Here is a 72,089-nt window from a genome sequence, read left to right as displayed (position 1 = left end):
GTCTTTTCCGGTGTCCACCTGTCGTTTCACCGAGGTTTATTTTGGTCACGTTGTCATAACCGAACGCTCTTTTTAACACCACCCAGTAATGTCATTATTGATATTTGAATAAACTACAGCTGACACTATTTCAACACCCAATCAACATGATCACACCCAAATTAGTTTGGCGCAAGATCATGCTCATGCACTTAAACATATTGCATACGTTTGTACCAGCCAACAGACGTTACTCATTCCAAATACAAAGCCCAGACAATGTTTGTGATGGGAAATTCAAGGGCAGACAACTCAGGAAGATATGGTATACACAGACCATTTCAACCCGGCATAACAAATACTGTCGCGAGTGTTCTTGAACTTGAAATCGCGTCTGTTTGTATTTGATCATTTAATCGATGAAGCTATATTCACCCACTTCAAGGTTGCGCGTAAAAAGTTAAAAAGCTGACATAAACATTGGTTTTTCCGCAGTCTGAACCCACATCTTGGTTCAAATCCCGAGCGGTATTTGTATTTGACCAAACCCAGCAGCGTCGTGGAAACAGAAACTCAAACAATAGAATGTACTCGTTTGATTCTCTTCATCTGCATCCTCTCCCACTTCTGCTAGCACAAAAAATGGCCAGTTCTTCCTCATTCGACGTCTAGCCAAGTTCAAGTTTGTGTTTATTCCACAAACATCGGTAGCAAATTGTCTTTGTCTAAACTAGGAATAGGGATGTTTATGGTTTAAATCAACTCAACAACAGGCGAACACGGATTGTGGGTAAACCTTTAACCTGACATGTCGCTTGTCTTGTTGAACACCTGTAAGCGAGCAAATTAGGACCAAGGTTTGTTGTCAGAATGACGTAATTGTAACGAACTCAGGGCACGTCAACATTATGTGTGCGAGTTTCGTATGACCATTCTCATCAAATCTCGATGTGGCTTGGCCGAATCAGCTGTATTTATTAATCATACAAACACTAATGTGATTATTTTGGGAGATGAACTTGCTACTGTGTTAACTTTGTTAACCCAGGAAGTCTTGATGCGGGTTTTTGATTTTCTTGTGACGAACTCACGTATCATCCAAAACTTGCACGGTCAAAAAATATGGATGGGTTGATGAAAACGGAAAGGTTTTTATTGCGTTTCCGATTCGTCACAGGCAAACGCGTGCAACCAAATCTCGTGTTTCCACGCGTTCGACGGGAAGCGGATGGTATCATTGAAAAGCCTACATGCGCACGTGAAAGTTTTAATTTGCATTCAGACCACGTGACTACAACGTATGTGGAAGAGAAAAGAGATGGTGTGTGTGTGGTGTGTATCTCTGTCTGTGTGTGTGTGTGTGTGTGTATCTCTCTGTGTGTGGTGTGTGTGTATATGTATGTCTGTGTGTGGTGTGTGTATCTCTTTGTCCGTGTGTGTATCTCTGTGTCTGTGTGGTGTGTGTGAGTGTGTATCTGTGTCTGTAGGTGGTGTGGTGTGGTGTGTGCATCTCTGTGCCTGTGTGAGTGGTGTGTGTGTGTATCTCTGTGCCTGTGTGTGTGTGTATCTCTGTGTCTGTATGTGTGGTGTGTGTGTGTGTATCTCTGTGTCTGTGTGTGGTGTGTGTGTGTATCTATGTGCCTGTGTGTGTGTGTATCTCTGTCTGTATGTGTGTGTGTGTGTGTGTGTGTGTGTGTGTGTGTGTGTGTGTGTGTGTGTGTGTGTGTGTGTGTGTGTGTGTGTGTGTTAATATTGAGAAAACCTTCACTGACACCTGGCAGTGCCTCACGTTGCCTTTAATAGAAACCACGTTTTGGATATGAAATATGACTTTCATGTCCCACAATATGGTGTATATATAAGTGACACATTGTTCCCAGTCGGGAATCAAACCCGGGTCTTGGGCGTGACGAGCGAACGCTTTAACCACAAGGCTACCCGACAGCCCCTTCACCCGATGAAGGAGTGAGCATATACTCCAAAACGTTGTGTTCCTCATAATAAAGAAGCTCAAATCCATTAACTTTTCTTCCTTAAACATGGATTCGTGCAAAAAACTTTGATCGCAATCATGTGGACTCAAATATTGTTAAAGAGGTACAGATAATGTATGTTTGATTGTTGGTGAATAAATCTATCTTGAAACGAGTAACAAATGCCACAATAAACTGATACATATGTTATATAGATCAAAGTGAAACAAATGCACAGTTACAACGTAAACACACACATTCACACACTATTTCTTTCCTATTTTGATGTTTGCAGCAATATAATTATTTAAATGATGTCCCTGAAGACGTGCACCAGTCTATTCTTGTCTTGCGGTAGTAAAACACCCCGACCTACTGGCCTACCGTACTTAAAAAGGATCAATAAAAAAAGGTGTTTTCCAAACAGTCGAGCTCAACATTCAAAAAATAAATTTTTAGCCCTTGCCCGAACTCACGTAGCACTTCCTGTGAACACAAGTGCAATACTGACACTTTGCTCATCTCGGATCCCAGAATTCTAATGTCAAGGTTAAATAAATTTAAACTAGCAATTAAATTTACAACGTCAAATTTGACATTAACAGTCGAAACATACTTTGCGACAAAACTGTTGATTTAAACTCGGCGAGTACGCAACACCATGTAAATCTCAGCTGAAGAAACTAGCCATTAATGGGTGATGGCCGCCCAGTGCGGCTACAAAATACGTCCCTGGCTTAAGGCATGTGCATACTTAGCATCTGGGTATATGACCTCGGGCCCACTTTGCTAGTAATGACTTGATGTTTGGCTTTCCAATACAGCAATTGGGTCCAAATTGTCATGTACTCGCGTGAGGACATGACAAGGGAGGTCACTCTAACAGGTTAAATTGTTCGTCGGTAGAGCGATATAATCGCTAACGGTTCTACGTGTGATTTCTGAAAGGGATGAAATCTGTTCGGTTGTGTAGACCTTTATTAATTATTACACGAATTACATAATGGTAGGTAAGGTGTACTCTGTGTATTTATATGATTCCAAATGGTTTATTAATTAATAATGGAGAAAATTGGAGCAATATTTGTGATTTGGGTTTGGCAACAAATCAGCGTAAAACATTTACACACTGTGAAACATTTAATATTTAGCAGTTGTATTGATTCAAATTTTGACAATTATCATTTATATTCATATAAAACGCCGATTTTGAGCGAACTTGCCTTCAAGGGTTAACGATACTAGACCAGTGTGTACAAATGTATGCATCGTGTTTTAAACTTGATTAAGGCATATTTATAGTGAGATATTATCAGGTGAAAATGACATCCATGTTATTCTTGAACCACCAGACACCAGCGATGTTCTCACTCTGTGGGGGTTAATGTATCGTGTCATCATCTTGGGTCCATTTAGCGATTTCTAAATTGTCCTAAATATGAAAATCATCAGGTAACGAGAGTGTTAAATAACCATACACTCAGTGTGCGAGTGCAGATTTGTTCTGGTAACAAGACATTGTCCTGGTTTTGTTGTGTTCCCTTCCATATCCTGATAACGAAGTACATTTTCATCCGTATGTCAGGGTCGAGTCCGTTGGCCGTGAGTTCGAATCCAAGAGTAACCATGTTTATGATTCTTGGTTTGTCAGCACCATACCCATGCTCGTGGGTTTCACCACAGTGGTAAACGTCTGAGACCTGCATCACTTCGGGCTTTCCTCCCACATTAAGCTGACACGCCGTTATATAACTGGAATACTGTTCAGGGAGGCGCTAAACCTAACTCACTGACTCTCTGACTAAAGGGAGTGGGCGGATCCACCAGTGTTATATGTGTACATCCTTGGTTTAAATCTACAAGATGTTCAGAAGACATTCAGAAAGTTCTGTGAGTTGCTGGATTGCGTCAAGATAACGTTTTATCGTCTTAGCTAGAAGCTTAATGCTTTCCTCCCACATCAAGCTGACAAGTCCGGATATACCTGACACACTGTTCAAAGCGGCGTTGAATTCTTCTTCTTCTTCTTTATCATTATTAAAAAAACATAAATGCAACAAACAGGTTAAGGTGGTCCCGGCACAGTCTCAGGCTGGTTAGGCTCATCATCAGCTCAGGGCCCTTGCCCCCTCTACACGCAGCCCAGACAGCGAATGGGACTTCTCCCAGTAAGCTCTGCCTTGCCAAAACCCACCTAGAGAATGTGAAGACTCCCCAACACTGTAGCCTTCTGCATTACCCAGATTGTCAGAAGGGTTGTATTCCTGGTAGCAAACCTGGGTACTCTCCCAGTGTCAGTCAACAGATTGGGAGGTACCAAACCTAAGGCACCGAGAACAATGGGGAGTCGGACAACTTGGTACTTGGGATGCAAGCGTGACATTTCGAAAGTGAGTTCCACATATATGCCATGTTTTTCCTGAATCTTGTCAGTCACATGTGTGTCAAAAGGGACAGAAAATTCTATGATGAAAATGATTTCATTGGATTTATCAAAAAGAACAAGATAATGGTTTGTTGGCCTGGAGACTTTGTTGTCTGAGGCTGTGTACGGACCTATTCCAAATAATTTTGTATTTATCATTTTCCATGACGCCCTCTGCATATTCCGGGTCGTACCATGGGTGGGAATCTGTGTCAAAACCACAAGCATGGCGAGGACGGTAATAAAATGATCGAGCTACACCATCATGTCGTCTAACATACTCTGTGCCAAAGCTTGGCATCCACTGACAATGTGTAGGACAGTCTCATTAAATTCATTACATAATCTCATATTCAAATGTTGATGCAAAATCACACATTGACGGTTTCGAGTGGGTAGTGACTGGTCCTGAGCAGCAAACAGAAAGTCTTCTGTTTCACTTTTCAGGCCTGACGACTTCATCCAAGCAAAGAACTCTGCAGGATTGCTGATCGTCTCAACACACTGCACATAAACTCGATGCAGTGGTCGTTCAGATAGCTTCTCCTTTAAAACCTGAGTCTGGACCAACTTGATATGGCACTTCGCTTGGTTGACATTCATTTCTGTACCGTCGGGCAGTACAAAACCATCAACAAAATCAACACCGACATTGAGATTATGTCCCACATCCTTGGCTCGTTTTAGAAAACTGTGGAATGCCTTGTTTTCATCATGAGTCTTGACATGCTTCACAAGATGATCATCAGACAATTAAATGTGTGCAAAAGTACAAAAAACAATCATATCATGAAAAGCCCAAACGTTAATCAAACCACGTCCTCCCATAATGATTGGTAATTATTATTATTATTATTGTTGTTGTTGTTGTTGTTGTTGTTATTATTATTATTATTATTATTATTATTATTATTATTATTATTATTATCATTATTATTATAACAAAGGAGTCCGTAGATGCAGCTTTAAGTTGTTGCTTGTATCCATTATTAACTACAATCTGACAGGGCCGTTGAAACAAAGCGATCGTTCGCATCCCCCACACATGTAATAAAAAGTTGACAATCAGATGGCAAGAGATGGCTCCATGATGGCTCAGATGTGTCTTGGTCATAGATACATGACCGCTAGACTCCGTTAGTCCGAACGCAGGGCCTCCAGGCATCACGTTAAAGATTCCTGTCGGAGTGACTGTCACGAGGCAAGTCTTTATCACGAGCCGACAGCTAGGAGTGTGTTCTCGAACTTATAACACATCATCCCTACGCTCTCAAACTTAATATACAGCCCTACATTTAGACTCTTGTTAACATTCTTTCGTGAAAAGTTTTTGAGAAATAAACCAGAACTTTGTAGTTGGTATTTATGCTGTGTGAGTCGTCCTTGAGTTACGCACATGGAATGTGTTTTCTGCTGCTAGAGGACGTGAGCCAAGCTCCGTCGCGAGTTGATATTTCCAAAGCATGGTTCAAGACTGTTTCGTGTTCTTAACGAGTATTTTATCAATCGCATGTACGTTTTGAGAACAACTGATAGAGATTATAAAAAATGTAGAAACCTGCCAAAGGATATATATCAATTTTATCTCCTTTATTTTTACGGGTTATGTAAGAACTTGACCATGCATCATAATACATATTATTTTCTTAGCTTTACATGACAATACAAATGTTTGAATATATTTGACAGTAATGTGCTTTCCGACTAAATTTGAAGTAATTCACTTGACTGTCAAACTAAAAAAAATCTGTCATTTGAAATGTGGGTTCACGATAATTTGGAAATCAGGAACTGTCAATCATCTGTCAATTCGTGAAATATGATATATCGTATCAACAACTGCCTGACATCACAGATGTTTTAATATATTTCTTAATATCTATAGTACAAAGTGAGTTTTTTCCCATAATACTTGTTCGTTAATCCGGACTATTACCGACCGTATTAACGGGGTTTCGTTACCATGAATTCAAACGTCAACACCAGAGTATAATGTTTCTATTTTGTGCCAAAACATTCCATAGGGCGTAAAGGTAAAATAGTGATAAAAATTATATGAATGAATCACTGAAAATCAGTGATGACACCAGTTGTTGTCGAAAAGGCTAAGCGTGTCTTGCTCTACCAGTAATACCCGTCCCTCACTGGGTTTTTATTTTGTTTGTTTGTTTGTTGTTTATCGTCGCACACAGCAATATTCCAGCTATATGACGGCGGTCTGTAAATAATCGAGTCTGGACCAGATAATCCAATGTTTGACCACCTTATCCTATCAGTCGCCTCGTACCACAAGCATTGTCGCCAGTCACGGCAAGCGTGGGTTGCTGAAGACCTCTTGTAACCCGGATGTTCACGGGTCCTACTCACTGCTGAGTAAATCGCAAACAAACAATACACTTTAAACACGTTTGCCCCGCCGTCCTAATGTTGATGTTATGACATGTAAACAAACAGTTATTGACAATAAACAAAGCACCAGATGACTTTCAGTTGTGTTCTGTTGTGACATATACTTCTCATAACACCCGTCTGATTGACAGGTAACAGGAAGTCAAATGAGCATCTCATTATAGTTCACGACGGTGGACGTCAATAGTATGATGCAATACTTGCATGGCCAAAAATGTTTCGGACCCAGTAGTGTACATTTCATATATGTTTAAAAACGCCCTTTGAACAGTACTGCGTGGGAGGCGGGGGGAAAGTGATATGCTTTTTTGGTTTGTTTGTTTTAACGCTGCAATATTCTGACTCTGTGACGGCGGTCTATAGATAATCGAGCCTGTATCAGACAATTCTGTGATTGACATCTTTGGAATCGATAAGCGGGTCCAGAGATGGGGTGTGGGGTGTGCGGGTGTTTGGGAGCCCGGACTGTATCCTTTTGAAAACAAAATGTAATATGTTGTAATACAACACTGACTGAACATTGCCACACAGAGAACAATAACACACGGAGAACAGCGACATACAGGGAACAATGCCAGACAGTGACCAATGACACATGGGGAACAGTGACACACAGGGAACAATGATACACAGGGAACAATGACACACAGGTAACAGTGACACACAGGGAACAATGACACACAGGTAACAGTGACACACAGGTAACAGTGACACACAGGTAATAGTGACACACACAGGTAACAGTGATACACAGGGAACAATGACACACAGGTAACAGCGACACACAGGGGACAATGATACACAGGGAACAATGACACACACAGGTAACAATGACACACAGGTAACAGTGACACACAGGGACCGATGACACACAGGTAACAGTGACACACAGGTGACAGTGACACACAGGGACCAATGACACACAGGTAACAATGACACACAGGGAACAATGACACACACGTAACAGTGACACACAGGGAACAATGATACACGGGCAACAGTGACACACAGGAAACAATGCCTGACAGGGACCAATGACAAACAGGTAACAGCGACACACAGGGAACAATGCCAGACAGGGACCAATGACACACGGGGAACAGTGACACACAGGGAGCAATGATACACAGAAACCAATGACAAATAGGTAACAGTGACACAAAGGGAACAATGCCTGACAGGGACCAATGACACATGCTGAACAGTGACACACAGGTAACAGTGAAACACAGGGAACAATGATACACGGGCAACAATGCAAGACAGGGACCAATGACACACAGGTAACAGCAACACACAGGGAACAATGCAAGACAGGGACCAATGACACACAGGTAACAGCGACATACAGGGAACAATACCTGACAGGGACCAATGACACATTCAATTCCAAACGAGTTAGTCCAACAGTGTCACACCAGTTCACTGTCCTTGTAAGTATATATCATAATTGCCTGACGAAGGCAATAAAGTAACGTCGCTCGTTCTAATAAATAGCGAGTGAGTGTGAGTGTTGTTTTATGCCGCATTCCAGCCACACCATGTGGATGGGCTTCACACATTGTACCATATGGGAACTGAACCTCTTTTCTTTAACCTTTAACCACTGGGCCTCTACACCAACCCTAGTGGTGAAATGATATTTTAATTTCAAAGGAACCATTTATTTATCAAATAAACCTGGTTTAATTCTGCCTTTGGGGGATGTACCGGTGCTCTATGTGGACAGGTTAGTGGAGTAGCCTCGTGGTTCAAGTGTTCGCTCGCCGCTTGGGTGAGGTGAGGTGAGGTGAGGTGAAAATGGGTTTAACGTCGCGTCAAGATTATTGCACTTGTATAGCGACTTGCATGCACGTGTGTGTGTGTGTGTGTGGCTTCTTGTACTAGACCGGACTGTTGCCGATTTATAGTGCTAGCCCACAGAGATACCATACCGCAGTTTTTAACATGAATACCCCACTCAGACACAGTATACTGACTCCGAGCGGACTAGTCCTTGCTTTAACCCCTGAATGCCGAGCGCCAGACAGGGTAACAACCTTCCGCTCTCCGGGCGGACGCTCTACCACTAGACCACGGAGGCGGTCTCGCCGCTTGGGTTCGATTTTGAGAACAAAACATGGGAGCCATTGTTTACATCCCCTCCGCAATACTGTTATATCAAAGACGTATATAAATCTATATCTATATACGTCTTTGGTTAAATATAGTTCAAAGCGGAGCAAAAAGACGGTCACCCCCCAAACTAAACCAAGACACAAGCAGTACATGAATACTGACACATACTTACAATCCTGCGTCTTTTCCACATTTCCGAGTACATGGCCAACGTAGCATTAGTTTTTATCTGTAAGACCAACTATTAGCACTCGAGCTGTTGTGAACCAAGTCTATATACTTCGAGCACCAAGAGAGTTCACCAGAGTTACATGACGCAAGTCAACGAGTTCACGTCAACACCGGCTGACACTACCTCAGCGTTGTGCTTCTCCGCAAGGAGTCTTCTCCAGCGAGGCGTTAAACAGTTTAATGGCATTCTCCTCGTGGAGAATTTGGTTTGAAATTATTTTCTGCTCGACCACAGTACAGTCAGTGAGTTCAAACCTTATCGCCACCAACAAGTAAAAGCGGCACTGAGCTTCATGGCACCGATGCCCCAAGCTATGTCCCAGCGCGTGACACCTTCGTTACACTCTCGGTAACATCTCTGCCACCAGTGTGGGCGGCCATTACAAGAATCTTGATATTTGCCCTCTAACCCCAAATGTAGGAACGTTTACACTTCAGATTACAGACGAGCGGAAAATCAGCCAACTTCCCCCTTACATTCTTACTATGCTAATTACATGATATAGTTGTAATGAAACATAAATTCAAACTGGCAAACAAAGAAAATAATTCGGCGTCACGACAGTCATCATTTGTTTGTGAACATAACGGTCAGTCGGTTGCGAGTTCAACTCCAAGCATGGTTATGGCCATTTATCATTGTGGGGAGCTTTGGTGGCAGCGACCGCATTCGTAAACCACTCAACCCTTTCCGTAACCTGCAAGACTCGTCCCCCTAACGATGAATGTTATGTGCGAAAATACGACAAAATAATCAGAATGCGCGTATGATTTCAAGATCTTCGTCAAAGAATCCCTCAGAAATATATTTTGATTTTACATATATCTTGCATCTAAAAATATACCCAAAACACAGTTAAATGTTTTCAATCATACTGTATAATTCCGCATGTCCAGATGTACTTTCAGTTGCATCTGAAATTTATATAATATATGGGGAAATATATGTGAACCATTACGCAAAGAATGGACAGGTGTTTTAGGTATGCCCGTTTGCGCTAAGACGGAACCCGGTCGCAAAAATGGCCACGAGACGGGCACGAATCGCTTTTCGTCTTGTCCCGGAATAACACGAGTTGGTCACGAATGCAGCGAAAGTATACTGAGCTCCGCGAACGGGCTATCGCTGTGAGGAGCTTGACGTCTCACGTGATACACTGGTTGACACGGTGTCTGAAGAAAGGGTGAGGGCACAGGCGGTCGTCAATGGCAACAAAATTCGCTGTGTAGAGTTGCGTCCCTTAGGCGTGACAGAAACCTATGATCTTAAGTTCGAATCCCAGTTCAGCACCACACCAATGAGTTTCACCGAAGCAGTACACGTCCAAGAGCTGCGCCATTTTAGCCCGCCTCCCACATCAAGCTGACACGCCGTGAAAGTGAGTGGAAGAATCCTTGGTTTAAATCAACAAGAAAACGTCCAGAAGACATTCAGAAAACTCTATGATGTGCTGGAATGCTTCAAGATAAAGTTTGTATCGTCTTAGCTAAACGCTCTACAGTCAATATGGTAGCCGAGCGATTAACACGTGTGTGAGTTGCCAGATTTAGAAACGCATCATATGCCGCGCACGTGCACTGTTTTAGTCGCCACAAGTCCATGGTTCAAGTTGATTGCCTAGACCACTGAGGCCGTATTGGGTCTTTGTCTCATTACTGGTGTCGTGGAATGGAGATAAGACAGACAAATAGCGTTATGTACTTCTCCCTCCTTCTTATACATCACTTCTAACGAGAGGAAGCCAAGTAGAAAATTAGACAAGTGTGTGCCGGGAGCGTGTTTTTGTTTAATTTTGATATACAGGAAACATGTGGTAGTTTATATCTCCGGCTCTTAACCCAAGACGTGTTTTTTATGTTTCAATAGCGTTTGGTGGTTTTCTTGCAATTTAACTCTTGGCAGGGTTAAGACAATTTTGTCTGTCATCGGGTCCTTTTGCGGCTTCTGTTAATGTTGAAACAGGGGGTAGGAATGTGATGGTATATATGCAGCAGGACCCGGTGAACTTGGTAGAGTGCTCGTCGTGCTGATGCCAATGCTAAAGTAACAATCTAGGTGCACAAGACTTTCACTTTGAGGGGTGAGATCAAATCTTTCCTCGTATTCCACGTGCCAAATGTCATTCTACCTAGTTCTTGTTCCTCCAGTGTGAGTGAGTATTGTTTTACGCCGTTTTTTGCAATATTCCAGCAATATCACGGCGAGGGGAACCAGAAGTGGGTTTCACACATTGTACCCATGTCGGGATTCGAACCCGGGTCTTCGGCGTGACGAGCGAACGCTTTAACCACTCGGCTACCCGACCGCCCCTTCTCCAGTGGGATGCTGATGAGTGTAGAGTTACCTTCTATTATCCTTGGACTCCTTGTCTGCGTTGTGTCACGAGGTAGCTTATATTAATCTATGTCACCCCTTTTGTCTTCGTTGTGCCTCGTATGTTTGTTTGTTGTTTAACGCCGCACTCAGCAATATTCCAGCTATATGACGGCGCTCTGTAAATAACCGAGTCCGGGCCAGACAATCCAGTGATTGACATCATGAGCATCGACCCAAGCAATTGGGATACGATGACATGCATCAACCAAGTCAGCGAGCCTGACCACCAGATCCCGTTAGTCGCCTCTTACGGCAAGCATAGGTTGCTGAAGACCTATTCTACCCCGGATCTTCACGGGTCCCTCACTCAAAATGGTCTCAACTGGTCGATTATATCAGTTCTGAGGGATATTCTGCGGCATCATATTGCAAGGCAGTAAAATGCCGAGTCAGTTTCCATCACACACTTGGACAGGAAACAGTCTGGCGAAAGAAAGTATACACTTAAAAACTGATTTGACCAAACAATTCCAAACATTATCAAAACGTTACTTGGCTGAAAATAGTCGCCGAAACACTACAAACGTTAGGTCCAAAACGCAACTATGATACCCGTATCAGATACATCATTATCGAATAACCCTTTCTTGTTTGTTTCATTGTTGGTGTATACTGTCTATTGCAGTTTAACCACAGTGTGACGTCCATTATAAATGGCATGCATGTGCGGATGTAAATACATTAACGAATGACACAGTCACAGTGCATTCATAGTACGTTCACAATACAGCCACAGTACAGTCACGGTAAAGTCACAGCACGTTCAGAGTACATGCACAGTACAGTACATTCACATTACAGTCAGTATATTCACAGTACATTCACAATACAGTACATTCACGGTACATACACAGTACAGTCAGTGCATTCACAGTACATTCACGGTACAGTCACATCACAGTCACAGTACATTCACAGTGCATTCACAGTACATTCACAGTACAGTCATAGTGCAGTCAGAGTACAGTCAATGCATTCACAGAACATTCACAGTACAGTCAGTGCACTCGCAGTACATTCACGGTACATTCACAGTACACTCAGTACATTCACAGTACAGTCAGTGCATTCGCAGTATATTCAAAGTACAGTACATTCACATTGCAGTCAGTATGTTCACAGTACAGCCAGTGCATTCGCAGTATATTCAAAGTACAGTACATTCACATTGCAGTCAGTATGTTCACAGTACAGTCAGTGCATTCACATTACATTCACCTGTATTCACAGTGCATTTATAGTCCATTCACAGTACAGTCAGTGCATTCACAGGCCTTTCACAGTACATTCACAGTACAGCAAGTACAGTCACAGTACATTCACGGTACATTCACATTACAGTCAGTGCATTCACAGTGCATTCACGGTACATTCAAGATACATAAACATTACTGTCAGAGCATTCACGGTACATTCAAGATACATACACATTACTGTCAGTGCCTTCACAGTGCATTCACAGTACATTCACAGTACAGTTAGTGCATTCACAGTGCATTCACCTGCATTTATGGTATTGTCACAGTACAGTCAGTGCATTCACCTGCATTTACGGTATTGTCACAGTACAGCCAGTGCATTCGCAGTGCATTCACATTCACAGTACATTCACATTGTCGCTTAATAAGGGGACGATGGTGAAGACTAGTAGTTAAAGAGTTTTTGGTCGTCACGCCGAAGATCCGCTTTTGATTCCCCACATGAGTACAATGTGTGAAGCCCATTTCTGGTGGCCCAATTTGCTGGAATATCGCTAAAAGCGGTGTAAAATAATACTCAGTCACTCACTCTTAATAGCTGGTTTACCGTGTCGAAAAAGCTCGACCACCAGCTGCACGGATATTGGTCCGAAGGATTTCAAGACCTGAGTGCAAGAGGTTCCAGTACTTGGAATGTTCCAAGAGAAACCTTTATTTGTGCAGGGGGTGAGAACCTTCATCTGGTCTCAAATACTTCATTCTTGACGTGGGAATAGTTTTGTAATCTGTATATTGTTCATCGCTGCGAGCCACCCTGCACAGTGATATACAACTAATATCGTCATCCCTTCATGTTTATTTATACACCAGCCGCTCAAGAACACACGGACACACGCGAGAACCGCACGGGTGAAGCGGATCAATTCCGAAATAGATACATCCTCACTGAAGACGAAGCACCGAGCGGTCATTGAGGTACACCACTCGAGTACCCTTCTTGATAATGTATATGCTTTCTGTCTAAACATCTAAATTATAGGATGCATACCTGAAATACGACTACGAGTTGAGGGAGTTATTTTCGACTTATGCTGTTGACACGTCCGGTTTGAGTGCTCCGGTTTGGTTAGAAATACTTCCGGTTTCTTTACTAATGCGTGTTACGCTTCTTGTTTGTGAAAGGAATCTATAGATGCGGAATATTTATAGAGTCGTAGAGCTGTTTCTTGGAATAACTATATATATATCGTGGAGCAATGCCATGCAATCAAAAGTAATGATGAATATTTTATGTGTTAGGGTGTCTCAGGTACGTGAACCAAACTGCAGCGGCTTTACATTGGCTTACCGAAACAAAATGTAAAGCATTGTAAACATACACATTTCCACTATATTTTTTAATGCCAGAAAATAAAGTACAAGAAACATAGTTCTATAAACATGTATATAATATAGAGCTTCTGTGGGGGCAGGTTGCCGCCGTGGTCTGATGGATAGGGGTGGTCTGATGGATAGATGTGGTCTGGTGGATAGAGGTGGTCTGGTGGATAGAGGTGGTCTGGTGGATAGAGGTGGTCTGGTGGATAGAGGTGGTCTGATGAATAGGGGTGGTCTGGTGGATAGAGGTGGTCTGGTGGATAGGGGTGGTCTGGTGGATAGAGGTGCTCTGATGGATAGATGTGGTCTGATGGATAAGGGTGGTCTGATGGATAGTGGTTGTCTGATGGTGGTCTGATGGATAGAGGTGGTCTGATGGATAGAGGTGGTCTGATGGATAGTGGTGGTCTGATGGATAGATGTGGTCTGGTGGATAGAGGTGGCCTGGTGGATAGTGGTGGTCTGATGGATAGTGGTGGTCTGATGGATAGAGGTGGTCTGATGAATAGGGGTGGTCTGGTGGATAGAGGTGGTCTGATGGATAGAGGTGGTCTGATGGATAGGGGTGGTCTGATGGATAGTGGTGGTCTGATGGATAGTGGTGGTCTGATGGTGGTCTGATGGATAGAGGTGGTCTGATGAATAGGGGTGGTCTGATGGATAGTGGTGGTCTGATGGATAGAGGTGGTCTGATGAATAGGGGTGGTCTGATGGATAGAGGTGGTCTGATGGATAGAGGTGGTCTGATGAATAGGGGTGGTCTGATGGATAGAGGTGGTCTGATGGATAGAGGTGGTCTGATGGATAGAGGTGGTCTGATGAATAGGGGTGGTCTGATGGATAGAGGTGGTCTGATGGATAGAGGTGGTCTGATGGATAGTGGTGGTCTGATGGATAGTGGTGGTCTGATGGATAGAGGTGGTCTGATGGATAGATGTGGTCTGATGGATAGGGGTGGTCTGATGGATAGAGGTGGTCTGATGGATAGAGCGTCTGTCCTGAGAGCGAATGGTCGTTTTTCGATCCCCGCCCATGTAACCATTCCTGCTGCTTGGCATTATGTGGATTAAAAAGGACGTCCTGGTCGGCTCGGAATCAAAATATTGTATCTCAGTGGGTATTCATGTTAAACTGTGGCATGGTATCGCAGTGGGATTGCACTATAAAATCGGCATTTGTCTAGACTAGTACAAGCAGCTACACACACACACACACACACACACACACACGTATATGCTCGTCGCTATATAAGTGTAATGATCTTTAAAGCAACGTTAAAATCCATTTCACCTCACCTCACCTCACAGTAGTAAAATGAAATGGATATATATTTGATATACCCTACACTGAAGTACAAAACGTCTGTATATGTGTAAGAACACAGACACGTGGCTTGCTGGATACCATCATGTTGGGCAGATCAAAGACGCTCGATGTTGCTCCATGTATACTATTCAGGGGATATAAGGGGATCTCTAGCAGCGTCTGATGGTCCCTCAGGGGGTATAAAGGTCACAAAATTCGTCAGATGGCTCAAACACCAACTTAGCAACCTTTCGCGTAACATACAAACTCTGTCTCGCACGGTGCTGTCTGTCATGGGAAGAAACAGGGCGAGCTTTGCGGATCGTATACACTCCGTATCATACCCTTGAGACTTCAAGAACGTCTCTGGCAGAAGCAGTGTAAACTCAAACCTTATAATCAGTGTGTTGGAAACTGTTTCAAGGGGGTCCTTTGCAACAGCGAATCTCGTAAAAGGGCCGAGTTAAACATCCCTTTTCCATCAACCCCGGAGCACCTCAATAACAATCGAACAAGTGGCTTAAAAAAGCCATATGTATGAAGCTATTTATTGCTTTAACCTTCCTTCAGTACAACAGGTGCAGGGAGTGCTGCTTACAAACGCATAACTTAACCCTTGGTGCTGCTACCTGCGAATAGGACACCCCTGCACTATCATCAGAGAATTTAATTTAAAAACATGGGGTTAATAAACCAGACACGGACCTCAGAAAGCACGACCACGTGTTATCTTAGTGTTTTTCCTGTTGCACGACTTTCTGAAATAAGTGAGATAAAGGAACGAATTTGCTGAATTAAAAGAGTAAAAGGGGGAAAGAAAATATCGAATGACTTCGTAAATCAGAGGTTTTTTAGCAAGGCTTCTCGGACGTGCAGCTGTCGCGGGACATGCGCCATCAAATATAATACTTCCACGTGCGGGTAAACTCACAACAGATGTACAACAGCTAGTCCAGGGGGTCCTCTCGTTCCAGAGCTTTATGATCGTCTCAGAATGATTTACTCTCCCTGCAATGATACATAACGCTTGACGAATTGCACGTGTCACTGTCTGTCTGCCAGTATGTTTTTGTTCATTAATCCCTGTCATTTCCTTACAGAAGTTGATTTATTCTTTAAAGTTTTCGATCCTCTAAATACCTTGTCCTACATAGTGCATGGTTGAGGCATGTTACATGTGCGTATCTGGGTAGCTCTGGGTGGCCAAGTCGTCTAATGCGCAGCGGGGGCGGACGGCAAGCCTAGTGGTTAACGCGTTCGCTCGTCACGCCCCGGGTTCGATTCCCCACATGGGTACAATGTGTGAAGCCCATTTCTGTTGTCCCCGCTGTGATGTTGCTAGAATATAGCTAAAAGCGGCGTAAAACCATACTCACTCACTAATGCGCTGAGATTGACTGGCAGAGTTGCTTCCCTGATGGTCCTGGGTTCGAATCCCTTATTCAACCATCATGTTTCTATCTGGGTCGGGGTCATTCCCTGCTCGTTGTTTCGCCCGCGTGGTAACAGCTTGCATCACGTCTCCCTCACGAAACTGATACGCCATGAGTGAGTGAGTGAGTGAGTGAGTGAGTGAGTGAGTGAGTGAGTTTGGTTTTACGCCGGTTTTAACAGTATTCTAGTTATATCACGGCGTGTCAGCTTAATGTGGGATGAAAGCCCGAAGTGATGCAGGTCTCAGACGTTTACCACTTCGGTGAAACCCACGAGCACGGGTATGGTGCTTACAAACCTAGAAACATAATCGGGGCGAACCGGGATTCAAACCCACAATCATAGGTTTCTGGCGTGCCCAAGGGACGCAACTCTGCACAGCGAATCGCGGCGCCTTAGACGACTGGGCCACCCGTGCCCCCCGCCACGCCATGATATAACGGAAATTATGTTTAAAGCGGCGTTAAACTTAACATTTGTCCGTCTAATGCCAGTAAAATAATATAAAGGAATAGCAGTTTACAGGAAGACAAACACTGCTGTATTATATCGGGGGATTAAGACAGGTGTATCTCATAAAGGACTTTTGTGACTTTAATCTAACGCTGTAGCGCGAAATCTCTATGAAGTGACAAGTATTTTCATGTTATTTATGCTCGTTTTACCTCCTCAATAATTGTACATAGCTTGTTGTAAATCTTTTTGATATCGTTTTTTTTTTCACTGCTTATGTTTTCTCCAGGTTAAGAAATTCACTTTGGCTAAGCGCCCCAGGACCGCCTCCATGGTTTAGTGGTAGAGCATCCGCCCGGAGAGGGGAAGGTCCGGGGTTCGATCCCCGACCGAGTCATACCAAAAGACGTTAAAAGATGGTACTTGTTGTTACCCTGTCTGGCGCTCGGCATTAAGGGGCTAAAACAAGGACTGGTCGGCTCGGAGTCAGTATACTGTGTCTGAGTGGGCTATTCATATTTAACTGCGGCATGGCATCTCAGTGAGCTGGCACTATAAATCGGCATCAGTCCGGACTAGTACAAGCAGCCACACAAACACACACACGTACATGCGACGTTAAACCCCATTTCACCTCACCTCACCTAAGAGCCCCGGACTATGCAATTCCCCGGTTATCCAGGAGAGATTGTGCTCTCCGAGGGCCGCGCGCGCAGTATATTCAAAATGTGTCAGGATCTTGTGTCTGGACCCCGGGATTCGGGAGGCCGTTTAAGGGTTGGCTCGCTATTGGGTGGTCGTTCGAAACTCCGGTTTCGTTAGTAAGTGATTACGGGGAACGTTTGATCTAGTACTGACTTACTCTGGTTGTATTGAGTTAAACTTAGTAGCTAGGGTTTGCAATACTCCGTTATTCTAGTAATTCGTTGATAACCAACCTTCCCGTGATTGTCTATTTTTGTAATTTTGGTATTTCCTTGCTCAGTCAAAGTGACTAAATCTTTGGTCTATTAGACTAGTTTGATGTTCAGACCTTCTCGTCTATTTTATTGTCCAAAGTAGTTAAGTACCTCGGTATAGAACCACCTCAGGATTATGGAACCACTCAGGATTATGGAACCAAGATGGCGGCACATCCTCTGTGACGTCACTTCCGGTCACGTGACCTACGCAGTGCATGATGGGACTCTGCGCGTGCGCCTCCAAGATGGCGTCGCTTCCGTTTCCGGTGGCGTGCGCCTCCAAGAGGGCGTCGCTTCCGTGTCCGGTGGCGTGCGCCTCCAAGAGGGCGTCGCTTCCGTGTCCGGAGGCGCGCGCCTCCAAGAGGGTGGCGCGCGCCTCCAGGGGGTGGCGGTGGTGGAGGGAGGGAGGGAGGGAGGGAGGGTGGTGGTGGTGAAGGGAGGGAGGGAGGAAGGAAAGGAGGAGGAGACGGGTTCATGGTATGGGTGGGTGGGTGGGAGGGTCGTCAAAGCAAAGGAGGAAAGTTGTCTTTCGGGAGAGATGGGTGGCCCTGAAAAGGGCCGTTGGAAAACAAACTGGAAACTGGAAACTGGAAACGACAGGAAACGTCAGGAACACTGGAACACTGGAACACTGGAAAAACTGCAAACGATGGGACACTGGTAAAAAACAGTGGGGTAGCATGGCCCCATGCGTTAGTCACTTTGTTCAGATGATCTCTCTTCTTCATCCTCTACTTCCATCTCATCCTCGGACTGAAGGTGTCGTCGGCGCTTTGAAGCGTGCTTTCTTGAGAGGCTTCTGGTCCGTTTTCTTTTCTCTACAAGAGGTGTGATGTCCGCCCGGAGTTGTGCGAGGCATTCTTTTAGGTCGAGGACATCGACGTGCACGTCTTCGATGAGATGAACCACTTGTGTCACGGGTGTCACGGGTGCCACGGGTGTCACGGGTGTCGACGTGGACGGTGTTGCTGACGTTTTCTTTCGACTGGGTTCTGGGCAATCTGCAGCGAAATGACCCAGGGCTTGACAGTTGTAACAGTGGTCCAGGCGATGGGAAGTCTTCTTTCGACTGGGTTCTGGGCAATCTGCAGCGAAATGACCCATGGCTTCACAGTTGTAACAGGGACCCAGGTTCCGATTCTCCTGCTTCTCTTGACTGTTCATCTTCGGACAGACATAGTGACGGTGACCTTGAGTGCCACACTCGAGGCATGTCACTTCAGGGCAGTACAGGTAACTGTGACTGTCGGTCTGGCACTTCATACAACTGTATCGAGCTGGCATGATGGGTTTCATAGAATGCAGTGTGTGTGTGTGTGAGTGGCTTCGCTCTTGTTTTGTTTTTTATAGGAGAGTCACTGACACCCACCCTCCTGATTGGTTCCCCAGGCCGCACCCCCGATTGGTTCGTTTCGGGGCCTGGTCTGCACCTCGGTTTTCCAAAACGGACCGACCCCTGTGTTTCTTTTCCATAGGAAATGGATTTTACCATGGGAGAGAAAGCACAACCCCGGTTCGACCATTCAGAGTCCCGCATGACCCGAGCGCGGTCTCTGATTGGTCGACAACCCAGGCTTCGGATTGGTCCGATTTCGATCCGGTTTTTTTTTTTTTTATCGGGGTGTGCATTTCGATCCTGTTTTGTTTTTCTTCATCCTACAGACCACAGAACACGACTATGAGTTTTTTAAAAAAAAATTAATCCCCTCGCTCACATGAACCAACACCACAAAACAAAAAGTCACAGGATGAGGGGGACCGTCCCTGTGACTTTTGTGAACACTGGGGGTATGAACGTCTGTACACTTTGAAAAAAGAAACGTTGTCACTTGGGGTGAACAAGACACTCGACTCTTCTCTTCCGTGCTTCTTGGGACACCAAACGTCTGTATTTTTCGTTCACTTCTCCATCAGGACAAAACACACACAAGTATTCGCAGGGCACTTTGGCGTGCTTCAGATGTTCTTTCCAGGGTTGGTCTGTGGCTTCCCATTGGCGGAGTGCCACACCGCAGCAATAACAGGTCACACAGTCACCTTGTCCTGGATAGAAATAGCCAGCCATGGCCATGTCATACGGGGTCTGGGTCATCTGTTGAGGCCACGTTTTAAAAGATCTCAGACGTTCTTGAAATGAATCATAGTGAGGATGAGAAGGATGACACAGGGTGTAAGAAGGAAAAGGTCCCTCCAGAATGTCACTGAGTCGCCACGTGTCGTCCCTAAAGAGGGAACGTTTTCTCGCTTCTTGTTCTCTCGCCTTTTCAGACACCCACTCGGAATCGGTGACGACATCTCGGGAGGATGACATGGCATTCATAGAACGTCTTTGCTCCATGATGACGGTGACTTCACTGAAAGAAGGTCTGAGGGTTCGCCTGCTTTTATGAAACTCTCCACCCTACTCCCTTCCACGGAAGGTCATGACCTTAGCTTCCACCTCCTCCACCTCATCACGTGACGTCATCCTGTGTTTGGGTTGACGGACACACGGCATGATTCGTGACACGATCCATGACATGACATGGTACACGGGGAGGGGGTGTGGGGATCGATGCGTACTGGAATGACCGACACCAGGCAGCTGATCTTTCAAGCATGGCCTTTCTCTTTTATCTATTTTTTATTTTAATTTTACACTTGGGTGTGCACTGACATGACAGATGCACAGACAGACGGACAGACAACGTCAACGACATCTCAACTCAACCTCTACCCTCGGTTCGGCACTCTATTGGAGTTGAGATCAATCAAGACACAAAGAGTCAGTTCAATCAATCACTGTTTAATCATGAAAAAAACCAATCACAACCAGATACAACGGAAATACGAAAAGTCAATGGAGGAGGGAGTGCTTTGCATGTCCCTACAACAACCACAACAACAACAACAATAACGCGACAACGTTTTCCTCTTCCATCTTCAAGCCCATAAGAGGTGGTCCTCCCTCAACCCTGTGAGAGGTCCATCCGTTCAACACGTACAGTCTATGGTCTCCCTGAAACAGACATGACACATCACTTGATCACGGTTGCAGCTTACGTGTTGACAAGTTCTTCGAGTGAAGAGGAGGATCACCATAAGATGTGATCCTCAGCAGATGTGATAGGCATGTGTCATTATGCGGTCATAGGTCAACATACTACAAGTACAGTCTATGAGCTCCAGACCACAGGTATGACACATCACTTGCCCGCTGTTGCAACTGATGTATCTTAACATGTTGTTGTGTCGGCAAATATGACATCCGCGTTGTAGGGGAGTGAGTTGAGCTTCTCCATAAGGATTCAGGTCAACGTCGTTGTCATCAACATCATCATCATCTTCATTATCGTCGCAAACCAGGGGCGTACCTGAGGAGTAGACATGAACATCTTCCGGGGATGTTGGTGACCAAGAAGCCTCAAGCAGGGGGAGCGTGTCCAGATCCATGGAAGGGAGAGTGGCCAGCTTGAGCGCTTCATGATCCTCACGGTCACCCGTCGCCATCGTCACAGCAGGGGCATTGGGTGAATAAGTGGGCTCCCGAGGGGTTTGTTCCCACCACTGTTCTAGCACGCCCTGGGCTGAACTGACATCAGGGGTCCTGTCAATCATAGGACAGAGTCCATTTATCATAGGAATAGGTCATGAATATGAATCACATCAAGAATGACTGAGACAAAGAAGAGCAAGGGTACTTACAGCTGTTCTTGAGGAGAGATCTTCAGAGATAATTTCTTCCGTGATCGTCTTTTTGCAGGCGTTGCAGGTTTCAAAAAGGATGTCCCCATCGTTTCGATGTCTGTGGTCGCTGCAGCCGTTGTTGCTGTTGCTGCTGTGGTGGTGGTGGTGGTGGGTGTTGCTGCTGCTGTGGGGATCACAACGACTGTGGGCTTGCTTGTCTTTTTCTTCTGGATCTTCTTTATCGTCTTCTTCGATGTGCCTTTCTCGGGTTCAGTCAGCTTCCTCATCTTTGAACGTATCTGTTCGCACATCAGGTTGTCGCCCTTCGCACGTAACTTGGCGTACGCGTCGTCGGTCTTCATCTTTAAACACAGCAAGTCGTACACTTCACCCCACAGTTCAGCAGTCATGTCACCGTTCCCATCTCCACTGCTTCCTTGGCCACTCATGTCGCTTCGTGTCTTGTCATTCAATCGTTTCGACATGATGTTGTCCGGATGTTCTGTTCGTTGTTGTTTCTTTCCAAGTCTTCACGGAGGTGTGTCAACACTTGATGGTACTCTCTCCAAACACGTGTTTCTTCCAGATAAAACGCCAACAACCAACACAACGTGAGGAACATCAATCAGAGGGGGGCGATGTGGTTGCTTGGTCCGTTCAGTGAAAAGTGATGACCGGAGAGCATCGGGCGTATTAAAAGCCACGGAGGTCCTGCTTTCTGATTGGTCCGTTCCGGTGTCTGGTCTGAGTCTCCATTTTTCCAAACTGGACCGACCCTTGTGTTTCTTTTCCATAGGGTTAGGCTTGTAGCGTGAGAGAGAAAGCACAACCTCGGTTCGACCAATCAGAGCCCACCATGGCTCGAGCACGGTCTCTGATTGGTCGACAACCCAGGCTTCGGATTGGTCCGATTTCGATCCGTTTTTTTTTTCTGTAAGGGGTTCATGTCGATTCAGTTTCGATCCCCTTGTCATGAAAAAAATTATAGAAAGTCGTCTCTGTACCCAAAGGGGAGCGTGTCTACAGGTAGGCCTGTGGTTTCGTCGTAGACGACACGTCGCTTGTCGTACACGGTACGATAGTCTTTTCGGGTGGGGCGGGTCACGAGTGCGTTTTCGTGCCGAGGTCCTTTTCGAATGATCTGATGAGGGTAATCCAAACTGATTTTCTCTTCCTCCTCTTTCCCAGACCGTTGTCCCAGTATCAGTCCTTTCATGGTGTCAAAGTTGAGATGCCGTTGGTTTCGGTAATTCAAAGTGAACCCTCGCACTTTGCAGGTCGTGCGCGTTCCATCGGGTCTGGGGTTCATTAACTCATAGCCATAGTTTTTGGGACCTCCTGACACAAACGTCTTGATGGTGTTTCCGTCCAGTTCATCCGTAAACTCACCCAACGAATGACCCAGCTCTGGATTCGCGTCGTGGGGTCGATGAATGTAAATGACGCTGTCCGTGTCAAAGTACAAGACCCTGCGGCCCACCAGGGCAAGGGTCTCGTACAGCTTGAGACGTGCTTGGGCGGTGACCCAAGCAGCGATGGCGACATTGAAATGAGAATGAGGGGTTTGGAATTCTTTCCGCTGGGTATAGGTCACATCCACCATGTGTTCGTTGACAACGGTCACATCCTCGATGGTATTGCGGTCATCCCTCCACAAGGCAAAGTACTGTGCAGGATCGTTCATATAGACGTTCTGACTGTAGTCTACCCGTTGCCCAAACTTGCCCCAGAGCGAATTCAGTTGCATCTTGGCAATCGTGCGGCGTCCTGGATTTTTTTCGATGCGGTCCTTGTCCAACCGAATGCCTTCTTTGTCGTAGATCTCCTGGATGTAAGCGTCGTGATCCGTACATCCTTCGGGGTATCCGCTGGCTTCGAGCTTCTCCTTGAAATGTCGATCGATGTAAGTGTCAAAGAGTCCCACTTGCTGGGTGTCGGGGTCATGCTGTGCAAAGGTGTCAAAATGCCAAACGTCGTAGATCTGAAGCACCCGGTAGTCATACTTCTTCACGGCTTCCTGGAGTTCTACGGTGGCGTACGTCCCCACCCATGACCTCTCTTCGTCCGTGTGCTCGCAGGGGGAGTCTGACCGGGTATCGGCACACGTACGGCACAAAGGACAGAGCAGTTTGCCGCCCGATCTGTAAGGCAGTAGCGGATGGTAGAGTCGTTTCGGGGGTAGGACACGGCATTGGATCAGGCCTTTCAGTTCAAACAACGTGTCCACAGGGGGTTGATGGAGAAGGGTCGGGTGTCCCGTGGGAAACGCTCCGGTCTTACAAATGTAGGGATAAAGGGAACAAATATCAATGTACTTGATGGTTTCACCTTCTTGGGCTTCGTAGCATAATCGCATGGCATTGGTGCGTCCTCCATAGAAGGCGTCGCGAGGGTTGAGCGGCCCGGGGACGTGACGACAGTGGGGTCCCTGCAAGAAAGCACGTAGAGCGGAGTCCTCCCGTTGCATTTTCGTAAATTCGTGCTCCCACAGGGCGACGACCCGTTTCACCTCAGGGTGTTGACTCAAGAGACTCAAGCGGTAGTGGGTGTTGGTGTAACGGGCTCCCAACGACGTGCCCAGGACGGGATGCGGTTCTCCACGTCGGGTCTTGTGACAGGTGTTGCACCCATGCCAGAAACAGCCCAGGAATTCGTAGACGGTGCCTGTCGCTGGATCGTACCCATCCACGCTGTACCGATGTTGGCCCTCTCCACAGGTGAACTCTTTTTCACCGCCATTCCTGGCGTGCTGGAGGTGCAGATGGGGGTCCCTTTCCATCAGAGAGTGGAGCCAGTGCATACAGGCCTGGGAATAGTTTCTCTTGGGTTGGTAGCCTTGAGGTGGAAGAATGGCGATGGTATTGGGTTTCAGGTCGTGTTTTCGGAAGGATTTCATGGTGAACGCAGCAGCTGTCATCACTTCCACAAAGGGATCCATGCCCACCGAGTGGATGGCGTTCTGTCGGAAGTCAGCGCATCCCCATCTCAAAATGTCCACATCGCTCTGGCAGTAAGCTAAAAGTTCTTCTTGTAAGTCGAACAAGGCTCCTTCTTGCACTTTTTGGGTATGCCACTGGAGGAAGGCTGAGCGTTCCGCGGGAGACATGCCATCGGGATCGTACGTGACGGCTGGTGGATAGGGACCTCTGTAGGTCTGGTTGACTCTCGTATTGAAAAAGTGTGGAAAGTACCCTTTCTTCATTTCTTTCAACCCAAAGCTCTTGGGAAAGGCTTTCAGGGGGTAAGGGATGAAATTTAAGCTGTCTTCGAAACACAGCCGTCCCAGGGTCATCTGTAAAATTTGTTGGCCATGTCGAATCTTGGTGGGGAGCGTCACCAGGAGGGGGGACAGGCCCTTCAGGATTAAGTGTAAATCATAGGATCGTGCATTGTGGGCCATCACATAAATGCGATCCTCCTTCGGGACTGTATGGCAGGAGGTGTTCTTGTTCTTTGGCTTCTTTGTTTTCTCCACTTCCATGACCTCTTCCACCTCCTCCACCTCTTCCGTCTCCTCCGCCTCCTGCTGGGGTGATGCATGCCGTTGACGTTTGGCAGCGTCCTTTCTTGAGGGGGTGCCATCCCGTTTTCTTTTTTTCCCCAGGGGGGCTGTTGTCCCCTTGCGTGTGCTGCCCTCCTCTTCCTCCGGGTTGGGCTTCTTCTTGGGTATTTCACACAACGTGGTCAACCACACACACACATCATGTCGCGTGGTGGGCCCTCGAAACACGATCTCACGGCTGGGACCATACCCTTCTTCTCTCCATGGGCAGTGTTCGCACAAGTTCTTACTCACTTCACTGATGCATCGTCCACATCCTAGTTGCACCACGCACAAATTTGGAATGTGTTCCCCCGTGTCTTGCATGCATTCAAAATCGTAGAAGACGTATTGGACGTCGTCTCGTACGTGATGTTGTTCCTCTTCCCCCTCCTTCTCCGTTTCCTCTCCCCCCTCCCCCTCCTCCTCCCCCTCCTCGTTTTCTTCACGGAGAGGCGTCATGTAACAGCGATGGTCTGGGGTCATGGGTTCTCGGCACACCAAGCAGGGATGTTCTTCGTCGAAGCACTCGTGGTGAACCATGGGGGTCTCCAAGACGCGGACCAGCTGAAAACAGTTCGGGCACCTGTGAATCGATTGACAGGCGCTGGGTTTTCCCTCTGACGGTGACTGGAGATGTCGGGTGTAACACGTTGGATTGGGGAACCAACCTTGACATGTCAAGCAAGGGATCCCGAGTTCTTCCTGGGGTCCGCAATAGCTAGAGTAGAAGCAGCGGTGACAGCGGTATTCCTTGGTGCAGGGATGTTTTTCGGGATGGTCGTAACGTTTGTCGCAGCGTTCGCAGTAATGGTCAGACCCGTAAAAAGCGGACATGGAAGTGATGACATCGTAGTGCTGATCATGATGGTATAAATGCAGCACCCTGGCGTGAGGTGGAGCCTCATCACACTTGTACAACAGTCTCTGACCCACCTCTTGACTGTAGACTTTCAGTTGATAATGCAGGAGGGTCAAGGCCCGTCCCACGCGTGCGAGGTCGTCCAGCCCCCGACAGGGACCTTCAGGCAGGCCAAGGCGTCGAAACAAGGCCCGTGCCCGTAGGCCTTGAACGTCGACGCGATTCGTTCTCGTCAGTCTCACTAACTGGGCTTTCCATGCTGGGGTCAGAGGGTGAGGCTTGTGGGCATAATGCTGTGCCACCACCAGGGCCCGTGCCAAACAGGATTGATCTTCGTTCTTGATCCGTACGATGCACCTTTTGCGTGTTAAAAAAGCTTCGAGTCCAATCACGTTTTTCACCCGGGGAGCACCACTGCCCGATCCTAACCTGTCGGGATCTGCGACGTGTACTAAAGTCACATCCATGGTGGCATCGATGTTCAGGTCTTTGTTGGACTGTTGGACTTTTTCCACGGCCTGCAAAATATCCGGCCCATGGAGATCTTCAAAACGTCGAAAGGGAATCCGTATGGGGGTGTTCAAAGCGGGATGATCGATACCTAGACCAATACGATCTCCCTTCTGACCTGACATCTGTTCATAAAAGTCATCGATCACCCTGTCAAATAAAGCTGGCAGTTCCAGGGGGACGCGTTCCGGTGGTACGGTGTCCAAGTAGTCTGGGTTGAAAGTCAAACGATAGGTATGATTAGCAGTTCTTAACCGTCTGGAGCGGGTGGTATCTTTCCTCTCCAAACGATAGGGCGTACTTTGGTTGCTCGTCATGATAGCGATGTGTGTCTGATGAACGTCTGTACTCTAAGAGGGTCTGAACGTCTGATGGATGGACAACCCTTCCCCAAAACAGGATCGAAATCGGACCAATCCGAAGCCTGGATTGTCGACCAATCAGAAGACAGCCTCGACCAATCAGAACACAGCACCCGACCCGAGTTGTGCTTTCTCTCCCATGGTAAAATCCATTTCCTATGGAAAAGAAACACAGGGGTCGGGTCGTTTTGGAAAACCGAGGTGCAGGCCAGGCCCCGAAACGAACCAATCGGTGCGTTGCGTTTTGGACCAACCAGGAAGCAACCCATTTCGATCCGGTTCTTCCCCCATAAAACAAGAGTGGATTCGAATGGGTCAGTGTCACTTGTAAAATTGATGTGATAAAATCAAGAATGGCTGAAACAAAGAAGAGTGGTACGACGACGACGACGCGTGGCGAAGATGTGGGAATGGAGGGTACAGATACTCGTGGATGTTGGAGTAAGAGTCATGCCGAGGAGGCGGTGTCACTGCTCAGTCAAACACCATCGCACTATTATCTGCGCTTTGAAAGAAGGCTCGCTTCGTTTGAGACGTGGCCCACGCAAATGTATCAGACTGCTGAAGAGATGGCTCATGCGGGCTTTGTCTACACTCAGGGTGCCGATGGTGTGTGCTGTTTCCAATGTGGTGTGCGGCTGAGACAATGGGCACCCCACGACAATCCTTGGGCGGCACATCACAAATGGTCCCCAGACTGCGATTACCTCAAGCTAACCGGGCTGGTGAAACACCAGAAGCAACTACAACTACACTATCTCTGCGAAGAGAAACAGAGGTACACGAATGACGTAGCAGAGCCGGTTGCCTAGGAGGACGACGTTTCCCGTGTCCTGCGTTCCCGTTCAAGTTCCCGTTCAAGTTCCTGTTCATACGGCCCTTTTCAGGGCCACCCATCTCACCCAAAAGACAACTTTCTACCTTTGCTTTGCCAACCCCAACCCCAATTTGAAAACACACACACACACACACACAGGGCACGACGTTTGCATGGCAACACACAAAGTACATGACGTTCACATCGTGACACGAAGTCCATGACGTGTGCAAACTTAACGTCACGTAGGTGTATCGATCTTTCTCTATTCATCTCAATACGACACTACTCAATACACACACACACACACAGGACACCACGTTTTGCCTGACATTCCGATTGGCATGGGAGTGACACACACGTACATCATGTAGGCATTCCCACGTTCATGTCTACCTATGAAGGTCCACCTTCCTTTAGCATTCAGACGACCGTCTACCTCAAAAAAATACCAAGGCTACCCAAGAAGAAAAAAAACCGGATCGAAATCGGACCAATCCGAAGCCTGGGTTATCGACCAATCAGAAGCGGCGCTCGGGCCATGGCGGGCTCTGATTGGCCGAACCGGGGTTGTGCTTTCTCTCCCATGGTAAAATCCATTTCCTATGGAAAAGAAACACAGGGGTCGGTCCGTTTTGGAAAACCGAGGTGCTGACCAGGCCCCGGAACGAACCAATCGGAGCTGCGGCCTGGCGAACCAACCAGGAGGGAGGATGTCAGTACCTCTCCTATAAAACAACAGTGGATTCGAGTGGGTCAGTGTCACTTGTAAAATTGATTTAAAAAGAAAGCATCATCATGAGCAACAGCAACAACAACAACAGCAACAACATCAAGTCTGAAAACTGGGATTTAGAAATCGCCACAGTGAAACAACCTGTGCCCCTGTGGAAAGAAGCATCACCACCACCACCATGGTCTCCAGCATGGCAATGCGACAGATGCCAAGGGGGCCTGCCTGTGTACGCCCTTGGTACAAGGGCACGGGATGGGACTTTCGAATGTGTGTACTGCGGCACTGTGCTGAAGGACACCTACGTGCGTCGGTTAACGCACACCGGTAGGTGTCCTGTCAGACGTCAAATGAAAGTCCACCCGTGCCTTTGCACGTTGGCGTGCACATGCATGTAAACATCAAAACGGCCCTTTTCAGGGCCACCCATCTCTCCCGAAAGACAACTTTCCTCCTTTGCTTTGACGACCCTCCCACCCACCCACCCACACCATGAACCCGTCTCCTCCTCCTTTCCTTCCTCCCTCCCTCCCTTCACCACCACCACCCTCCCTCCCTCCCTCCCTCCCTCCACCACCGCCACCCCCTGGAGGCGCGCGCCACCGGACACGGAAGCGCCACCCTCTTGGAGGCGCGCGCCTCCGGACACGGAAGCGACGCCCTCTTGGAGGCGCGCGCCTCCGGACACGGAAGCGACGCCCTCTTGGAGGCGCACGCCACCGGACACGGAAGCGACGCCCTCTTGGAGGCGCACGCCACCGGAAACGGAAGCGACGCCATCTTGGAGGCGCACGCGCAGAGTCCCATCATGCACTGCGCAGGTCACGTGACCGGAAGTGACGTCACAGAGGATGTGCCGCCATCTTGGTTCCATAATCCTGAGTGGTTCCATAATCCTGAGGTGGTTCTATACCGAGGTACTTAACTACTGTCCAAGTGATTTATTTTAGGGATAGGCCCTCTGTGCTTATTTCCCGTTATTTAACACAGCCGAGGTTATTGACTCATCAGATTGTTGACATAATTAACTCAGGTGTTCATTCACCGCAGCCGACTTTACTGGCTGCGTATCCATCTTTTGTTGTTTTAGCTATTTTCATTTTATTACTGTAATAGAGTAGCTTAGCTAAGTGAGTAAGTTTTTACGCCGCATTTAGCAATATTCCAGCAATATCACGGCGGGAGACACCAGAAATGGGCTTCACACATTGTACCCATGTCGGGAATCGAACCCGGGTCTTCGGCGTGACGAGCGAACGCTTTAACCACTAGGCTACCCGACCGCCCAGCTAAGCTAAGCCGCTTATGTAAAAAAAAAAAAATTATTTGCTCTGATGTAATTAATCAGTGGCCTTTGTCAGCACAGACTGATCATTTTAATGTTATATATTGGTACAATTAGTTGTTAGTAATAAAAAAATGTGAACCTATCACCAGGTTCATTATTACTTTATTCTTGTATAATGACACCCCCCCCCCCCCCCCCCCCCTCCCTCCCGCCAGACACACCCGCGTGCACATCATCATCATTATCGTCTTCGCACACAGAATCCTGAAAAAGACCCTACCTTTGAAATACCACACACACGTTAGCGAGGAACGTCTATATGGATTTATGGGATATATTTATAATACTAGCTTATACAATAGTCATTTATATTTATGATATGTATATATTATAACTGCCAGTTCTACCAATTGCAGCATTGGCGTTGCTTAAGAAATAAAGGGTATATATCATAATCCACATTGTCTACATACGCCTGACGATACAGGCAGGGATGAATCAGTCAGAGGATAATGAGAAATATGTATTTAATGTCTTACTTATATCTCCCCTTAAAGAAACCCAAAAAGGGAGTTTATCATATAGACTCATTATCTATGTAGATACTAAGTTCGTGACCCGGTGTCAAATTAATTATACAGTAAGAATAAATTTGCGTCATGAAATTTCAATATTTATTACGATAATACCAGTGAAGATTATTCAGCGCTGCTTAATGTCAGTCCGAAGGATTACGCGGGGTCCTGTATTGTATTGTTCACTTCACTTCATGGTAGGGAATCTTGTGGAAGATTGGTCATCTAAATGAAACAGCGAGCGTTTCAAGCTATAATCTATGACAATGGTGTAGGTGTTAATGCGTTCGTTCGTCACGCTGTAGACCCGGGTATGTTATCTTTGAAATTCATTACTGGTGTCACCTGTTACCTTGAAAACACCTTGAAAACGCTTGAATATAGCAGAAAAGCGGAGTAGAACATACTTCCCCATCCTTACCAACCACATCACAGAGTGAAACCACTCATTAAGCTCTCCACCGCCTCCGTGGTCTAGTGGTAGAGAGTCCGTCCGGAGAGCGGAAGGTCCGGGGTTCGATCCCCGGGCGCGTCATACCAAAAGACGTTAAAAGATGGTACTTGTTGTTACCCTGCCTGGTGCTCGGCATTAAGGGGCTAAATCAAGGACTGGTCGGCTCGGAGTCAGAATACTGTGTCTGAGTGGGGTATGTTAAACTGCAGCATGGTATCTCAGTGGGCTAGCACTATAAATCGGCATCAGTCCGGACTAGTACAAGCAGCCAACACACACACACACACGTGCACAAAAGGTAAAATAGCAGTGAAAATTATATGGATCACTGAGAATCAGTGATGACACCAGGTGTTCTTCAAGTTGAAGAGGGGTATTATACGGACATTAGCAACATTACAGACACAGGTGATACTGTGCTGCAAAGTCATTCATTGGTTACGAATCAGGAAAACCAGTGCTTTATGGTGTGAGCATCATTCTCTGACATCGGGTTTCGAAACAGAGATCCTCGCCACAGATGAGGGAAGATCTTCACATTGATGAATCACACATATACTTTCGTCACTCCTCGCTCATTTCCGTAGACCTCTACCGACTGGTTCCGAATGGCACGTGTCGCCATTGATGCTATCCAACCTCTGTATCTGAGGGCTACCTTCCGGGCGCTAAATATTTCTTTTTAGGAGTCGTTTTACACCGTTTTTAGCAATATAGCTTTTTAACAATCTTGAAATACTTGTCGAAATAGAGAAGACTGGCTATTTAATGTCTCACATGTTTATGAAGGGGGATTGAAAGAAAAGCATTAAATGAACGAGTGATGAACATATAGATGGCGTGGGAGAACATGCCAAAGAAGCACCTCGATATGTATTTATGCTATAAGGCGATTGTCCGTGTGGAATCCTTACGGGCATATTGGTGATATATCTCTTATCTCGAACGAGAACTCGACGTAATTGCCGTGTTACACTGCAATTAAGCAAATATACAAATTATTCACGAAATTACCAGTACACTCGTGAAAGAAGGAAACGCACAGGTAGTATGTAGTACATTGAACCTGACTAGACAAAACATCCAGTATATAAATTGGATATATGTTATTGGAAAATGTTGGTGGCCTGATGTTCGACAAACTGTGCGTCAAAACGCAGCCATTGTCGATTTGCAATATCTTAAACGGCATTGTTTTCACACTTGTTAAAAAAATGTCATGGAGGAAAACAGTAAAGCAAAATGCACGTGCAAGTTATGGCATTCGTAACTCGTGGTTGTGGCCTTAAAAAGGCAAATTCGACAAATTCGGTGGCGGTAGTGTCATGGTGTGGGCCATGTCCTACACCACGAGATCTGACTTGGTTGTGGTTCAGGGAAATTTGACAGCAAATAGCTACATGAATCAAATTCTTCTACCTCCCCTTCCTTCAATCATTGACCGCCAGAGGGAGCTGTTTCAACAGGACAACGCTCCACCGCACGCAGCTCGTGTCACGGTGGACTACCTTCATAATGCTAACATCAACGGCTTGCCCTGGCCGTCGAGATCTACAGATCTCAACCCAATCGAATACCTCTGGGATGAACTCGATCGACGTGTACGTCAACGTCAGAACACACCGCAGACACTCCCACAACTGGCCAACGCGTTACAAGCAGAATGGCGCAGAATTCCGCAGGACAGAATTCATACACTTATCCAGTAAGTGCCGAGGAGATGCAGAGCCGTGATTGCTGCCCTGGGCGATCACACGAGATACTGAGATCAGCGCATCCCTGTGCCCGTATGTGACATGACAATGAGGTGAGATGACATGGGGTTTAAAGTCGCGTCCAAGATTATTGCACTTATATAGCGACGGGCATATACGTGAGTGTGTTTGTGTGGCTGCTTGAACTAGTCCGGACTGATGCCGATTTATAGCGCAAGGTAACTGAGATACCATGCCGCAGTTTAATATGAATAGCCCACTCAGACACAGCAAACTGACTCCGAGCCGACCAGTCCTTGTTTTAGCCCCTTAATGCCGAGCGCCAGACAGGGTTACAACAAGTACCATCTGTTGACGTTTTTTGGTGTGACGCGGCCGGGGATCGAATCCCGGACCTTCCCCTCTCCGGGCGGATGCTCTACCACTAGGCCACGGAGGCGATCGACTTAACAATGAACAGTTTTCATTACTTTGCACAACGACAACATGTGACCAGTGAGTTCCAAAATTCCATAGTTGTATCATTCTATGATATTTAAATATATCGACTTTATTAGGTATAATAAATTTACTAAAAATCTACCTGTGCGTTTCTTACTGGACGAAAAATCGATGGAAGGAAAGAAGAATAAATTGATAAATATACGAAAGTCGGTTAATAATTGTTAGAAAATCAATAAATAGGTCTGAAAATAAATATCAGCTAGGTGACTATTACTTACATAAACTATATACTTAGATAAACAAATAAACACGAAACACGTCATGAAATGAATGTCAATTGTTTATTACTAGACAGATACACGAACAACAGACAGATCGGTAAATAACTATATATAGGTTGATTATTACTAAAAGATAAGATAAACAACTAAACAAACAACGAATAGATAGGTAAATAAATATGTCGGTAGACAACTAGATAAATGATTTTTAAAAAAATATATAATTTGTCGAGTTTTGATGACTTCAATGTCAATTTCTAAAATCGAATGTATTTTCTCGGCTCCTATTTATTATATATTCAAAGAGAGTGATGAAAACAGCACCGTAATGCTATTGTTGGCTGGTGTATGTTTGGAAGGGGTTGCAGTTGTGGGTTAGCCTATGCTACAGGACCACAGTGGGTCCATACCGAATATAAAACGCCATCCGTACCCTCAGTTGAACTTTTGACAGTTGTACTAAGTGAGGGGTGTCTCGGAAAATAGGTGATGCGTTAAGAATAAATACAACATGCATAATTCTCCACGCTAAAGTGTTATGCCGAGAGGGTGGTTGGAGCGGAAGCGTGTAGATGCAGACGGAGCCCAGTACAGTGCTACCGCTGGAATGGGTGCGAACACGCACTGCCCTCACACCGTCTACACATTATAAAGCCCCCTTTTTCATATCGATTTGTTGAGTGCCAATCAATTTATTTATAGAAGATCAAACGTATGAATAATACCAACGTTGTCCTGTGTGGAATGCCTGAAGGAAAAGAGGTTAGGAAATGATGTTTGTTTTTTGTTTTTTACAGATTCGTTAAAATGATTGATATCTTTACAGGAAACAGTCCACGACGTGTTTGACGAGTAACATGGCTTCGAGAGACGACCAAGACAGCTGGGGTGGATGTACGTAGTACGTACAGCGTTAGAACTGCGTTTCTTGCTTCAGTCCCCTCAACACGTACACTTGTCCCTGTCAGGGGGTCGTCACTTAGACAAATCCCTTGTCTGTCTTTGTCATGCGAATCAGTGTGTTCCTGTCAGTGGCCTAGGAATGTGTCTGTCAGAGAGGTGTAGCTGTACGGGGAATGTGTCTGTCAGAGAGGTGTAGCTGTACGGGGAATGAGTGGTGTCACCACCGCCCCCACCACTCGACCATCTTTCAGCCTATACTCATCCCCTTCTACCAGCTTATAATCATCCCTTTCGAACAAGCCTATACTCATCCCTTTCTCAGCTCTATCAGACTATACTCATCCCTTTCTCAGCTCTAGACCGCCTCCGTGGTCCTGTGGTAGAGCGTCCGCCCGGAGAGCGGAAGGTCCAGGGTTCGATCCCGGGCCGCGTCATACAAAAAGACGTTAAAAGATTGTACTTGTTGTTACCCTGTCTGGCGCTCGGCATTAAGGGGCTAAAACAAGGACTGGTCGGCTCGGAGTCAGTATACTGTGTCTGAGTGGGGTATTCATGTTAAACTGCGGCATGGTATCTCAGTGAGCTAGCACTATAAATCGGCATCAGTCCGGACTAGTACAAGCAGCCACACACACACATACACGTGCATGCACGTCGCTATATAAGTGCAATAATCTTGGACGCGACGTTAAACCCAATTTCACCTCACCTCACCTTTCTCAGCTCTATCAGCCTATACTCACCCCCTTCTCAGCTCTATCAGCCTATACTCATCCCTTTCTACCAGCCTATACTCATCCCCTTCTCGGCTCTATCAGCCTAGTATAATCATCCCTTTCTCAGCTCTATCAGCCTATACTCATCCCTTTCTACCAGCCTATACTCATACCCTTCTCAGCTCTATCAGCTTATACTCATCCCTTTCTATCAGCCTAAACTCACCCCCTTCTCAGCTCTATCAGCCCATACTCATCCCTTTCTACCAGCCTATACTCATCCCCTTCTCGGCTCTATAAGCCTAGTATAATCATCCCTTTCTCAGCTCTATCAGCCTATACTCATCCCTTTCTACCAGCCTATACTCATCCCTTTCTCAGCTCTATCAGCCTATACTCATCCCCTTCTCAGCTCTATCAGCCTATACTCATTCACTTCTCAGCTCTATCAGCCTATACTCATCCATTCTATCAGCCTATACTCACCCCCTTCTCGGCTCTTTCAGCCTATACTCATTCCCTTCTCAGCTCTATCAGCCTATACTCATCCCTTTCTATCAGCCTATACTCATCCCTTTCTCAGCTCTATCAGCCTATACTCATCCCCTTCTCAGCTATATCAGCCTATACACATCCACTTCTCGGCTCTATCAGCCTATACTCATCCCCTTCTCAGCTCTATCAGCCTATACTCATCCCTTTCTACCAGCCTATACTCATCCCCTTCTCAGCTCTATCAGCCTATACTCATCCCCTTCTCAGCTCTATCAGCCTATACTCATCCCCTTCTCAGCTCTATCAGCCTATACTCATCCCCTTCTCAGCTCTATCAGCCTATACTCATCCCCTTCTCAGCTCTATCAGCCTATACTCGCCCCCTTCTCGGCTCTTTCAGCCTATACTCATTCCCCCCTTCTCAGCTCTATCAGCCTATACTCATCCCTTTCTATCAGCCTATACTCATCCCTTTCTCAGCTCTATCAGCCTATACTCATCCCCTTCTCAGCTATATCAGCCTATACACATCCACTTCTCGGCTCTATCAGCCTATACTCATCCCCTTCTCAGCTCTATCAGCCTATACTTATCCCCTTCTCAGCTCTATCAGCCTATACTCATCCCCTTCTCAGCTCTATCAGCCTATACTCATCCCCTTCTCAGCTATATCAGCCTATACACATCCACTTCTCGGCTCTATCAGCCTATACTCATCCCCTTCTCAGCTCTATCAGCCTATACTTATCCCCTTCTCAGCTCTATCAGCCTATACTCATCCCCTTCTCAGCTCTATCAGCCTATACTCATCCCCTTCTCAGCTCTATCAGCCTATACTAATTCCCTTCTCAGCTTTGTCATGAATCAGCCTGTACTCATCCCTTTCTACCAGCCTATACTCATCCCCTTCTCAGCTCTATCAGCTTATACTCATCCCTTTCTATCAGCCTAAACTCACCCCCTTCTCAGCTCTATCAGCCCATACTCATCCCTTTCTACCAGCCTATACTCATCCCCTTCTCGGCTCTATAAGCCTAGTATAATCATCCCTTTCTCAGCTCTATCAGCCTATACTCATCCCTTTCTACCAGCCTATACTCATCCCTTTCTCAGCTCTATCAGCCTATACTCATCCCCTTCTCAGCTCTATCAGCCTATACTCATTCACTTCTCAGCTCTATCAGCCTATACTCATCCCTTTCTATCAGCCTATACTCATCCCCTTCTCGGCTCTTTCAGCCTATACTCATTCCCTTCTCAGCTCTATCAGCCTATACTCATCCCTTTCTATCAGCCTATACTCATCCCTTTCTCAGCTCTATCAGCCTATACTCATCCCCTTCTCAGCTATATCAGCCTATACACATCCACTTCTCGGCTCTATCAGCCTATACTCATCCCCTTCTCAGCTCTATCAGCCTATACTCATCCCCTTCTCAGCTCTATCAGCCTATACTCATCCCCTTCTCAGCTCTATCAGCCTATACTCATCCCCTTCTCAGCTCTATCAGCCTATACTCATCCCCTTCTCAGCTCTATCAGCCTATACCCATCCCCTTCTCAGCTCTATCAGCCTATACTCGCCCCCTCTCGGCTCTTTCAGCCTATACTCATTCCCTTCTCAGCTCTATCAGCCTATACTCATCCCTTTCTATCAGCCTATACTCATCCCTTTCTCAGCTCTATCAGCCTATACTCATCCCCTTCTCAGCTATATCAGCCTATACACATCCACTTCTCGGCTCTATCAGCCTATACTCATCCCCTTCTCAGCTCTATCAGCCTATACTTATCCCCTTCTCAGCTCTATCAGCCTATACTCATCCCCTTCTCAGCTCTATCAGCCTATACTCATCCCCTTCTCGGCTCTGTCAGCCTATACTAATTCCCTTCTCAGCTTTGTCATGAATCAGCCTATACTTATCACTTTCTCAGCTCTATCATCCTATACTAGTTCCAAGTCAGTATGCTGTATCTGTGTTGAGTATTAATGTTAAACTGCGACTTGGTATCTCAGTGGGCTAAGCATGTCAATTCCGCATTAGTCCTGACTAGTACAATGTCACACACCAACACACACACACCAACACACACACACAAACACACACACACGCACGCACACGCGTGTATGCACGTCGCTATATAAGCGCAAACATCTTGAACTCGACGTGAAGCCCCACTGCACTTCACACCTCCATCAGCCTACACTCACGCCATTCAGAGACGAGGGTTCGTTAGTACTTGAGGGCACCCATATATATTTTTCAATTTTTAGCCTTACAACATACTTGATTTATGTGACTGTGTGTTGGTCTATAGGCAGGTGAACGATGCCTTGTGTGGCATTTGTTGATTTGACTAACAGAGACGCGTTTACACGAGATTGTTTTCACGGTCTAGAAATGATCTCCTTTTGAGCATCTTTCGTGTTTACGAATATAGGACGGTTTAACTAACGAATGCCTTGGTTGGTATGGATAATGACTTCGTATACGCTAGTGTGGCTAATGATCATGTTATGGTATGACTTTATGTCATTAAAGTGAAGGAGCGTCACGTTATGATCACAGGGGCTTGTGACGCTAAAGCTAGCAGCTACACGATGTATGCTTAAAATCACTGTAAGGATCCTGCAAATAGTACTGATATTGGTTGTGACCATATATCCTTTACATAGTCCTGACACTGTTTGTAACTTTATATCCTTTACGTAGTACTGACACTGTTTGTGACTATATATCCTTTACATAGTACTGAAACTGGTTGTGGCCATATATCCTTTACATAGTACTGAAACTGGTTGTGACCATATATCCTTTACATAGTGCTGATACTGGTTGTGACTATATATCCTTTACGTAGTACTGACACTGGTTGTGACTATATATCCTTTACATAGTAATGATACTGGTTGTGGCCATATATCCTTTACATAGTACTGACACTGGATGTCAACATATATCCTTTACATAGTGCTGATACTGGTTGTTACTATATATCCTTTACATAGTCCTGGCACTGGTTGTGGCCATATATCCTTTACATAGTCCTGGCACTGGTTGTGGCCATATATCCTTTACATAGTCCTGGCACTGGTTGTGGCCATATATCCTTTACATAGTCCTGGCACTGGTTGTGGCCATATATCCTTTACATAGTCCTGGCACTGGTTGTGGCCATATATCCTTTACATAGTCCTGGCACTGGTTGTGGCCATATATCCTTTACATAGTCCTGACACTGGTTGTGGCTATATTTCCTTTACATAGTACTGATACTGGTTGTGGCCATATATCCTTTACATAGTCCTGACACTGGTTGTTGCTATATTTCCTTTACATAGTCCTGACACTGGTTGTGACCATATATCCTTTACAAAGTACTGACACTGGTTGTGACCATATATCCTTAAAAAAGTAGTGATACTGGTTGTTACTATATTTCCTTTACATAGTACTGACACTGGTTGTGGCCATATATCCTTTACGTAGTACTGACACTGGTTGTGACTATATATCCTTTACATAGTCATGATACTGGTTGTGACCATATATCCTTTACCTAGTACTGACACTGGTTGTGACCATATATCCTTTACATAGTCCTGACACTGGTTGTGACCATATATCCTTTACATAGTACTGACACTGGTTGTGGCCATATATCCTTTACGTAGTACTGACACTGGTTGTGACTATATATCCTTTACATAGTCATGATACTGGTTGTGACCATATATCCTTTACCTAGTACTGACACTGGTTGTGACTATATATCCTTTACATAGTACTGACACTGGTTGTGACTATCTATCCTTTACATAGTCCTGACACTGGTTGTGGCCATATATCCTTAATATAGTACTGACACTGGTTGTTACGATATTTCCTTTACGTAGTTCTGACACTGATTCTGGCCATATATCCTTTACATAGTACTGATACTGGTTGTGGCTATATATCCTTTACATAGTACTGAAACTGGTTGTGACCATATATCCTTTAAATAGTACTGACACTGGTTGTGGCCATATATCCTTTACATTGTACTGACACTGGTTGTTACTATATATCCTTTACATAGTACTGGCACTGGTTGTGACCATATATCCTTTACATAGAACTGATACTGGTTGTGACTATATTTCCTTTACATAGTACTGACACTGGTTGTGGCCATATATCCTTTACATAGTACTGACACTGGCTGTGGCCATATATCCTTTACATAGTACTGACACTGGTTGTTACTATATTTCCTTTACATAGTACTGACACTGGCTGTGGCCATATATCCTTTACATAGTCTTGGCACTGGTTGTGACCATATATCCTTTACATAGTCCTGACACTGGTTGTGGCCATATATCCTTTAAATAGTAATGACAAAAGTTCTGACCACATATCATGTAGCTGATATTTTTGTATTCCAAGCCCCTCTGTTGTAGTTATTAAGGGAATAAAGGAATCATAGTTTAATGTTAAGTAGAAAACGTCATTTCTGCAATCATGAATTACATATATTGAAATCAGTCACACTTTTATAGAGGCATGGCGTCGTAGAGTGCTTCCTCACACGCAAGGCCATGTTCGTAGAGGTCATACGGGTATATGGTCTCTGGGTAGATATATTTGTGAATCCCACGTTTGTCACCCGCCGTCATAGTGATGCAACACGTCAACAGCGGTGAAAAGACATATTCACCCACTAAAAAATCGAAACAGATTTGTCGGGTGGGAAATATCGCTTCCGATAAGTCGGTCGTTCCACTTAGACCTAAAAAGGTCAAACAGCACAACGTGTTCATCGCACTGTTTGACCCTCGGTGATTTCAGGGGTGATTCTCAACCCAGAGAATCAATTACAAAATCGTGAATTTTGATCCATGCCATTGACAAGCACTTAACAATGAAAGCCAGGCCGAGGTGCAGGCGACACGGAACGATCTCCACTGATAGGTATATGTACACCTTGACTAAAGAGCCCAGGGGATCAATCCGGTTGCTGTTTATTTACTTGATCGGCTGACCAAAGAGATCATGCCTTAAATCTGATTAGAACACGAGTAGAACGTGGTATTCGATCAAAGAGGTCAGCTGATGATAAATTATTTTGCCTGCACTCGGCCACCTTTGTAAAAGATACTTCTAAATACATTGACCACGAAATCTCGGGTACATTGTTATTTTGCGAGATTTGGGATCTATGCCTCTGCGGGACTGCTCTCTTATCGAAACAAGAGGTTATAAACAATGGGGTTATTCTTGTTCCTGTTGATAAATAATTGATTTCCACCGTAAACATAATCTGTAAGTCATAACAGTACCCTATTGACAAGGTCTTGTAGTGAACTTGTATCAAGAGTACACATTGATGAAAACATAAACGAAAGTTCTGAAAACAATCTTTTTCGGTTCGAGACAAAAAGATGCCAGTGCATTTGCATCAATAAGTAAACAATATTTTATCAGTTGATGGAAATATGCGTAGGTGTTCTGGGTGTAGAAATGATAGTTTCATCTCTTATAATGTGTCTGTTCTCAAACATTAAGTTAGAAAGTTACAAAAAACACTATTTGATAAAGATCGGGGCAGTGGTAGCCTCGTGGGTAAAGCGTCGGCTTGTCAAGTCGAATATCCTTCTTCGATTCCCCACGTAGTTGAAATGTAGCAAGGCTCTCATAGCATTGGTTTCACTCACTCACTCTGATGCAGGCCATATGGTATAGGTTGACACAGATCGTTACACGGATTAATAATACAACCAGACCCCCCCCCCCCCCCCCCCCACACACACACACACACCTCCCTCTCTATCTCTCGCTCTCTCTCTCGCTCGCTCTCTCTCTCTCAGTCCTGTCTCTCGTCTCCCTCTCTCTGTGTGTCTGTCTGTCTCTCTCCGTCTCGTCTCCCTGTCTGTCTGTCTCGTCTTCCTCTCTCTGTCTGTCTGTCTGTCTGTCTCTCTGTCAAGTCTTCCTGTCTGTCTCTCTCTGTGTCTCGTGTCCCTCTCTGTCTCTCTCTCCTTCTCTGTCTCTTTCTCCCTCTCTCTCTCTCTCCGACACAGATAGTTACGGAATGAAACCAGCCCCCCAATCTGCTCTGTCTCCCTCTCTCTATCTCTCTCTCTCTCCCTCCGTGTCTCTGTCTCTGTCTCTCTCTCTCTCTCTCCCTCCGTGTCTCTGTCTCTGTCTCTGTCTCTCTCTCTCTCTCTCTCTCTCTCTATCTGTCTCGTCTCCCTCGCTGTCTCCCTCTCCCCCTGTCTCTGTCTCTGTCTCTGTCTCTCTCTCTCTCTGTCTCGTCTCCCTCTCTGTCTCTCTCTCCCCCTGTCTCTGTCTCTCTCTCTCTGTCTCGTCTCCCTCGCTGTCTCCCTCTCCCCCGTCTGTCTCTGTCTCTGTCTCTCTCTCTCTCTCTCTGTCTCGTCTCCCTCTCTGTCTCTCTCTCCCCCTGTCTCTGTCTCTCTCTCTCACTGTCTCGTCTCCCTCTCTGTCTCTCTCTCCCCCTGTCTCTGTCTCTCTCTCTCTCTCTGTCTCGTCTCCCTCTGTCTCTCTCTCCCCGTCTCTGTCTCTCTCTCTCTCTCTCTCTGTCTCGTCTCCCTCGCTGTCTCTCTCTCCCCCTGTCTCTGTCTCTGTCTCTGTCTCTCTCTGTCTCTCTCTCTCTCTGTCTCGTCTCCCTCTCTGTCTCTCTCTCCCCCTGTCTCTGTCTCTGTCTCTCGCTCTCTCTGTCTCGTCTCCCTCTCTGTCTCTCTCTCCCCCTGTCTCTCTCTCTCTCTCTCTCTCTCTCTCTCTGTCTCGTCTCCCTCGCTGTCTCCCTCTCCCCCTGTCTCTGTCTCTGTCTCTCTCTCTCTGTGTCTCGTCTCCCTCTCTGTCTCTCTCTCCCCCTGTCTCTGTCTCTGTCTCTGTCTCTCTCTGTGTCTCGTCTCCCTCTCTGTCTCACTCTCCCCTGTCTCTCTCTCTCTCTCTCCCTCTCTCTCTGTCTCGTCTCCCTCGCTGTCTCCCTCTCTCTCTCTCTCTCTCTGTCTCGTCTCCCTCTCTGTCTCTCTCTCTCTGTCTCTCTCTCCGACACAGATCGTTACGGAATGAAACCAGCTTATCTCTCTGTGTCTCTCTGTATCTCTCTGTGTCTCTGTGTGTGTGTCTCTCTCTCTCTCTCTCGCTCACTCTCTGACACTGATCATTACGCAAAGTGAAATCACTCTCCCTGACACAGATCGTAAAGAGGTTTAGTGCAATATTAATGGGAAAGCGTAAGCTTCTTGAACTGTTTTACAGACGTCTGTGGGCGCAATGAGTTTGTACTTATCGCGCCATAAATCGTCTTGATAGAAATGGTCTGAGAAATAAATTTAAAATCAACGATGATGGTGACACCCTGGACATTTGGCGCTGCCAGCAGGGAGGTCACGGGTCATTCATTCTGTTCTATACCCACCATATGTGCTCCAGCCATGGCAACAACATAATTATTGACATCTTATCCGGGATGAGTGCCACCTTAATTACCTACTTCAGCTTACTACAGTGATCGCCAGGAATCTGATACCCAGACCACCCCGATGAACCGTGAATCGCTTTATATCCGATACAGTCACGATATCACATGGCTAGATATTTCGAGGACGAGATCTCAAAGATAAGTGTCATGCAGGTTGACCTCTAACGTTGACCTTGAACTTGATTAATACGAAATACAACATGTACTTCATAAGTGAATTCATAAAATACTATTTGGTGAATGTTTAGTAATTTGTGTTATAACTTTTCGTAACTAAATACATAAAATGTATATCTACATGTATCTTTTAATCCTGTCACTAAAACTGTTATCATTTTAGTTGTACGATAATTGGATTGTACTTGTTGCACTAAATCGCTCCTCGAAATAAGTTTAATGGTGAAATTCAACCAGTAGATGATTTTAATGATCTGATAATATTTACGTGTGGGAGATAATGATGTAAGGCTGCCTAAGAGCAGTGTTTTTTTGTCTATATCAGTTACGAATTATCAACAGATTATATTTTAATGAAGATGTTGTATGCATGATTCCCTTTCATGTACGCACAATGTCATGGCGTGTTTAATTTTGTAATGTGCTAAAAACTCAAAATTTAATTCCAATCAGTCGCAAACATGTTAGATTTAATTTGTTCTTGAAATTAAAGCAGGGCTGTTTCTCAATTTTATCTGTTTGCACGATCATCTGTGAGTTTAATCATCAATTTAAAAGAGAAATATCCACTTAAAACGGAAAAAATGTTTCGAAATATTTGCAGAAAGTACAAAAACTGAGTCCGTGTTCCTGATAACGACAGTGTAACCTAGCGTAGCGTTGTGTGGCCCCCACTATACACGTGACATTTTGATATTTCATAGCAAATAATCACTTGCAGAAATTATTCAGACACTTCACTGATAATTAGCCCCAGATCTCGCCGTCCATTTCCCTGTGTACTTAGAGCTCACGACCCTAAGAGTCAAAATCTTTATGAGCGGTAAGTGTTTGGGGCGAGTTTTGCCATATGTTTTGAGAGGTACTGAACCTAACCTCGTGCTTCTCTCGGCTGGAATGGGGGACCCCCAAAGGTCGGGCTTCTCGCTGGCTTGGTATTGATCTTAAGTGGCGATAAAGCCCACCAAGAATGATAAGGTGGGTGCGAGATGTTTGGACCCCCCTCAGAGATGAAATCTTCAGCGCGGGGGGTGAGAGAATATCGAGTTAATTAGGACTTACACTTGATCCTGTTGGTGTAATACTGTAGATTTATTAACAATGTTTGCTGACAACTTCCATTATACCTGGCGCTTTAACAATCCTTTAATTGTGATTCCTATACTCCGTTTTATGTGTGTGATTCGTCACATTAAGTGGACAGTAAATAAATATGCACATAATACCTGGACCGGCTCTGTGCGTGCGTGCGTGCGTGCGTGCGTGCGTGCGGGCGTGGGTAACTTAGTGGTCAAACCGTTTGCTCGTCACGCCGAAAACCCGGGTTTGATCGCTCCTTGTCTGTTGTACCCCGCCGTGATATCACTGGAGTGTTGCTAAGAGCGGCATAAAACTACACTCACTCGTTTTATCGTCATGTCATGGGTCGTCATATTCTTTATGTAAATGTTACCCTCAGTATTAGATGGTCCAGAAGACGGGGCTGGATTAACGGGGATTTACTGTATCGCTTCTGAAACGTTTCATTCAATATTCGTTCGAGTATACGTCTGTGTAACGAGGTCTCGCATTGACGAGGCTTCACTGTAGTACAGCCAACATCAACCTTAAACGTCTACAGTGAAACCTCGTTAATACAGACATTACCGTTCTCAGTGATTTGGTTCGGATTAACGGTTCATAGTTACAGAGTACTGTCCGTTGTGTACAGGGAGCGTCCTCAACTGTATTCGCCCGGAAGGTGAGCTGTCCGGATTCACTGGGTCCGGACTAAGGAGGTTTTGCTGTATTTCTCTTTATGGAAACAAATCAAAAGTGCGCGAGTGATTTGGGTTAAAATATACAGTGATTAGTATTTCTGTGATGTAACACCTGTTAGCTTGGTCCAGCGTGTGCTGTGCTGAAAAACAAAATAAGATCACATTCATTTCCAGTATTGGATCAGTGGATCCTGGCATGGTTAAGGGAAGTAACTCTGTACAGCAAAATACGTGCGTTGCGCCACTTGGCGAACCGCACTCCCGATAGCATTAGTCACGGGAACTTACCCAGAAAGACAATACCTTGTTGAATGCTGATACCTTGTATAATTTAATACCCTACGTACGTGACCATGTCGTACACTCTTGTCCGACCCTCGCCTAACATGCCGACAATAGTTTCACTAGCGTTCTAAAGGGTATATTAAAAGAAAATATACATCAATACTTGATGGTGGCTAAAAGTGAAACAAACAATAAATGTTTATTCGCTGGTAATGTATTTGATGAGGGTGCGTGGTTGTGTTTTGCAGTGTTTCAGCGACTGTTTTCAGCCAAGAAACGTTTTGATAAGTTTTGTATTTTTTGTCAAATCCAATGTTCAAGTGTATACTTTCTTTTGTCCATCAGTATATATTTTTATTACAGCTAAGACTCACGTTATTATAGTTAGCCTGTACCACATTGATTCCTCGAACCAGCATGAACCCCGTGATATACAAACACGCAACGGAATCTTTAGGGAATATATCACAAATGCCAAGCAATTTGTCGGCGATTTCACAACAAATATACGATAAAACCCTTCAATAACCTTGTGGTTTCAACCCGGAGATGAATGGTCAAGTGGCTCTGTTATATAATTAAGTCAAGTGTTGGGGATGACGCCAAGTGTTTCACACACGTTGTGGTATCGAGGTGACTTCTAATTATGTTTAAGTACGTACAGTATAGTACATGCTTGAGATAACCCTCACGACAGAGGGAAAGGATAGTTTGGAGTGGGATAATATTTGCAGATTTGTTGTGCCTTAAGAGCACGTCAGAGTCGGATGAAACGGTCTTTGGGGAGATTTACAGCATTGAGATTTACAGCATTGAGATTTACATCTGATTTACGGATGCACAGGTAAATAAGTGAAGTGGTCTCTTATGTCTTGGAGACCATTGTGGGTTGGTTGGTTGGTTAGTTTGTTGTTTAACGCCGCAATATTCCAGCCATATGACGGCGTTCTGTAAACAATCGAGTCTGGAACAGACAATCCAGTGATTAACATCATGAGCATCGATCCACGCAATTGGGATCGATGACATGCATCAACCAAGTCAGCGAGCCTGACCACCCGATGCCGTTAGTCGCCTTTTACGACAAGCATAGTCACCTTTTACGGCAAGCATAGGTTGCTGAAGACCTATTGTACCCCGGAATCTTCACGGGTCTAGACCATTGTGGGGATGGATTCTCCATAGCAGATGGAGAATGGGCGTTGATCTGGAATTTGCAAGGTGGTTTCACTGTACACGGCCTCGTAGATCAACCCTTCACGGGGCACCGCTCATATATATTGTCGCCAATTCCATTGATCTGTGTTATCCAGACACTTAGTTTATTTACTCATTAAGATCATTCATCATTTGGAGTTTAATCCATACGTAAATTAGAAGTTGCATATGTGTGGCAAGAGCATGTGCTAACATTAAACACCCACCCCCTCCCTCCACCTTCGGTATGTATGGGGTGGAGGGGTGACGGGGGAAAGGGGGTGGGGGTGGTATGAAGGTTGATCCGGTTGAAAGGCTGTGTGTTTTGTAGGGTGTGTCTAGAACAACGATCGCACACGTGTATTTCACAGGGAGGGGTCGTGATAGATAGTTTATATTAGGTAGATGTGACCTTCTGTAGAAGAATTAAATAGAAATAAGCATGTGATAAAATCTAACATATATTTGGCCGATATGCAGGACCAAGATTGTGCGTTTAAATGTCCAGCTGGGATGTGAAATAAACTTGCTAATGTAGGTAGTTGCTTGCATCATCGCAGTCGTTGCTGAAGTTATCACGGCGACACCTTCTGATGATACTCAATCATCTTCGACAGTGCTAATTACCACGATGACGACAAGGAGCACACTATCTACGAGAGTGATGCATGCAACTCTCTGGGGATGTCTTCGACACGTGTACTCGATCTGACAACTGAGGATGTCATGGACACATGCACTCGATCTGACATCTGAGGATGTCATGGACACGTGCACCCGATCTGACAGCTCAGGATGTCATCGACACGTGCAAACGATCTGACAACTGAGGATGTCATGGACACATACACTCGATCTGACAGCTGAGGATGTCATGGACACGTGCACCCGATCTGACAGCTCAGGATGTCATCGACACGTGCACCCGATCTGACAGCTGAGGATTTCATGGGCACATGCACCCGATCTGACAACTGAGGATGTCATGGACACGTGTACTCGATCTGACAACTGAGGATGTCATGGACACGTGCACCCGATCTGACAACTGAGGATGTCATCGACACGTGTACTCGATCTGACAACTGAGGATGTCATGGACATGTGCCATCGATCTGACAACTGAGGATGTCATCGACACGTGCACCCGATCTGACAGCTCAGGATGTCATCGACACGTGCACCCGATCTGACAACTTGGGATGTCATGGACACATACACTCGATCTGACAACTGAGGATGTCATGGACACGTGTACTCGATCTTACAACTGAGGATGTCATCGACACGTATACTCGATCTGACAACTGAGGATGTCATGGACACGTGTACTCGATCTGACAACTGAGGATGTCATGGACACGTGTACCCGATCTGACAACTTGGGATGTCATGGACACGTGTACCCGATCTGACAACTGAGGATGTCATGGACACGTGAACTCGATCTGACAACTGAGGATGTCATGGACACGTGTACCCGATCTGACAACTGAGGAATTCATGGACACGCGTACCCGATCTGACAACTGGGGATGTCATCGACAAACACAGGCACTCCCCACTCCTACTCCATCACAAACATAGGCACACCTACTCTATCACAAATACAGGCACTCCGCACACCTACTCCATCACAAACACAGGCACACCTACTCTATCACAAATACAGGCACTCCCCATTCCATCACAAACACAGGCACTCCTACTCCATAACAAACACAGGCACTCCTACTCCATCACAAACACAGGCACTCCTACTCCATCACAAACACAGGCACACTCACTCCATCACAAACACAGGCACACCTACTCCATCACAAACACAGGCACTCCGCACACCCACTCCATCACAAACACAGGCACTCCTACTCCATCACAAACACAGGCACTCCACACTCCTACTCCATCACAAACACAGGCACACTCACTCCATCACAAACACAGGCACACCTACTCCATCACAAACACAGGCACTCCGCACACCCACTCCATCACAAACACAGGCACTCCTACTCCATCACAAACACAGGCACACCTACTCCATCACAAACACAGGCACTCCCCACTCCTACTCCATCACAAACACAGGCACTCCCCACACCTACTCCATCACAAACACAGGCACTCCTACTCCATCACAAACACAGGCACACCTACTCCTTTACAAACACAGGCACTCCCCGCTCCTAATCCATAACAAACACAGGCACTCCTACTCCATCACAAACACAGGCACTCCTACTCCATCACAAACACAGGCACATCGCGCTCCTACTCCATCACAAACACAGGCACTCCTACTCCATCACAAACACAGGCACTCCTACTCCATCACAAACACAGGCACTCCCCACTCCTACTCCATCACAAACACAGGCACTCCTACTCCATCACAAACACAGGCACTCCCCGCTCCTACTCCATAAGAAACACAGGCACTCCTACTCCATCACAAACACAGGCACTCCCCGCTCCTACTCCATCACAAACACAGGCACACCTACTCCATCACAAACACAGGCACTCATACTCCATCACAAACACAGGCACTCCCCACACCTACTCCAGCACAAACACAGGCACCCCTACTCATTCACAAACACAGGCACACCGCACTCCTACTCCATCACAAACACAGGCACTCCCCGCTCCTACTCCATCACAAACACAGGCACGCCTACTCCATCACAAACACAGGCACTCCCCACACCCTCTCCATCACAAACACAGGCACTCCCCACTCCTACTCCTCCACAAACACAGGCACTCCATGCTACTACGTCATAAACACAGACACTCCCCACCCCGCTCCAACACAAACACACTAGAACCCGCTTATTCAAAACGACATTAGCTATTAGCGTGTATTTTGTTAATGAACTATTAAAGACACATGTACAAGTTCAAACTGTACGAATTTCTTTATTTCTGGTTCTTGCTGAAATGTATTTCCGAGGCTTGCAAGTACTCTCACCATATGACAAAAATCCTACGAAGCTCATATCACAAAAGTGCATTTGAAATTTGTGAATTCCAAAACCCTGCCCCCAATCCCCATATCCTAAAATGAAGCAAAGTATTTCAATATGCATTTAATTGGTCCCATCACGTCTAAATCCTATCAGCTTCATTTCTGCACCCCCAACACCTCTACTCTGAACCCAGTGACCACGTCGGCAGACACGGCAAAATAGATCTGGCAGGAATTAAACGGATTCCGAGATTTGCGCCATTATGCCTGTGGTCGCGTACCCCGTATTCCGGCGTGTCATGGCCGTGCGGCGGCGATAGTGTCAGCGGTCGTGGCTAATGTGCCTATGGACCTGGTTCCCGGTGCACGTCACCTCAGACGTCATGTGCTTAAATACAAGACTGTTGAATGTCTATACACCCTGTGAAATGATGTCTGGAGAGGAGGGGAACCCTCAAGACAATGGGGGAGCGGGCACCGAGTGCACTGTCGGGCAATCATATTACCGGAGTTGCTGTAATAACGATAGTCATGGCAGTGTTTAGATAAACTGCGATAATTACAGGGCTGTGGTCTTGATGTTTAGAGAATGGCGCCATCACGGCCAAATACGATATTGATTATAATCGTCAGTACTACAATTCGTTTGCTAAAGCTGTCTGTTGTTTTTTTTTATTACAGATAGGCACGGTACTCTTCCTTTTTTACTCTTAATGCATTAACGTTAATCACCGACGTCAAGAGACGTGATGGCTGAATATCAACGCCTACGCCGACGACACATTCGTCCACCCAACGGCTATATGTGCTACGGCATCAACACAATGGTCAAGTCATTTACGTGATCGATTCTACAAGCATGTCTGCCGCCGTCAAATGGCTGATTGTGGCGTTTAACATCAAACAAACTTTAAACACACCTTTGTATTTTCGTCAGGTGTGCTGTTATCATCATATTGCCACCTTCATGACAACAAAGCATCATCATTGGAATGATAAGAATCCTCATTAATAAAAGAAGAAAAAGATGGTGACGATGATAGCGACTGATATAGCATCAACATTATATCATGATTCTATCTCGCTGATAACGAGAACCGATGGTGATGGTGGCGGTGATGGTGATGGTGGTGATGATGGTGGTGATGGTAATGGTGGTGATGATGGTGATGGTGGTGATGATGATGATGATGATGATGATGATGATGATGATGATGGTAGTGGTGGTGGTGGTGGTGATGGTAATAGTGGTGATGATGATGATGATGATGATGTTGTTGGTGGTGGTGATGATGATGATGGTGATGGTGATGGTGTTGATGATGGTGGTGATGATGATGATGATGATGATGGTAATAGTGGTGATGATGATGTTGTTGGTGGTGGTGATGATGATGATGGTAAGAGTGTTGTTGTTGATGATGATGATTATGATGATGATGATGATGATGGTGGTGGTGATGGTGATGGTGATGGTGTTGATGATGGTAATAGTGGTGATGATGATGATGATGGTAATAGTGGTGATGGTGTTGATGATGGTAATAGTGGTGATGATGATGATGATGGTAATAGTGGTGATGATGATGATGATGGTGATGGTGATGATGATGATGATGATGGTAATAGTGGTGATGATGATGATGATGATGATGATGATGATGATTGTGGTGGTGGTGATGATGGTAATAGTGGTGATGATGATGCTGATGATGATGATGATGTTGGTGATGGTGGTGGTGGTGATGATGGTGATGATGATGATGTTGGTGATGGTGATGATGATGATGATGGTAATAGTGATGGTGATGGTGGTGGTGGTTGAGGTGGTGGTGGTGGTGGTGATGGTGATGATGATGGTGATGATGGTGATGGTGATGGTTGTGTTGATGATGGTGGTGGTGATGATGATGATGATGATGGTAATAGTGGTGATGATGATGATGATGATGTTGGTGGTTGAGATGGTGATGGTGTTGATGATGATGATGCTGATGGGGGGGGGGGGGGGGGGGGGGGGGTAGGGACCAGGAATGGGCTTCACACATAGTGCCCATATGGGGAGTCGAACCAGGGCCTTCGGCATGACGGCCATTACCCCACTGCTCCATACACTGTCGAAACAGTTACAATAGTCATTTGTGAGTTCGACTGGTTACTCTGTTGTGATTCCCATCCGCTAGTTGGACTGTGTGTGCAGTGGTCACCTGAATCTGGACTGTTCATGCAGTGGTCACCTGAATCTAGACTGTGTGTGCAGTGGTCATCTGAATCTGGACTGTGTGTGCAGTGGTCACCTGATTCTAGACTGTGTGTGCAGTGGTCGCCTGAATCTAGACTCTGTGTGCAGTGGTCACCTGAATCTGGACTGTGTGTGCAGTGGTCATCTGAATCTGGACTGTGTGTGCAGTGGTCACCTGAATCTAGACTCTGTGTGCAGTGGTCACCTGAATCTAGACTGTGTGTGCAGTGGTCACCTGAATCTAGACTGTGTGTGCAGTGGTCACCTGAATCTGGACTGTGTGTGCAGTGGTCACCTGAATCTAGACTCTGTGTGCAGTGGTCACCTGAATCTAGACTGTGTGTGCAGTGGTCACCTGAATCTAGACTCTGTGTGCAGTGGTCACCTGAATCTGGACATGTTCTTTCACCCACTTCATTATATATGCTACACATCAGCTTATTTTAAGAAGCCGGGTCCGCATGCAAGGACGCTTTGATTGTTTGGACACAATATCATTGATTGTGATTCAGGGCTGCCCCGTATTGCGTTTTAGTAGGGCGGATTATATCATAGTATTACTATGAGTTAGTGAGTTGGGTTTAACGCCGCTTTTAACAGTATTCCAGTTATTACGCGGCGTGTCGGCTTAATGTGGGAGGAAAGCCCGAAGTGATGCCGGTCTCAGACGTTTACCACTTCGTCGAAACTCACGAGCAAGGGTATGGTGCTGACAAACCTAGAAACATAATTGGGGCGAACCGGGATTCCAAACCACAATCATAGGTTTCTGGCGTGCCCAAAGGGACGCAACTCTGCACAGCTAATCGCGGCGCCTTAGACGACTGGGCCACCCGTGCCCCTATCATAGTGTGAAATAACCGTGCGCTTTGTGGTAAAAACATGAAATGTGTCAACAAAGTTAAATTTAGATAAAGTCCCATCGTTGAATTGACATTAGGGCACCTTGGCGGCCATCTTGAAAAAAGGCTGACATTCTGAAGATCTGATGTCTTGGTAACAAGGATTAGCCAGAGCCACTATTTTGGTGTGAAAATATATAAATGTTCTCAAAGTAAGTTTTAAACCTTGTTGAGTGTATTGACCCTTGACGGCTGGAATTATTGGTAATATGCATCAATATGGTGAACGACTCGCCTAACGGTAATTGTAGTATATTATAACTCATCAATGGTGAGCACATTGGAAGTCTTCGTTAAATTGCCACGCTGTTGTCTGTGTCTTCATGACGAGGGTTTATATCACCTGATATTCATATCTTAAGAAAAATAACTTTACCATGCTGGCGACACGTACATGTACTAGTAACATCCATCACACTTGCACTCTCCAGTGCAGCTTAATGTGACTATAACGCAGTGTGCCCGACAGCCTTTTGTGCAGCCACATCGCAGTAGCTGTCTGCACACTTTGCTGGCCTGTGGGAGGCAAAGGTCACCAGAGGTCAAATATGAGATGGCACTTTATCTAAATTTTATTATACTGATGTGATTAACATGTGTGCTTAATTTCATGCTTTTACCATAATGTGCACGAGTGAGTGAGTATGGTTTTACGCCGCTTTTAGCAATATTCCAGCAATATCACGGCGGGGAACACCAGAAATGGGCTTCACACATTGTACCCATACCCAATTCTCGTGTCCCCCGCCATGATATTACTAGAATATTGCCAAAAGCGGCGTTAAACCATTCTCTCTTACTCACTTGTTACCCGGGTGAGTGAGTGAGTGAGTGAGTGAGTGAGTGGGTGGGTGGGTGGGTGAGTGAGTGAGTGAGTGAGCGAGCGAGCAGGGGGACACCAGAAATTGGCTTCACATATGGTACCCATTAGGTTGCCCACCGCCCTTCAGTCCTGAGGTATGATTGCTTGCTTGATTGCTTGATTGATTGTAACGCCGCACTCAGCAATACTCCAGCTAAATAAACCTACAACAAAACGTCGCTCCTAATTGTAATAAAGAAGTTGTTCATCCATAAATCTTATCCTTACTCTGTTTCAATATTTTCGAATGGACGAAGAAGGGTCTAGAAGTAGTTCTGAAACATCGTTTTGTTTGTTTGTTGTTTAACGCCAGCTATATGACGGCGGTCTGCAGTGTTGCATCCCTTTGGGCACGCCAGAAACCTATGATTGTTGGTTCGAATCCCGGTTCGCCCCAATTGTGTTTCCAGGTTTGTCAGCACCATACCCGTGCTCGTGGGTTTCACCGAAGTGGTAAACGTCTGAGACCTGCATCACTTCGGGCTTTCCTCCCACATTAAACTGACACGCCGCGATATAACTGGAATATTGTTAAAAGCGGCGTTAAACCTAACTCACTCACTCACTCATACATAGAAATACACATGAAAGTCGGTTGGCAGTTGGCAACCACCCTGCGCTACCTGGATGAACTTTGATCAACGATGATCTCCCATTAGCCGTTTGATCACAAAACCTTTCATCTCTGATAGTTTATTGAACGTGATACATATTTGTTCAACAAGACTATGATTAAATCTTCGCAATCAAGAACCTGTATCCATTCCCAATATCGATTAATATTTCCACATATGGGCCCCACCATAAATGATAAGGTACTTGTTGGAGTCGTGCTGTGCATTGTCTAACCTCGATCAAGTGTAACAGACTCTCAAAGCTTGGAGTGGCAGTAACACGAGAGGTACGAGTCACTGGGTGTACATTTCTCAGTAGTCGTGTAGATTTCATCCGCAGTATAACAATGGGTGTCCATAGCTGTCACTCAGCTATAAACAGCATGCGACATCAACCTCTGCTGGGGGCAAGGCACTCACCGTACCCTTGAAGCTGTCGTTCATGCGATCGCTCAGTGACAATAGCTTATGACTGGAGATTTTGGATATTGTACATTGTTTTATTTATTTAGTCCCGTTACCTGCAGTTATGGAGTTGATATATTTCCTTTGATCTCTATTGAAATGTAAATTCTATAGATAATAGCCATGTGGTATGTTTCACGGAGTACTTGTGGGTAGCACAGCGGTTAAAGTCAACTCAACTCATTGTGCAGAGCTGGACCTCAACAGGGATCTGCTGTTTGTGGGTTCGAATCCTAGATACATTGGGTTTCACCACACTGGATAACGTCTACCTGCATCACTCTGCTCTGCTTCCACATCGAGCTGTCTTCTACATTAAGACGGCGTCCGCATTAACCGGCTTCCGCATGAACCAACTTCCACATCAAGCTGTCTTCTACATTAAGACGGCGTCCGCATTTACCGACTTCCACATCAAGCTATCTTCTACATTAAGACGGCGTCCGCATGAACCGACTTCCACATCAAGCTATCTTCTACATTAAGACGGCGTCCGCATGAACCGACTTCCACATCAAGCTATCTTCTACATTAAGACGGCGTCCGCATTTACCGACTTCCACATCAAGCTATCTTCTACATTAAGACGGCGTCCGCATGAACCGACTTCCACATCAAGCTGTCTTCTACATTAAGACGGCGTCCGCATTAACAGACTTCCACATTAAACTTTTTTCCCCATTAATCGGCTTTCACGTCAAACTGTCTTCCAGATTAAGCTGTTTTTCACATTAATCGACTTTCACTTCAAGCTGTCTTCCACATTAGGTTGTTTTCCACATTAACCTGTTTTCCATACTAATCGACTTCCACGTCAAACTGTTTTCCACATCAAGCTGTTTTCCACATTAACCTGTTCTTCCACATTAATCTGTTTTCCACCTAAATCGACTTTCACGTCAAGCTGTTTTCCACATCAAGCTGTCTTTCGCATTAGCAGACTTTCACGTTAAGCTGTTTTCGATATTAACCGACTTCAACATTCAGCTGTCTTCTACATCACCGACTTCCACATTATGATGTCTTCAATCACTGTCTTCAGTATAAACATCATAAAATCACTGTGTTCAGTATAAAATATCACAACATCACTGTGTTCAGTATATAAAAATCAAAACATCACTGTGTTCAGTATTAAACAATCACAACACCACTGTGTTCAGTATATAAAAATCAAAACATCACTGTGTTCAGTATTAAACAATCACAACACCACTGTGTTCAGTATAAACAATCACAACATCACTGTGTTCAGTATAAACAATCACAACATCACAGTGTTCAGTATAAACAATCACAACATCACTGTGTTCAGCAGAAACAATCATAACATCATTGTGTTCAGTATAAACAATCACAACATCACTTGGTTCAATATTAAACAATTACAACATCACTGTGTTCAGTATTAAACATTCACAACATCACTTTGTTCAGTATAAACAATCACAACATCACTGTGTTCAGTACAAACAATCACAACATCACGGTGTTCGGTATAAACAATCACAACATCACTGTGTTCAGTATAAACATCACAACATCACTATGTTCAGTATAAACAATCACAACATCACTGTGTTCAGTATAAACAATCACAACATCACTGTGTTCGGTATAAACAATCACAACATCACTGTGTTCAGTATAAACAATCACAACATCACTGTGTTCAGTATAAACAATCACAACATCACTGTGTTAAGTATAAACAATCACAACATCACTGTGTTCAGTATAAACAATCACAACATCACTGTGTTCAATATAAACAATCACAACATCACTGTGTTCAGTATAAACAATCACAACATCACTGTGTTCAGTATAAACATCACAACATCACTGTGTTCAGTATAAACAATCACAACATCACTGTGTTCAGTATTAAGCATCACAACATCACTGTGTTCAGTATAAACATCACAACATCACTGTGTTCAGTATGATTAATCACAACATCACTGTGTTCAGTATTAAGCATCACAACATCACTGTGTTCAGTATAAACAATCACAACATCACTGTGTTCAGCAGAAACAATCATAACATCACTGTGTTCAGTATAAACGATCACAACATCACTTGGTTCAATATTAAACAATCACAACATCACTGTGTTCAGTATTAAACATTCACAACATCACTTTGTTCAGTATAAACAATCACAACATCACTGTGTTCAGTATAAACAATCACAACATCACTGTGTTCAGTATAAACATCACAACATCACTGTGTTCAGTATAAACAATCACAACATCACTGTGTTCAGTACAAACAATCACAACATCACTGTGTTCAGTACAAACAATCACAACATCACTGTGTTAAGTATAAACAATCACAACATCACTGTGTTCAGTATAAACAATCACAACATCACTGTGTTCAATATAAACAATCACAACATCACTGTGTTCAATATAAACAATCACAACATCACTGTGTTAAGTATAAACAATCACAACATCACTGTGTTCAGTATAAACATCACAACATCACTATGTTCAATATAAACAATCACAACATCACTGTGTTCAGTATAAACAATCACAACATCACTGTGTTCAGTATAAACATCACAACATCACTGTGTTCAGTATAAACATCACAACATCACTGTGTTCAGTATAATTAATCACAACATCACTGTGTTCAGTATTAAGCATCACAACATCACTGTGTTCAGTATAAACAATCACAACATCACTGTGTTCAGTATAAACAATCACAACATCACTGTGTTCAATATAAACAATCACAACATCACTGTGTTCAGTATAAACAATCACAACATCACTGTGTTCAGTATTAAGCATCACAACATCACTGTGTTCAGTATAAACATCACAACATCACTGTGTTCAGTATAAACATCACAACATCACTGTGTTCAGTATAAACATCACAACATCACTGTGTTTAGTATTAAGCACAATGATCAACAACCATAGCAGCCATCAATGTGGGCGTGACCTATAGCTGGTGTTCGGAGTTTCCAAATCTTTCGTTTTCACTTTTTAAAATATATTTTTATGAATTCACTTTTGAAGTTCACAGACATCGATCGACTTAAATGAGAAGACATTAACACCTGATCTCATCTGTCGAGCCAAACATTAAGTTGGAGGAGGAAGATCATTAAGCACTGCACGAATAACTTTAATGTGAAATAAACGTTTTTCACGGTATAAATGTCGTCTACATGACATCCACGGATAAAGGAGTGACGAAGATTGTCCCACGTATAAGTGAATATTTTCATTAAGCATCTATTATTAACATTTCAGACGTGAAGCAATTGGTATTCTGTATCTTTGGTCCCACTCGTCCATCGTAAAAGTTTAAGTTAGAAAGACATAACGCTGTCGCTCGCCTACGTATAATTGTTTCATGGAGGTCAGTAAATAATCTTTTGTGGACGTTAAAAGATTCACAGCAATAAATCTTCAACTGTACTCAGGAACCTATGTGTTACTGTGTTGGGTCGTCACGCCGAATGTCCGTGGTCGATTCCCTACATCGGTGCAGCATGTGAAGTACATGGTGGTGTTCCCCGCCAAGGGTTACTCACTCACTCACCCACCCACCCACCCAGTCACTCACTCACTCACTTTCATCCACAGCGACTGGGGCGGTCGGGTAGCCTAGTAGTTAAAGCGTTCGCTCGTCACGCCGAAGACCCGGGTTCGATTCCCGACATGGGTACAATGTGTGAAGCCCATTTCTGGTGTCCCCGCCGTGATATTGCTGGAAATTTTTTAAAAGCGGCGTAAAACCATACTCACTCACTCCATAGCGACTACTACTACAACCACCATTACTGACTACACCTGCTTCTTCTTCTACTACTACTACTTCTACTACTGTTACTACAGCTACAACTGTTGCTACTACTACTACTACAGCATCATCTACTGCTGTACTAGTAATACTACTACTTCAGCTTCTACTACAGCTGCTGATAAATTTCAGCATTAAAATAATGCCATCCGCGTACCATAATTACATTTTATGGCACCAAGCCTACTGCCTTGCGGCATCCGGAACGCCATCTAACAGGTCTCGGCATCCGGCGTACATGGGGCTAATTGGCTATTACGCTTCCCGGAAGTCATGTAATGTTCTTGGTGTTGTGGTCGGGGTGGGGGTGGGAATCCCCACTTATATCCTGTAGCGTGCAATTTTTTCTCTGCTGTTCCCAGAACGTCGTCCCCGCTGTCGCGGATATAACTGCCATATCTCCAAATCTACTTCCTGGTTTTCAGGAAGTTTTAGCCTTGCTCCAAGGCTGTACTCAAAGAAAAGTCCATAGATGCATATTTATTCAATCTTCCTAATAGGCAAGTCTAGATATGTGTTCAGTACTCTGAGGACTTGTTCTTATTATTTACATAATCTACAAAGTATTATTTAAACTAATATTTATTGTCTTTGAGACTTGTGCAAGTCTAAGGAAGTTGTATATCGGCTCATTTTACTTCACATAACATGTCGACGTCTTCTGAGGAGAGGAGCCTCGCAGCAAGTCTATGGTCGATCTCTCACATGTACGTCTATTCATGGCGTCCCCCGCCGTAATATAGCTGCAATATGTGAGTTGTCAACTCACCATCTAACACAGACGATTCGCAAGTCAGTACAAGTGTTTTCCAGGCTAGGTTGTTGTTTTTTAAGAATGACAGTGAAACCTCCACACGATTTCTGTAGCGTCTAAAAATAAACATAAGGCATCTCTCAAAACCTAGGTTCGTTAATCCGGACACACCTTCTGGATAAACGAGGTTTCACTGTACTGAAAATTGATTTCTGTTCTGGGTGTCTTCCGCAAATCAACGGACGGATAGAGACTGTTAATTGTTGGTTTTAAAAAAAGAACACCGCACGTGTCAAATCACCTCATGCTGTGGTGAATAAATCATGTATTATTTTGCAATAAGTACAGGCACCTGTCTCAATGTCGACTGTTTATATCACCGTTCCTTTGTCACCGATGTATATGAATTTTAGCTATTTCAAAAATTAAACCCCGAGGAACTGAGAAGAACATCAAAGACGAATTGTACCTGTGAACAGATTGTATCGGAAATGATTGATGTCAGAAACAAAACGTCTTTATCATCCATCAAAGGATGAGAAGTATTTCACCTGCAGTTCTAGATCAAAGACATGCCTGCCCTTTACAAAGTGCAAATAAATTGCATTTAGTGATACGTGAGATATAGGATACTGAATCTGTCATTCAGCCCCCTTAGAACTCGTATACAATGAAACTTCCTTAATCTGGACATTCACTTTTCTCAATAACTCGACCATTCAGAGTGTCTTCATCAACCCGTTTTTTTTCTAAAAAGTTCGAATAGAATATTAGCATTAAAAAAGAGAGGATCGGCTTCAGGATGTTTCCGTCGGTGGGCGTGAGAAACACGTTTATCGTGGTATTACCGAGAATCCTAATATAAATTAACTAATATATAAATAAAATAACTAATAACTAATATTATTGTATTCCAGCTGTAATGCTTCGGATTAGCGAGGTATCCGAAGGGGCGGGGTCAACTCTATATTGGTTACCCTGCATCCATTCTTTACTGTTCAGGAGGCGGTCGGGTAGCCCAGTGGTTAAAGCGTTCGCTCGTCACGCCGAAGGCCCGGGTTCGATTCCCGACATGGGTGCAATGTGTGAAGCCCATTTCTGGTGTCCCCCGCCGTGATATTGCTGGAATATTGCAAAAAGCGGCATAAAACCATACTCATTCACTCTTTACTGTTTATGATCTGGATATGTCTGGAACAGGAGACGGACTTGCGAGGTTACTCTGTATACAGCTTTGCTTAGGATTGTGTTTTGCATGTGTATATTTTGTTTGTTTGTTTGTTGTTATATATACGAAAATGAATTGCATTTCCCGTTTATTTGTGCCCGTACTGTAGTTGTCAAGTTGTGTTTGTTTGTTGTTTAACGCCACACTCCGCAATATCCCAGCGGTCTGTAAATAATCGAGTCTGGGCCAGACAATCCAGTGACTGACATCATGAGCATCGACCTACGCAATCGGGATACGATGACATGCATCAACCAAGTCAGCGAGCCTGACCACCCGATCACGTTAGTCGCCTTTTACGACAGGCATGGGTTGCGGAAGACCAATTGTAACCTGGATCTTCATCGGGGCATATATACGTACCAATGCTTGTATACAGGTTGTATAAGGTCCTTAGTTGCAACAGTTTATCTATTCACAATGTAATAAGGGGGGATTATAGAATATTCCTGACTATCAAGGTTCCATTGTACACTATTCATGCAGCGATGACCCACCACCAAGCCTTTTGTCCAGGGTGCAGATTGACAAGGCCATACTGTAAGCAAACATGATATTCATATCAGTGCTGAGGTGAGGTGAAATTGGGTTTAACGTCGCGTCCAAGATTATTGCGCTTATATAGCGACGTGCTAGTGTGGCTGCTTCCGATTTTAAGTGCTAGCACACTGAGATATCATGCCGCAGTTTAACATGAATACCCCACTCAGACACAGTATACTGACTCCGAGCCGACCAGTCCTTGTTTTAGCCCCTTAATGCCGAGCGCCAGACAGGGTAACAACAAGTACCATCTTTTAACGTCTTTTGGTATGACGCGGCCGGGGATCGAACCACGGACCTTCCGCTCTCCAGGCGGACGCTCTACCACTAGACCACGGAGGCGGTTATATCAGTAATATCAATATGATTGCCCGATAGGTGTTGCGTCCATAGTAACAGTGTACATATTAACAAGGTTATATTATCAACAAACATGCTTAATACAATCACCCTTAATATACAAACGGTTTTTAACTGTTACATGCTTTCGAGAAAAAGCAATATATGTTGTCCGAATGTAAAAGAGCCAACGAAAAAAGTACAATGTTTCTTTGCATGCATTTCTCAGTAAATATAGATTTTATGATGTTTAGATAATCTATTTATTACTTTTATCGTTTTCAGTCTCAATAAAATATGCCGCGGAAGCCGATACGAAAACACAAATCACACGGAAAATGCCTACCATATCAGTTTGTGATTCTGTGATAAGAAATAATAGGCACGCGGAGACCACCTGTGTAATAATAAAAACTTTATGTGAAACATCGTAATGATTATCTCAGAACTTTCATTACAGATAGGAGAGATCTGACGCGATCTGCGCGTCCAGGTGCAGACGCCGAAGGGGAAAGACGCTTGTGTCACCCACTCGTAATACACGACCAGCCTTTGAAGCGGCCCAGCGGAAAATAGTACCACGTGTTCTGGTGGGCTTGGGATGGTGTGGGATGGTTGGAGGGGTTGGAGGTGGGGCTGGGATAGGTGTGGATACGGTGTAGTACACTGGTGTGGATTCTGTACACCCTGCACGGTATTTAATACAAGAGACACAGAGAATCTCTTCCCAGTGTCCTGTTATAGCAAATATAAAAATCGATATAGGTTTAGAACTGACTAACAATAGACTTTATACTTTATCATCAAGTGTTGATAAATTTGATATCAGGCGACACGAGGGTGAGATTCTATTTTTCACCAAAAATCATTCTTCCAACTTTTTCACTTTGTATTAGTGGTAACCATTGTCATCAATGTAAAAAATACAGTTAGAAAACAGAGAGAATAGTGATGTCATTTAATTGTAATATTATGGCAGCCGATGATGTCACAATGGTCTACACATTCATTGTAGCGATATCGCCTGGGAGATCTCATCCAAACGATACAGGGGCGGTCGGGTAGCCCAGTGGTTAAAGCGTTCGCTCGTCACGCCGAAGACCCGGGTTCGATTCCCGACATGGGTACAATGTGTGAAGCCCATTTCTGGTGTCCCCCCGCCGTGATATTGCTGGAATATTGCTAAAAGCGGCGTAAAACCATACTCACTCACTCACTCCGAGCGATATCTACCTGTCGAAGCCAGTTTGGGGGGATACAATTTAAGTGGCGCGTAGTTTCTGAGAGGAAAATGGTGTAAGGGAGCTAACTCTCTGTGCGCTTCATTCTCTATTCACACCTGACGGTTGGGTTGGTTATTAAAGATGGGTCCAGGATTTACATATCAATACAAATTACTGCACAGCAATTACAATGGCAGTACACAACAGAGTGATAAAAAAAGCACTGTCGGAAAAGCTAGAAAACTGCTTTTCTGGCTTCGTTTCATAAATACGAGTCATGGGACTATAAAAAGAGCATATATCAAAATAACGCACATTGCCCTAATCTAGCCTGTCCTAACTGACACTGTGAGTACCCTTAAAATGTACTTTTACAGGTAAAATGAGGATCAACTTAGAAAATATTCGTGTGTTGCCATGCATGTATACAATGGCCTATAGCCTGAGGTAATTACCTAACACCTGTCACGAGGTGATGAGCTCACACCGTCCCATGCATTCTCACAGGTGCAAATGTCACCGTTTTGGGGGTGGTCTCAAAATATTGCTGTCACTGTACTTCAATGACATGTGCGTTGATGGGGTAGCAATTTAGGATATGTACTGCATTAGAATGCTTGGAAACATGATGGAATAGTTAAGGGCTATGAAAAGGGATAAGTATTGGAAGGTTGCGGTTTTGGAATCCAGAAGTATTTGATGTTCTACAGATGATTTCTTGAGTGAGTGAGTGAGTATGGTTTTACGCCGCTTTTAGCAATATTCTAGCAATATCACGGCGGGGGACTCCGGAAATGAGCTTCTCAGATTGTACCCATGTCGGGAATTGAACCCGGGTCTTCGGCGTGACGAGGGAACGGTTTAACCACTGGGCTACCCGACCGCCCCGATTTCTTGAGCTAGCATTTATCTCCGCTGATGACGTATATGAATCTGTACTTTTGAATGTTGTGTTATGTCTTGCCACGAACCCTTTACACTTAGCCAAGATAGGCACAAAAGGGGTTCAGCTCACAATGTCTGACTGGCGTACATAAGACAACGTGACCATGTTGTGCCGCCAGCACATATATTCTGTACTGTACAGGGTTCTTATTCAGCCGAATTTTCTCCATGAGTTGAACTTTCGTCTCATATGGTCTGAAGTCGACAATGTCATATATTCCTGTATGGTCGCCTTCGCCTTCATGGTTTGGGCGACAATATCTGATTCCCGGACGTTATATTAACTGGCGTTATCTATGACAGTGACACGTTGTTTAAAATAGCTGAAGTTCCAACCAGTTTATGAACACATCACCTCCTATTATTTCCTTATGAAAATCAGTTTTCCTTTTCGCCTCGAAAGCTAGCACACATCCATCAATAAGCCCCACATCATGGGTTGCAGCGTGCAAAACAATGACACGATTACCTTTACCTGATGGTCTATGGGTGCTTTTTGTCCATCTGCCGATAGCCACATGTAGTCAGTGGAAGATTCATCAAGGTAAATTATCAGGACGTCCTGACTGTGATAGTTATGAATGGTGCGGAGATAATGTGACCTCATAGACAGGACGGAATATTTTCCCCTGAAAAGTGCTCGGTCTTTGCCACGCACAGTGTATCGAAATCCAATCTCTTGGAGAGCAATAGTGCAGTTAACATTAATTGTATCTTTAATTCTTCCCAAATTCTACTACAAGTCAGGGTTACCTTCTGCTCATAAAGCTTTACACGATACGCCCAATCGCCCTGTATCAAAGCTGTCAAATATCCTCTTACGTCCCAGTTTTGTTTTTGAGACCACCCCTATACCTGTTTTGTTTTATTTATCATACCGTAGACTTGATGGTAGGAATTGAAAACCCAATAGCTTGAGCAATTCGCTAATTCACCCTATCTAAGTTACTAAATAGTTTCCCCCTATCGCTCTAAAGTGTAAAGAACTTGGATATATTTCCCAATACTCCATATCGTGTACCATGGTTATGGCAATGCAAGTGTAATGTAACATGCATCATGGGAGCAATGTTAACAAAACAAACGCAGCGTCATTTTGTCATTTTAGACGATGCACATCTAGGATTTTCTCAAAATGATTTTTGTGTGTGGATTAGATGTTTTATGAAGAGTACATTATTATCATTATAATGGAGTCACGGGCGCATATTCCTATAGTCCGTTTCAGACTGCCATCATTTCGCTGTGCAGAGTTTCGTTCTTTGATTGTGGGTTCGAATCCCGGTTCGCCCTGATTATGTTTCTAGTTTTGTCAGCACCATACCCGTGCTCGTGGGTTTCACCGAAGTGGTAAACGTCTGAGACCTGCATTACTTCGGGCTTTCTTCCAACATTAACCTGACACGCCGTGATATAACTGGAATACTGTTAAAAGCGGCGTTAAACCTAACTCACTCACTCACTTAGACATACACATGAAAGTCGATTGGCAGTTTTTATGCGACAACCACCCTGCGCTACCTGGATGAACTTTGATCATCGATGATCTCCCATTAGCCGTTTGATCACAAAACCTTTCATCTCTGATAGTTTATTGAACGTGATACATATTTGTTCTTTACTATATTACTTCGGGCTTTCTTCCCACATTAACCTGACACGCCGTGATATAACTGGAATACTGTTAAAAGCGGCGTTAAACCAAACTCACTCCAACAGGTGGTAGACTCTGAGTGGGCGTTATGTCATTGATATTACCGTTTCAGACACATCTTTAATCCCTGTATAGAATGATCTTATCAACTGTCAACTGGTCAGTAGCGGGTCGGGTGGTCAGCTACCACTCACTGCCCATCTTGACACAAGTCAGTTCCACATAACTATATACAAACAAAAATATAATATACACCAACCCGGGGATTTACATAATTTAGATTATTTAATGGGCAAATTGGCATTTTTTCGGTAACCGTTTACAAGTGTTCGCATCAGAGCTTTGTGATATTGTCTGACAAAAAATAAGTGAACCCGAGCTACACAATCTGCTCAAACAGAAATAACCCCGACAAATTACTTTTGTAAATGTTTTTATCAATATCACTGAAACCAGGCCTTCATTCGTTTCCAGAGAAAGAGATAAGACAACTGGGTCTACGGTTCCCGTTCTCGTCCAATATGGCAGCGAACCTACTTTTGGCGGCGGCCTTGGTGCCGGTTCTACAGGCAGCACAGAGACTCGGTAACTGTTGTCACATTATTTATCTGAATGAAATTGAAGAATATTAAATTGAATGCATGTTAAGGCCTCAATGACTTGTAGTCTGATGTAGCGCCTATAGGTATAGCACCATCTGGTCCTGAGTTGGCAGGTAGCTTGGTGCATGCCGACGGTTGTTTTGGAATAAATGCCAGATAAATGGTTTACAGAACTTGGATAAGTCGTATTTCGAGCTGACAAAGTTTTCACTTATGCCTGGACCTACCATTATAACAAGGGTATGATAATAACAACTTCTATGTATACACGATGTTTAATACCCGTGAAGATCCGGGGTAGAATAGGTATTCAGCAACCCATGCTTACCGTAAAAGGCGTGTAAAGGGATCGGATGGTCAGGCTCGTTGACTTGATTGATGCATGTCATTGTATCCCAATTACGTAGATCGATGCTCATGATGTCATTCACTGGTTTGTCTGGTCCAGATTCTATTATTTACAAACCGCCGCCATATAGCTGAAATATTGCTGAGTGCGGCGTAAAACTACAAACAAACAGACAATGTTTCAGAGCAACTTCTTGACCTTTCTTCGTCTATTAACCCGACGAAGGAGCCACATTCTTCAGGTGTGACTTGAGACTGATAGGGGTATCAAATTAACCCCCATAGTGCCTGACCGTCATATCAGCTGACTTTGTATACCGCTCAGTGCCGCACGGTGATGACGTTACGGTTTCAAAGCGGTATGCATTGTACAAAGAGCATGACAACGTTCTTATTTCTGCACACAGTGTAACCAAATAGATATAATATTCAACTAGAGTTGATTGTCTCTCCAACATCAGCAATTCCATGATTGAGGTGATGATGTCGATAATTTTGATTTTGCGCATTCAGTGTTTGACATCATAATTCACAGTTGAAAAGGAACAAATATGGTCCCGTGGCACCAAGAGGGTTAATGCACTTTGAACAGCATTCTGTGTATTTATTGAAAACACTGAGACGTCCAGTGTAAATCAGTAAATGGTCACTCAAGGTCAATGAATAATCAGTGTACTATACCTCAACACAGTTTTAGGTTTACAGTCACATATACAATACAATTGGCCATGGAGTGGCAGCAGCTATACGTGACAGGCTCTAGGATTAATGTAAGTGCACTCGCGACTGTTCATAATTCGGTCACTGTCTAAAGTCTTGAAACAGGTCAGTCTCCGTTCTTGAATCCGGAATATAGAGTTTGACGCTGGCAGGAATCCGATGTTTTCAAATATGAATCCAATTCGTGCTTGGTTAGTAGATATGACGCAATTCTGGTCGGAAAGGCGCCGAATCGCTCTCTTCTCGCCCTCACAAAGGAATACCCAGCCCTAGAGATACCATCCCAAGCTCGCCATGTTCATGTGTACAAGGGGCGGTCGGGTAGCCTAGTGGTTAAAGCGTTCGCTCGTCACGCCGAAGACGATTCCCGACATGGTTGGAATATTGCTAAAAGCGGCGTAAAACCATACTCACTCAGTCAGTCAGTCCTGTGTACAAGGGATTAAAACAACTCTACCTTCCTCGCTGCGACTAACTTATCGATAGGACGACACTCGACATGCTCTATATTCCAGAGGTATTCACAGTCAAAGATGCCCTCTAACATGTTTTCTATTCAAGAGATATTCACAATGACAGATGCACTCTAACATGTCTTCTATTCCAGAGATATTCACAATGACAGATCCACTCTAACATGTTCCATATTCCAGACATATTCACAATGACAGATCCACTCTAACATGTTCTAAATTCCAGAGATATTCACAATGACAGATCCACTCTAACATGTTCTATATTCCAGAGATATTCACAATGACAGATCCACTCCAACATGTTCTATATTCCAGAGATATTCACAATGACAGATCCACTCTAACATGTTCTATATTCCAGAGATATTCACAATAACAGATCCACTCCAACATGTTCTATATTCCAGACATATTCACAATGACAGATCCACTCCAACATGTTCTATATTCCAGAGATATTCACAATGACAGATCCACTCTAACATGTTCTATATTCCAGAGATATTCACAGTAGACAAGGCGGAGATCTCTGTGTCCGGCATCTCATCTGGTGGAGCCATGGCCGTACAGTTCCACACCGCCTACTCCGCCTCAGTCAAAGGAGCCGGCTCCATCGCTGGAAGTTGGTTCAGCCATTTGTTTTTTTAATGATCAGACTAAGTACAGTTCCTAGTTATCGTGTAACGGTAATGTCCCCTCTATCCAGGGCCTCGTCACACAACCCAGCTCACTCACTCACTCACTCAGCCTCAACTTGAAGAGCTGCAAACTCGACCCGCGTTTCTACACTCACTCACTCACTCACTCACTCACTCACTCACTACTGCATATAGATGGCTGTCACAGATATAGAGGTTGTCATGCGAGAGTGTTTGGGGATGGTTAATATCTTGTATTAAGAATACACATTTCAGACTTCCCTCATTGGAATAAATCGTTTGTTTTCGTTCGAATTTTTCTCCTGTAAAATTGTCGATAAGGACTCCTTGTGACTTTAATACGTCAAACCACAGGTTGGTAGATTGGTAGTTTTCCATCTTGTTTCAACGGGCAAAAAGCAGTTTTCTAGCATTTCCGATAGTACGTTCATATTAAGAAAAACGATTGCAACCGCGGTTGTTCACGATAAGAGAATTGAGTCTTGATATTTCATTGGTTATAGACCCGTGAAGATCCGGGGTAGAATAGATCTTCAGCAACCCATGCTTGCCGTAAAAGGCGACTATGCTTGTCGTAAAAGGCGACTAACGGGATCGGGTGGTCAGGCTCGCTGACTTGTTTGATGCATGTCATCGATCCCAATTGCGTGGATCGATGCTCGTGATATCAATCACTGGATTGTCTGGTCTAGACTCGATTATTTACAGACCGCCGTCATATAGCTGGAATATTGCTGAGTGCGGCGTTAAACAACAAACCAACCAACCAAATCATTGGTTAGATAATAGAAGCGTCTGTAAAATAGTTATAACACAACCAGCAATGACGGATGTACAGGTTCCGCTGGACTAACATCTAGTCTCTGAAATAAACATATTTTACAGAAAAAAACAGTTGTTAAATTATACTTATGAAATATAATAAAAAGGAGCCCAGAGACTTTCTTCACTTTCAGACTTGCCAAACATGATACACTTGCATGGGTCGTATTGGATATATATCTTTTCAGGGTCTGTATGACAGATTAAAGTTACGCTAATTCCGTCGTTATGAAAAATAAGAGATAAGACCACATGCGAAGGGAAGCGCCCCTGCACACACACACACACACACACACGCACGTACACACACACACGCGCGCACGCACGCACGAACGCACGCACGCACGCACACACACTCACACGCGCACACGCACGCACAAACACACGCACGCACGAACGCGCACACACACACGCGCACACACACACGCACGCACGAACGCACGCACACACACATACACTATTATTTAAACACACAAAACATAAAATTATATAAATATAAGAATCATTAAATGACTTCAAGATTTTATTCTCAATCTTCAAAGGAAATCCTATCGCAAGGGTAGAAGTGAATAGAAACACAGATGTGTGACAGTGTTGTGCTGGTATGTAAAACAGTATCTTTAAGTGGCATTTAGCCAGTAGTACCAGTGATGTGACCTATCAGTGCAGGTGACGGTCCCTTCGACAGGGGGGTGACTCTAAACTATTCAGAAGGATATTGATCCACGTTACATGAGTATACATCGTATGTTTGTAGTCCCCTACTCCTGCTCTGGGGGGCAGCTGGGGACGGCCCTGGGGTCCTGCATGAGCTCCCCCTCGGGGATCAACGTGGCGTCCCTGGTCAGCCATGCCAAGTCACAGGCCGCAGCCGGCAAGATAGACGCCACTGACAACCTCCGCAACTCCAGCATCTTCATCTGGGCCGGCACCAGTGACAGCGTCGTCAGAACAGGTGAGTGTGTCTACTCGCCATGCACCTTCATCCACCAGTTATAGGAAAAACACCCTCCGTACCAGAACTACAGGGAACACCTACATCAATACAAAGTTTCTCTACTACGTACATTACTCGTTAATCCGGAATGTTGCTAATCCGGATGATGTCTGTGGGAACGGAAATGTTCGGATTAACGAGGTTTCACTGTACTCAACATTTAGAGTTCGCACGAACAATGAATGTACGTTATTACCACGGAGCATACCGTGATTAGAGCCGTAAGTTCGATACATAGCCAACGCTTCTTCTGATTTCTTGATTTCTATTGTTACGTAGGACGTGTCAATGTAAATATAGATTGAAAAACTGTTTGAATGTAATCTAATCTGACGGCTGCAGAGTTGGATTACATGCAGTATTTCAGTCAATCATACTATTTAACGCTTGTTATACTCAAGTTTATTGTTTCGGTTTGTTTTAAACAAGGCGTTGAAAAAAGAAATAACTTAATTTTTTCCCTCGTTCTCGGCGGATGCGTGAACCTAAAACTTCAAAAGTGTCGCCTCTACGTTGTTCGTCATGTTTCCAGATGTATCCCGAAAGATGGAGACCTTCTACCTCGACTTCGTCAGCTCCTCCAGCATCAAGGCCGTCTACGCCAGTGGTGCAGAGCATACATTCGTAACTAGCATTCCAGCCGCACTAGAAATATACATTGAAATATGTTTCCATTCACTGGGCATTCTCTAAAGTTATCCATAAACGCTCCTGTGAAGGTCATGTGTTTACCAAACGATATGTCATGTTGGATACACGTTTTAAGTTTCTTCCACCCGAACCGAGACACACAGTGTAGCATTGGCTTCGGAGGTGTCACAATACGGTTACGTCGCCATACTCGAAGTCACGAGTGAGTGAGTATCGTTTTACGCCGCTCTTAGTAATATTCCAGCAATATCACGGCGGGGACGCCAGAAATTGGCTTCACACATTGTAACCATGTCGGGAATCGAACCCGGGTCTTCGGCGTGAGGAACGAACACTTTAACCAGTAGGCTACCCGAACGCCTCACTCCAGTCACGAAGCGATACTACATTTGCGCTGCTTTGTGCGCGAAAGTATTTTATTTATCATGCGGCCAAGTGCGTGCGTGCGTGCGTGCGTGCGTGCCTGCGTGCGATCGATTTATACTTTTTGAAACTCAATATAGAATTATTAGGCGTATTAAGTATCATATCACCTGGTGTAGATTCGCATTCATCGACGCATCGGTCGATCGTAACATCCCAATATATTATATACATATTATGATTCACCCCCCACAGCCCACAGAGAACAATGGCAACCCGTGCACCTACCTGGGCAGCCCCTACATCGGCAGGTGTAGCTACAACGGCGCCTACGAGCTGCTCAACTTTATCCACGGCAACCTACAGAGACCATCCGGTGATGTAGCTCTGAATGGGAAGGTGAGCCTGTAAATCATTTACCTGACACTATTGCTGGATAGAAGGAATCACAAGTGTTCCCTCGTTATACAGTTCAATACGTCCACTTTACGACTTCGTCTTAACATAATCCACGTAGGAATTCCGCGACCATCTTCCCGAGACAAGTGCGTTAACTGGCTATAAAAGTCCAGTTTCCACCATTGCCAAAATAGGCTGGAATTTCTGGGCTCGATCGTAGCGCCACCAGTGTCTATTACACGTCCCTTCTATGTCCCTCCTATTGACCAATCAGATTCCGCCTCTCACATCACTTGCATTTGCTTCACACAAAATGGCGGCGCAGTCAAGATAAAAAGGTTTGAAAAATATCTACGGACTCCAAATTTACGATATACATGTTCTGCAAATCCTGCAATCAACCAAAGTCTGCACGGCAGTTTTTTGCGAACCGACTATGCATAGACTCGATAGTCACGCTAAAATATATAACTCCACACTTCCAGCCTAGTCCGGCATGAGCGGAAACTGGACTTTTATAGTCAGTTAACTCCCTTGCCTCGGGAAGATCTTCCGCAACAGCCCCCAACAATCTATGCTTGCTGTAAAGTGGCGACTAAGATGTGTGGTCAGGCTCAAAGACTTGGTTGATAGATTTGTGATCGTCTCCCGACGCGTGGGACGTTGCTGATGATATCAATCACCGAGTCGTCTGATCATTTGACTCAATTATTTACAGTCAGCTATCAAATAGCTGGAATGTTATATAGCGTTTCACATTGTACACATTTACAATGAGACTGAAGTTTATCTGAGACTGACTTTGTGGTTTACATCGATTCTTAATAACATTATCCATTTTACAAAGAGATGCAACTCTAATCAGCTGTTCCTGTTTGTACGCAAGCGTAGTAGGACCACGGCGAAAATTTGTTTTGTCTAAGTATCTCCTACGTAGGACTTATTAT

The 72,089-nt window shown here is 44.8% G+C and overlaps 4 protein-coding genes across 4 annotated transcripts in view; 2 read left to right on the top strand and 2 right to left on the bottom strand.

Moving 5' to 3' along the window:
- Positions 1–18,935: 18,935 nt before the first annotated feature.
- On the bottom strand, positions 18,936–19,538 carry LOC139445379 (uncharacterized). Its single transcript, XM_071226521.1, has one exon. It carries the CDS (start codon positions 19,536–19,538, stop codon positions 18,936–18,938), a length of 603 nt encoding a protein of 200 aa, XP_071082622.1.
- A 1,563-nt stretch (positions 19,539–21,101) lies between these two features.
- LOC139445371 (uncharacterized) lies at positions 21,102–22,815 on the bottom strand. Its single transcript, XM_071226509.1, has 3 exons — positions 21,927–22,815; positions 21,596–21,828; positions 21,102–21,240 (listed from the first exon to the last, which is right to left on the bottom strand). Exons 1-3 carry the CDS (start codon positions 22,391–22,393, stop codon positions 21,230–21,232), a joined length of 711 nt encoding a protein of 236 aa, XP_071082610.1. The 5' UTR covers positions 22,394–22,815; the 3' UTR covers positions 21,102–21,229.
- Positions 22,816–48,049: 25,234 nt separating this feature from the next.
- LOC139445111 (uncharacterized protein SPEM3-like) lies at positions 48,050–48,943 on the top strand. Its single transcript, XM_071226208.1, has one exon. It carries the CDS (start codon positions 48,050–48,052, stop codon positions 48,941–48,943), a length of 894 nt encoding a protein of 297 aa, XP_071082309.1.
- A 16,670-nt stretch (positions 48,944–65,613) lies between these two features.
- LOC139445358 (poly(3-hydroxybutyrate) depolymerase-like) overlaps positions 65,614–72,089 on the top strand; it is a 12,247-nt gene continuing 5,771 nt past the window's right edge. The window contains exons 1-5 of the mRNA XM_071226493.1: positions 65,614–65,690; positions 67,751–67,873; positions 69,490–69,687; positions 70,262–70,353; positions 70,999–71,142. Of these exons, the coding sequence (XP_071082594.1) occupies positions 65,627–65,690; positions 67,751–67,873; positions 69,490–69,687; positions 70,262–70,353; positions 70,999–71,142 (621 nt within the window). The 5' untranslated portion in view covers positions 65,614–65,626. The remainder of the gene's footprint in view (positions 65,691–67,750; positions 67,874–69,489; positions 69,688–70,261; positions 70,354–70,998; positions 71,143–72,089) is intronic.

This window comes from Haliotis cracherodii, unplaced genomic scaffold, assembly GCF_022045235.1.
Source record: "Haliotis cracherodii isolate W230 unplaced genomic scaffold, xgHalCrac1.p SCAF_10, whole genome shotgun sequence".
In the NCBI taxonomy this organism is placed as follows: Eukaryota; Metazoa; Mollusca; class Gastropoda; order Lepetellida; family Haliotidae; genus Haliotis; species Haliotis cracherodii.
Note: the sequence above shows the minus strand (reverse complement) of the source record. Positions and strands in the feature narration are given on the sequence as shown.

What these genes read in the sequence shown, in the direction of transcription:
- LOC139445379 (XM_071226521.1), bottom strand. Translation starts at nt 19,538, where the DNA reads ATGAAACCCATCATGCCAGCTCGATACAGTTGTATGAAGTGCCAGACC.
- LOC139445371 (XM_071226509.1), bottom strand. Translation starts at nt 22,393, where the DNA reads ATGTCGAAACGATTGAATGACAAGACACGAAGCGACATGAGTGGCCAA. An exon ending in ATCTCTCCTCAAGAACAGCT is followed by an intron (nt 21,829 to 21,926) that starts GTAAGTACCCTT and finishes TATGATTGACAG; the next exon opens with GACCCCTGATGTCAGTTCAG.
- LOC139445111 (XM_071226208.1), top strand. Translation starts at nt 48,050, where the DNA reads ATGTCATCGACAAACACAGGCACTCCCCACTCCTACTCCATCACAAAC.